This window comes from Sarcophilus harrisii, chromosome 3 (assembly GCF_902635505.1).
Source record: "Sarcophilus harrisii chromosome 3, mSarHar1.11, whole genome shotgun sequence".
NCBI lineage: Eukaryota > Metazoa > Chordata > Mammalia > Dasyuromorphia > Dasyuridae > Sarcophilus > Sarcophilus harrisii.
Genome location: NC_045428.1, coordinates 10,827,640 through 10,899,728, shown reverse-complemented (window position 1 = coordinate 10,899,728; position 72,089 = coordinate 10,827,640). Strand labels below are relative to the sequence as shown.

The 72,089-nt window shown below is 39.3% G+C and overlaps 2 protein-coding genes across 3 annotated transcripts in view; both read right to left on the bottom strand.

Moving 5' to 3' along the window:
• Positions 1 to 21,459: 21,459 nt before the first annotated feature.
• Positions 21,460 to 46,239, bottom strand: LOC100931141 (arylacetamide deacetylase). The gene is made up of 5 exons (XM_031957533.1): positions 46,066 to 46,239; positions 37,040 to 37,247; positions 31,832 to 31,901; positions 29,606 to 29,777; positions 21,460 to 22,482 (listed from the first exon to the last, which is right to left on the bottom strand). The coding sequence occupies exons 1-5, from the start codon at positions 46,201 to 46,203 to the stop codon at positions 21,874 to 21,876; spliced, it is 1,197 nt and encodes a 398-aa protein (XP_031813393.1). The 5' UTR covers positions 46,204 to 46,239; the 3' UTR covers positions 21,460 to 21,873.
• A 15,542-nt stretch (positions 46,240 to 61,781) lies between these two features.
• The window catches only part of KNG1 (kininogen 1), a 23,889-nt gene continuing 13,581 nt past the window's right edge, over positions 61,782 to 72,089 (bottom strand). The window contains exons 5-11 of one of the 2 annotated variants that reach the window (XM_023501393.2): positions 68,995 to 69,099; positions 67,526 to 67,604; positions 66,675 to 66,805; positions 65,380 to 65,484; positions 63,942 to 64,022; positions 62,778 to 62,856; positions 61,782 to 62,417 (exon numbers count right to left, since the gene is read on the bottom strand). In XM_023501393.2, the coding sequence (XP_023357161.1) occupies positions 62,155 to 62,417; positions 62,778 to 62,856; positions 63,942 to 64,022; positions 65,380 to 65,484; positions 66,675 to 66,805; positions 67,526 to 67,604; positions 68,995 to 69,099 (843 nt within the window). In that variant the 3' untranslated portion in view covers positions 61,782 to 62,154. Of the gene's footprint in view, positions 62,857 to 63,941; positions 64,023 to 65,379; positions 65,485 to 66,674; positions 66,806 to 67,525; positions 67,605 to 68,994; positions 69,100 to 72,089 lie in introns of both variants that reach the window. The other variant, XM_023501391.2, reaches the window with a different exon arrangement.

Sequence of the window (72,089 nt, the reverse complement as noted above, 5' to 3'; positions counted from 1 at the left end):
CTACTCTAATACACACACACACACACACACACACACACACACACACTATGTATGCTATTGTCCTTTGTTTTTGAAGAAGACCAAAATGACATCACTACGTTAGAGTTGAGTTCTAGTGTGTCCGACTGTGACTGCTCAGATCAACACGAGCTCAGAATGCTCTGCCACTGGTTGAACACAAATAATCCATATGAACATTTGGGGTTGCTTCTCTAATTTTGTGCACTTTGTGTTTCCTTTGAACTAATTCAACTCTTCTTTGCTCATAGAGCACAGCTTCTTCTCTGATGATGGCACACCATGCTGGGCAGGCCCGTCCCAATGTATCCCATGTTATGCCATCGACCCCAAAATTCTCAGGAGACAGATACTTTGAAAGTGTCTTTGTATTACATTTTCTGATCGCCTTGTGAGCACTTGCCCTGTGTGAGTTCTCCATCAAATAATTTTTTGGGCAAGCATACACTTCACATTCAGACAATGTGGCCAATCCAACAGAGTTGTGCCCTCTGCGGTACAGTTGGAATGCTTGGAAGTTTGGTGTGAGAAAGAACTGTGTCCGGTATCTTTCACAGGCATAAAATAATGAGGTCAGCACAACAGTTCTGGAGATCTTCAGTTTACAAGTTAGTCTAATATCTCTCCTCTCCTACACTTTCCTTTGGAGCTTCCCAAACATCAAGCTAGCTCTGGCAATGAGAGTGTTAATCTCATTATCAATGTGGGCATCCCTGGACAGTATACTGCCAAGGCAAGTGAACTTATCTACAGCATTCAAAACTTCACCATTTACTGTCACTGATGGGTTCCATACATGCAGTATGTATAAATATACATTTATATACAATGCATATCTGTTTTATAAACTTAATTTACTTATTTATTTATATAAATTTTTATATATTTATATATAAATTATATTATATATTATATATTTATTTATTTTATTATTTATATTTATTTATTTCAATTTTATTTATTTTTTATATTTATTTTATTAACTTAATCTATTTGTGTTATTAACTTAAAACTACCCTAAGATTTTTGGTACTCTGTGGGTATACACATACATCTATATGCATTGTGTGTATAGACAAATACAGATAAAATTTAAATATGCATAAGCAATGTTTAGAGCAAGAAGGGATATTAAAGTTCCAATCTCCTCATTGGAAAGATGAGAAAGTAACTGAGTCCAGAAGAGGTCAGATGACAAAGTTATATGGATGGTAAGTGACCAAGGCAAAATTCAGAACTTAATCTTGTGACATCAGATCAAATCCTCTTTCTGATTTTTGGATTTTCACTGAATCTTTTTTCAGACTCAGTCTGTCTAAAGTAAAATAGAATAGTTAGAAAGGAAAGATTTCCCAACATCAGAAGGGACTCCAAACAAATTAAAAATACATTCTAAACACACACACACAAAAAAAAAAAATCTTCAGAATCTTAGTGCTTGGACAGGATGTTGGCAATGAGACCTTTTGGATACTTCATTTTCTATAGACAGATGTTTTTCTACATTCCAAGAAAACAAAGAAACCTGTTTTTTCTTGGTAAGGAAATTTAGCATAAAACTGTCTATGGTTTCAAGAAACCTAGAGTCCCCTGTCCTTTCTATCCTCAATATAGTTAAGGGTCTATTGTCTTCCCTAATAGAATATAAGCTTCTCAGAGGGAGGGATCATTTTTGTTTTGCCTTTGTATACCCAGTACCTAGTAAATAGCTGACACATGATAGGTATTTAAGAAATGCTTGTTCAATAATTGAGATAGATATATACATACAAAATGAATATGTGCATATACATACAGATGTGTGTATTTCTGGCTCTCACAGTACCTACTCAAATATATTCACTTTTGGGGGGAGGGGAGGGCTATGGTTATTTAAAAATTCCTCATAATTACACTTCCCAGAGGGCAACTGTAGGACCAATGTAATTAGAAAAAGACTTCTAGGAGAGAATGAATTCTATCACCTGATCCTTACAGATTTTACACCAAAGCTATAAGTATTATCAGTGTTAATCAGGATATTATTTACATTATTAGTGATATCTCTGGTGGTGAGCTACATTCATTTGGAAAACTTTCCATTTACTATGTTCTCCATCACTGCCAGCCAATCCACAATCCCATGTCGTGCTGTCTCCTCACCTTCACAAATCACCCTTTTCCCCCCAGAAGAGTTCTGTGGCTCATTTCATGAGTTGTCAAGAAAAATGTTCTCCAGGCTACTTTTCTTTCACAATATTATTTCAACTCTGTTTTAGAGGCCAGATGTTCTACAACCTCAGATGTTGCTATAAGCTATTGAATTGTTTATAGGGGCTGGCCAGGCTCTGCAGAATGTCTGCACACCCAATAAACACTAAAGAAAATCAGCCATTCATTTATTTTGCAGCTAATCACTGTCCTCTGCTGGCAGCTCTAGGTAAAGTTGTAGAAAATCATATACTCACAGGTTGTTAAACCTAGAAAAACACTAACACATCTCTTGTTTAGCTTTCTCATTTTACAAATGTTGTTCAGACATATCCGATCCTTTGTGACTGTATTTGATGTTGTCTTGGCAAAGAGACTGGAATGTTATGTTGCTATTTTCCTTCTTTCCACTCAGGAAACTGAGGTGAACAGTTAAGTAACTTACCTAGAATCATAGCTAGTAAGTGTCTGAGGCTGGATTTGAACTTGGGACCTCTGGACTTTAGGCCTATTCATTATACCACAAATTTTACAAGTAAAAAAAATTAAGTCCAATTCAGGCTTAAGGACTCACCCAAAGTCATGCAAGCTAATTAATAGCAGAGCCAAATCCTGTACTAGACCTGGCTGCCTCCCTTCTGGCTTTTCACTCATTTTGTGAACCTTTGATGTAAAGTATTATTTGAATTTTCCTTTGCTGGCGAGGAGTCATAAAAATGAATTCAATTAGAAAGGTGCCTAGAGATCCATCTCTCTGGGATTGTGTGGAGCAAATGGAACCTATGTCAATAAGGGTCACAGGGTCATTGATTTAGAGCTGAGAGGGATCTCAGAGAGCATTGTTCCAGGTCCCTCATTTTGCACATGAGGAAATGAAGGTCAGGCAAGTAAAGAGGTTTGTGATTAACAGCCCACACAGAGGCACAAACCATTGAACTGAGATGAGAAAATCCCATTACCCCATATCAAAGGAAAGCACTGTTGAAATAATCAAGACATACATTGCAGCAGTTATATGTAACCACATTTTGAAGACAATATATATGTATATAGCACACAAGCCCCAATTAACATAATTATTCAAATCTATATGTATATACACAAATATACACCCATGTGCCCACCCACCCACAGAGACAGATACATTCTTACATGTACCTATTACCCAGTGATATACATTCATAATACTGCATCAAGGAAAACGGTGGATGTAAAATACTTTTCAAACCTTACCATGCTGGTTTTAGCATGTTATCATTATATGGGCTTGTACACAATGTGTGCCCTCGTAAACATGCAGAAATGGAGCAGCAGCAGCCAAGGTTTGGGGAGTGCTGGCAAGTCCAGATCCAGGAGGAATATTTTTGCAGCAGACACTGGCAGTAATCCACTTGGTGTGACCCTTTAATTCTTGATGAAGCCAGCTTTTGTTTTTAGCTGGCATTTCTGATGAGGTTTAGAGCAGGGCAGGGAGTTGTGGGAACCCCCTTCTGATCGGCGCAAGTCCTTTGTAAATGAATTTACGAACCTGAAAAGTTAAACTGGCAAAAGAAGTTTATTATTAGAACTGAGAGGTCAGCTTTTGCAGGCTGACTTTCTTAGGGGCAGGTCCTGACAGAGAAGTAAAGATCTAGCAGAGAAATCCCAACAGAAAGGTAAATAGGGTCCTGTTAGGGAAATAGGTGAGAGAGATAAAGAGGGAGTAATGCTGAAAAGAGAATGTCTTTTCAGCAGGCAGAGGGTTGCAGCTATGCCAAGGAGAAAGAGAGGTTCCTTGGCATGATTAGGTCCTCTACTTTAAGGGATTGAGCTGAAGGAAGTTTGTTTTATGGGCAACTCCTGGTGGGGGTTGGGGGCAGTTTGAGCTGGAATCCAAATAGAGAATCTTGGGATTGAATGAGTGTCCCCTGGACTAATGTCCAACTCAATAGAGTTGGATAGAAATCTTGATTTCCAACTCAAGCTAAGTAGGAGTGGTCCTGGACTCAAGTAGTCCCACCCAGCTAACAGAATGAAACCAGTTTATCTTGATTCCCTGGGGCGGGTTTCTCAAGCAAGAGCTTCTCTGAGGGAGTTTCCCAAGCTTCCCCCCCCAAAGTCAGAAAGAGAGAGAGAGAGAGTTAGTTAGTTAGTTTCAGGGCTCCCCTCATCATTTCTAGCTTTGGAAGCTAGTAGCAGGTTTTTCAGGGCGGTGTCTCAGCTTTCCTAATACCTCTGGATTAAGTAGCCCCAGATAGAATTTTTTGGTTTCTATCCTGTCTTGGGTGTGGTTTTCAGGAATTGGACAGCACCCTCTGGTGTAGCTTCATCAGTTTCTATGTCATGTTGGTAGGATCACAGGAGCCTAAAACTCTAGGGAGTAGAAGAGACACCAGGAAGGTTTTATCTCCTAGTATAATCTACTCATTTTGCAGATGAGGAAACTAAATCTTGATAGGGAAAGTGATTTGTGAAGGTCATAGAGAAAGGCAGTATTTGAACTCAGGCCCCTGTCTCTAGAGCTGAGGCTTTTCCCCCACTCTGCTACACTTCTTATATAGGTCTTTATAACTTTCAAAATACTTTACATTTTATAGGTTACATTGTACAAACTATATATTTTCTCATTGATTCTCCTGGCAGCTTTGTGAGGCAGGTACAATGTAGCCAGTCGATTAACTCCTAAATAGAGAAAGTCAATTGACTGATTGAGTGTAGTACTTAAAGAAATACTTTCAGTAACAAGCATTTGTTAATCATCTACTTTGTGTCAAGCATTGTGCTGACATTTGGGATACAAAGAAAGGCAAAAAGTGCTGATGATCTAATTGGAGTCTAATGGGAGAGACAACTTGCAAACAAATAAACTATAGACAAGGGGGATTAGGAGATAATCAGCTGAGGGCCAACACTAGCATTAAGTAGTATCAGGAAAGATTTCCTGTTGGAAACAGGATTTTAGCTGGTACTTGAAGGAATTAAGAAAATCTGGAAGATGAAGAGGGAGAATATTCTGGTCATGGGAAATGGACAATAAAAGTGCCCAGAGTCTTAGGGCTGGCGTCTTGTTTCATGGGGCTACAGGGGGACAGTGATGGTGAGTGACAAAATCTTATCTTCTGCAAAGGAAAGCTTTGGGAGGGGTTGAGTGCTCCCCCAACCCTCCAATCAGAGAGGAAAGGAGTCTGAGGAAGTGGGAAAGCTTTGAGTATCCAAGACTGAATTAGCAGCATGATGATGAGATTTCGAGAGATCTGTCTATCCTAGGAGGGGCAGCTTTTCCCACAAAAACAAACTAAGGGGCGCTGAGGATGGAAAGTAGAGCTATGCATATTTTGGATTACTTCATGTCTAGGGGAGGGAGAAAAAAATTTAGAACATAAGGTTTTGCAAGGGTGAATGGTGAAAACTATCTTTGTATATGTTTTGAAAATTAAAAGCTATTTTTAAAAAAAAAAGTTATGGGAACTGAAGAAATGGTATTGTTCCCCTTTCCCAAGGCAGGATACCAAGGTAAGGACTTAGAAACTTGATAGAATAGCCTTTTCCCTTCTCCTGAGGGAAGCAGGATACTTGTCACTCATAGAATGAGGTTTTCTCTTTTTTTATCCCAAAGGCAGAAAACTTGTGCATTATTGAAAGGTCTCTCTCCTCTTTCCAAGGGACACAAGAACTCTAGAACAATGGGAAAGTGTTATCTTCCCTTTTCCCCAAATCAGGAGATGTGCATGATGAAATGGTCTTTCTCTTCTTCCTCCCTGGCTATATACAAGATATAGACCAACTAGGTGGAAGGCAGTCTGAGAGGAAAGACATCAGTGGCATGGGAAACTGGGAAAGTTCTCCTTCAGAAGGTGTGGGACTCCAGCTGAATCTCGAAGGAAGTCATGGGAATAAGACTTGGAAGTGAACGAGGACCATTTTGGGCACGAAGACAGCCAGTACAACTTCATGGAGTCAGGAGCTGACATGTCCTCTTCCAGAAACTGTCCAGGATTGCCAGATTATAGAGTGTATGAAGGAGAGTATAGTGTCAAAAGCTTTAAATGATAAACAGAGATTGTGTTCTCACTGAGACTTGGGGCACAATGGGATGATACACAGACCCGTGTTTTAGAAAAATCACCTTGGCAACTTAGTGGAAGATAGATTGGTTTGGAAGACTTTTGAGTCAGGGAGAGCAGTTAGGAAGATATTGCAATAATCCAGATGCCTTCTTTGTATCCCTGGGGCTTAGTATAATGTCTGAGACATTGCAAACACTTAACAGTTGTTTGTTGACTGACTGATTGATGAAACTAGAATCACAACTATTTGGGTGAATAGTCTGGGTCAGTGGATAGAAGAGCACTTAGCAGAGTAGAAATGGAAAGATTTGACAACCAATTTTTAAGCCTCCTAGATTCAAACACAGCCTCAGACATTTTACATGACTCTACGTACGCAAGTCACTTAAGCCTGTTTGCCTCAGCTCTTCATCTGTTAAAAAAAAAAAAAAAAAAAAAAAAAAAGAACTGGAGAAGGAAATGGCAAATCACTCCAGTATCTTTGCCAAGAAACCCAAATGGGATTATGAAGAGTCAGACACAGATCAAAAAAACTAATAAATGATTTTTGAGTTGAGGAAACAGGTCCATGGGAATCCAAGGCATTATCTCTGGCTATGCATCTGTCAAAGAAGGGCTTGCGGTAGAATTCCACCCTTTTTCTTCCTCTGATATCTATTTTTCTCCTGACCTCCCAAAGCCTGAACTCTTTTCATTACCCCCAAACTACCTCTCCTGATTCCCTAAATGGGACCCTGATGTCAAACTTTCAAGATATACATTATATAGTTCAAGTACCTTAAATAGAAAAGAAATAAGGAATTTCTATAGCAGTGGAGCATAAACCAGGTTTGGAAGTGTCGTTGATGAAATTCTGAGAGACAGAGTTCCAGGTATAATAAATTGATATATTAATAAGGCCAGCAAATCACCATAAATTCAGGTCAATGGTCTCTCTCCATGGCCAAACATCCCCATTGAGCATCCCACAATCCAGGTGTCTTCCTTCTGAAAGTACATCAGTTAGACCTCCCCTAACAATCACCTAACAGATGATTCTGATTGGTAGACATTAAATGATGAGGTAGCTAAAAGTTCTCAACTCTTTGGGATTATTTCTTTGTTAGGGAGAAGGGGATAACTGGGAAACATGGCTTGATCATGGAAAATATACTCATTAAAACTTACCTGGCACACAGTAGGTGTTTAAGAAATACTTCTCATGTGACCAATCCATAAAATAATGAAGTTAGGTTGCATCTCCCAAAAGTACCTTCCAAGTTTAAACTTCCCTGATCTCATGATTACATCTAATCAGGCAATTTTTAGGATTAATCATCATTGCTCTCTAACATTCTACTTTGTCCCAACTTCTGGGTGACTTGAAATAAAATATTAAAACATCCTCCCTTTTTTTTTCTTTAGAGTAGGAAGCAGAGCTGTTTCCTTTGAATCATACATCCAAGTAGCACACAGGCCACTGGGGGGCAGGCAGAGAGCAGGCCAATTATTGAGAGCTCCTCTATAGCCTCCTTCCTCTAGTGGAAGTTTCTATTCCAAGCAAATGTGACAGCCCCTTTTAACCCTCCCTATTGCTGAGTTTATATGTTTTTTTCTTTTTTCATAGCTGTCGTAAATTTTGGCATTTCTTAGCCTACTTTGGTGACCTCAATCTTATATCATATTTAAAGTTTGGTGGGCATCCTACTGTTTCAAATCTCCATCCCATTTCCATTCATGAAATGTGGTTAAAAATAGAATTCTTTTGGATAGGCAAATTACAAGTCAATAAAAAACCAGGAGTTTTTATTCCCTAAAACAATCAACAAGCCTTAAAAATAACTTTATTTTTCTAGACCTCAGGCTTCTCGTTGTAAAATGAGGGTGTTGAAATAAATGACTTCTCGGGTCCCCTCCAGCTCTGGATTCATGGTCCTATAAGCTTATTTTTTTATTTTACAGGATCAAAATATCAATTCTAGGGCTGGAATTTTTCTCAAAGATAAGAAAAACAAGATTCAAATTGACTTGCTAAGGGTCACAGAGGTTAGGATTTGCCAGAATGGGGGTGAGAAAGAAGAGAAGTGCAATTAGGAATGGGGGGAGGGGAGGAGACTGATTCTACGTCCTCTGACTTCAACTTTAAGAGAAAATGTCTTTCCTAGAGACCTTTAGTTATCAGGTTCAGCCCAATGTAATACTGATGAGGGAAGTAAGTTTTTGAAATGAACCCAGAAAGAAAGTGCACAGAATCATTGAAATTCATCCAGCCCAACAAACACAAGGACAAAAATCCCTTCAAGCACCACCCCCCATAAGCAGATCTGCAGCCTTTGCTGGAAGGCCTTCAAGGTGGTGCATTCTACTTTTCTATTCTCCAATAAATAGAAAGCTTTGTTTTCCTTGACATAAATGCAGCAAATGATGGGATTTTCTGAATTGAGTTCTTCAGAGTTTCCATCCATTGTTCCTAGCCAGGGCCACCCTCACCACCCCCATTCACCCAGTGCCAAATACTTTAAGTTTAGTCCTTCTTTCTTGGAGAAACCCTTGGAACACTTAAATAAAATTATCATGTTCCCACTAAGGTTTTCCCTTTTCAGAATAAACATTCCCAATTTCTCCATAGTATCTCTATATGATAGAGTGAATTGTCCATCATATGGGTCATGATGTAGAACTGTACTGAACCTACAGATGAGCCATCTTATTTCCTCTTTGAAAAGATGAAGAACCCAAGAGCCAAAAACATGAAGTTCCTTGCCCAAGTCACAGTTTGTTGCAACAGAAAACATAGAATTTTAATCCAGATCTCAATTTTGACACTTCCTAGCAACATACTCTGAGGAGTATTTCCCTGGCTCTGAGATTCCACAATTCCAATATGCTGAGATTGGATTAGGTCCTTTCCAGCTTGAACACTCTGTGATTTACCAATTTATGGTTTAATCAGTAATTATCATAACATCCCCTGGATTTTTAGGTGAATCATGGACACACAAAAAAATCAGTCTCAATTTGCACAGGACTGAGGAGAGGAAAAAAAGAGAACTTTTACCCCTTTCTGGGAAAGTATAATTGGTCATGAGTGAAATCTCTTCTTTTTAAAAATTATAACAGATTGAGCACAGTCAATTTGATAGGTCAAAGTGGGAGAGAAACATTGTGTTGATACTGGAACTTCATTCTGTTGTCATCTTTAGTATTTAGAGGAAAATTCAAGAGCTTTGTTGCTAACAAGATAGTTCCTTGATTTCATATAAATGTAATTAAAATATTTGTCACATCATACCAGTTTTCATTCAATACTAGAAATCACTAAAATTTTATGACTTAAGAGGACAGTCCCTGAAATATACTTTATTTAATTTAATTCAATTCAACTCATCAAAAATCCAGGTAAATCTACTAGGGCACCACACTCAGTGATAAAAAGAAAGCTACAAATAAAAGAAATCCCCACCTGCAAGGAATTCTAGTGGGGAGGAAGTTGCAACATAACTATAGTGAAATAACAAGAAGGTGATTGAAGAGTTTCAACATGTTGGGGATGAGAAAAGACTTTACTGAGATGTTGACTCTGAAGCTAAATGAAGAAGGAAGAAGGATGAAGAAGGATAAAGAATGGATTCCAAAGACTAGTGTTAATTTGGGCCATTACATGGTGGTGGGGGCATCCAGGAACATCAAATAATTCAGTTTCTTTGGAATAAAAGTTTTGAGTGTGGCAAAAATAGGTCAAGTCCAAATAATGGAAGACCTTGAAAATCAGCTAATGATTTGATAGTTTATCCTAGAGGTCAGGGAACCAATGAAAGATTTTCAAGGAATAATACAGTGAGATGTGTATCTTAGGAAAATGATTTTATAGGCTCCATAGAGAAAGGATTGGAGAAGGGGGTGAAATGAGAGGGAGGTCAACAAATTAGGAGGCTATGATGAAGCTCAGGTCGGAAGTGATGAGTGCCTAAGTGAGACTAGTGGCTATGAGAGTAGGGAAAAGAAGACATATGTGAGACATGCTATGGAAGAATTATTTATTTTTCAATTTAAACAAATATAAAATAAGAAAAAAATTTTCATGTACACAGCAGAATATAAGGGAGGATTCGACATAAAAAATTAAATTTCCATTTCAAAGTGTTTACTTAAAAAAAAAAAAAACCTTTGTAATAAAGCTCCTCAGCTTTTCTGCACTTCCTTCAATTTTTCTTTTATACTTTGCTACATATACTTTTCTTTTTTTTTTCACCCTTCCTACCTCATCCTAAAGAAAGCTACAATTAAATATAATTGTACATATACATATAGACCTGATGTGGTTAGGACAGCAATACTATTTCAAAATAAACATGTGACAAATCCCCAATGGCCATTCTCTTGGCAAAAAGTTGCAGACAAAATGAAAGGATACAATGACACTAGGAATGGTAAATATGAAATAGAGTTGAGAGAACATATAGTTAGACTAAGAAAAAAAGACAATTTCCCTAAGGGAATCACAATTAACCAGAAGAAAGAAAATACTCCTTGAGATAGGAGAAAGTCCTTATCTGGCAGGTTACACTGATTAGAGTTAGCTAGAGTAAGGAGAATGGGGCCATTAGAGAGAAGGCACTATGAGGAAGACATAATGGGCTTAATTCTGAAGAGAATTTAGCAAAGATTTTCACCATAAGCAGATCTTTTAGAGGAGAAATTTACCCTTAGGAGTTAGTCTGGGAGACCACAGAAGAGATCAAGAGAGGGAGTTAGGAGCCAGGGGACATACCAGGTTCTAGATCTGCCTAAAGATATGTCAATCAAGATAGTCTAGGAATATGGTCATATGACAAGTCTGGAAAAGCCAAGTTCTCCTTCAAAGTTGTGTCAAAGGTTGTTAGGACTATCTTTATAGATGCTGGCTAGATTGGAGATGGAATGGATGAATTAACAATAGACTCTGACTCCACATTATTCTATAGAACAGGGTAATCTGGGAATCTATTTGGGCTTCTTCCTCACTGGGGAAGAGAATAAGTACTTATATAGGTACACAGATATATTCATACATGTAAGACCATTCATATTTCCATCTATCAGTTCTTTCCCTGCAGGTGGATAACATTTATTGTATAGATATTTTGTTCCTTCAGGTGTTATTGTATCAAACTCTGTAAAGTATCTCTTTGACAATTTAATTGACATAGCAATAAAATTATAAATGAGTTCTATTATATTGTTTTATTATATTTACAAAGTTCATCCATGAACACTAATTTCCTCCAGCGAATTCTCCAGGAGTTTCTTCTTTGGTAGTTCATTTATAATTAGTTCAATTTCCTTTTATGACATTAACTTAATTAAGGTCTTTATTTAGTCTTCTATTAGTTTGGGTATTTTGTATTTTTGAAGTTAATCCTGTTTAGTGTGTTGTAAGTTTTGTTAGTATTTAACTGTGATGAGGGGAGCCCCAAAACTCTCTCTTTCTGACTTCTGGGTGAGCCATGAGGTAAAGCACTTGAGAAGCTCCTTGAAGAAGACATTCTCCTTGAACCCTGACTCTTTGAAAGACCCACCTCAGGGAATCAAGCATTCTGTTATCTAGGTGGGACCAGTTGAGTACCACTCCTACTTAGCTGAGTTGGAGATTCTAACCCTATTGCATTGGAAATTAACCCAGAGACAATCATTCAATTTCAAGATTTTTTATTCTGATACCAGCTCAAACTTCACCCAGCCTCCATCAAGAGCAACCCCCAGTTTCTAGCTATAAAATGAGTCAATTTAGGCTCAGTCCTTGCAGAGGACCTAATATGTCATGCCAAAGAACCTCTCTCTCTCACTGACATAGCATCGATCTCTGCTCACTGAAATGACATTCTCTTTCAGCATTGCCCTCTCTTTATCTTCCTCACCTATTTCCCTAATAAGACTTTTTACCTCTCTAAGGGACATAGAAAACCCTTACCCAAAATGACTACTCAGAGATCACTCAGTAGAAAGCAGAAAAGTTGTTTATTAATAAATTCTCATGAGAATGAGCAATTCCAATGCGAGGAGGGAGAGAAAGCTCACAGTAGAAGGGCTAAAGATTTAGGAAATATATATAGTTTTTATAGGTTTGGTTACAAAGGATTACATCATAGATTGGGGAGCATTGAGAAATAGGTGCCCTCTCCCCTAATTGAATGTTAAACATTAGTGCCAAAGACAGATTAGAACCAAATGCTTTGTTTCCCTGATTCCAAGAGGAATCATCGGTCAGAACTTCAAACTTCAGATTACTGAGCTGACGGCATTTAATAATCTAAATATTGATAACATTGAACAAGGATAAATGTCATTATTTCTGGTTAAATAAATATATCTAAAGTTTTAAGTAAATATTGGCTTGCACACACCGTACTTATACAAGTCATAGAGACATAGAAATAATAAAAAATTCAGAAAAAGAATTTAAACATTCTTGTAAGTTCTTCACTTTATCTCACCATTCCACACACCTCTCTGTCGGGATTTCTCTGCTAGAAACTTTACTTCTTGTTGGGACCTTGCCACCAAGGACTTCAATCTTTCTATTCGGGCATAGCAAAGGCTGACTTCCCGATGCCTATCATAAACTTCTTTTACCAGTCTAGCTTTTCGGGTTTGTAAATTCCTTTACGAAGGACCTCTGCACCACCAGAAGGGGTTCCCACAACTCCCTGCCCTGCACCGAATCTTAAGGGCATATAGGGGAGCCAAATCTCTTCATTTGCTTCCCTGAACCCCAAACCTGCCATTAACCTCATCATTTAGTTCCCTGACAGGGAATCGAGGAAAGACTAACCCCATCAACTACATAGTAAGTGCCTCCAATTGGTCAGTTCCTCTAAGAAACCTCATCTTAAGGAAGTGCTTAGTCCAGGTAAATTTATTCTTTCATCTCTTTGATCTGCTTCTGTTTCTCTGGACTTCTTTTTTTCTACCAGGCCTCCCCATAACTACCTTGTTTTCCCAAACCATTACTAACTTTTCAATTTCCTTTGACACATTGTCTTCCTTCATTAAAATGTTAAACTCTTTTGGATCCAGGATTCTCTTGCTTTTGCTTTTCTTTGTTTTCCCAACATTGCTACTTGTTGCTATGTTTTCTTGATAATTCTTTTTTTAATTTTTTTTAGTTTTGTTATTTGCTACTTGTTGGTTTTGTTTTTTGCCTTCTTTAGGCAGATTAATGAAAAAAATCATTTTTCTTAGTCATTTCAAAGAACTAGCTTCTGATTTTATCATCTCTAAACATTTTTTGTTTCCAATATTTTTTCTCTGATTTTCAGATGAAATCTGAAAAGCTCTCTATTTTGTGATTGTTTTGAGCTTATTTATTTGTTGTTTCTAATTTGTAAACTTTGTAGTTCACTAATACTCAGCTTTTCTATTTTACTACTGCATGTTTTTAGCATTTTCCTTCTGACTACTATTGCTTTAGCTGTTTCCCAGAAATTTTGAAATGTTGTTTCATCATTGTTGTTTCATCATACTCTACATAATCATGCATTGTTTCTATGATGTGTTCTTTTGCCCATTTGTGATTTAGAATTTATTATTAAATCCTCATTTGATATACGGTATCATGGGTGCATTATTTATTTGTTTGTTTATTGTATTGCTACTTCTATTTTTTTACATTGTCTCTGTGCCTTCATATGTAGTTAATTTTTATAAATGTTCACTTTAGTGATGACTTCAGTAACTTCCTTTCTCAGTGGTCATAAAAGTGTTGATTTTATTTTCACCAGCAATTCTTTTCTTCAATTCTATATTTTCCCTTTTCATTTCTCTTTAGTCAGATTTGTCCAAACCTGAGAGAGGGACATATTTAACAATATACTATTGACTGAAAAAAATAAATAAACAATATAATATACCCTTGGGCTTGTCCATTTACTATTGACTAAATTAAATACCAGTTACTTGAGGCAGGATCAGGAAGGAAGAAAAGGTTCTAGTTCTGAGATGGATTTATCCTTTCTTTAGAAAGAACTCTTGTAGATTTTCCATTTCTTCTAACTATAATACTACATTTCTTCTCTCTTTTGTGAATAAACTCTTTGGAAGGTTTATTCTTACATCTCCACTAGATGCTTCCACTTTCTGTCTTCTCACTAATTCTTTTTTTCCCTTGAGGCAATTGGGGCTAAGTTACTTGCCCAGCGTCACACTGCCAAGAAGTGTTAAGTGTCTGAGACCAGATTTGAATTCAGTCTTCCTGATTTCAGGGCCAGTGTTCTATCCACTATACCAATTAGCTGCCCCTTCTCACTAATTCTTAATTCCTTAAAATCCTCCTTCCAATTTCATCATGTCATCTATCTTCTCCAGTTAGCAATGATTTCTTAATTGTCAAATCCACTGACCTTTTTGTGGAGGAGGAGGAGGAGATTTTTGATCTCCTCATTCTTCTTGACCTTCTGCAAACTTTGATGCTGGTCATGATCTTCCCCCTGATATTCTCTTCTCAGGTAGCTAGAGGTTAATACATAGAGTCAGGAAGTCCTAATTTCAAAAGTGGCTTTAGACACATCCATATGTGACTGAGGAAGGCACTTAACTTTTGTTATGTTTTCTTCAGCTATAAAATAGAGATCATAACAGCACCTGGTTAGTCTTGAGGATCAAATGAGATATTTGTTAAAAAGCACTTAGCACAGTGTTATATTTATTCCCTTCCCTTCTCTTCTCTTCTCTCTAGGATTTTGGTATGACCCCCTCTTCCTCCCCTGGTTTTCCTTTGATTTCACACCACCTTCTCAATCTCCTTTGCTGGTTCTTCATCCAGCCCTCTCCTGCTAATTCTAAATCCTTTTCTCTCTGGACTTCCTTATTACTACCAAGGGCAACACCATTCTAAAGCCAGACCCTCAGGTTCCCAACCCAGAAGTCTTTCTGAACTTCTCACTCTCTCTCACCCCCCAGCATCCAGGTTGTCACTAAGGCTTTTCAATTCTCCTCTACAACATTTCTCCAATACAGCTCCTCTTCTCCTCTGACATTGTCACCCCCTGTTTTGCAAATCATCATCCCTTCACACCTGGACTATTGCAAGATTCTGCTGGAAGAGGGAGTATCTCCCCACTCCAATCCATCTTCCATCCATGAGCTGGCATCATGAAGTGAGCTTACCTTTTTCTCTTCCCAGTCTTGACTCAGTTTAACTTTAAAGTCTCTTCTAACTGTTCATGCCTCAAGAAATGCCAACTGGGATAACTTTGGTCATCGACCTTTTCTTCTTCTCCTTAGTTACTACCAAATGATGATGGGAGAAACCTTATTATGTGCCAAGAGTACAAATTAATATTTATCTTACTTAGTGTTTAATCAAACGGTCCCTATCACTTTAGGTTTGTCTTATAGGTATGTCACTGTATACTTTCTTGACCATAATAGAGCACAATCTGCTTGAGGGCAAGAGCTGACTCATTTTTACCTTTTCATCCTGAGCACCTAGAACAGTCCTTGGCAGATGATGGATGAATTCTTGGTGGATTAAATGAATAAATAAAAAAATGAAATGATAAGATTGTAACATCTACCAACCTCCTTCCTCTATATTTTTTGTTCCTGTCTACTAGGACATACATTATACTTCACAGGAGTTTAACAAATAGAAGTAAGCTAAATAATTATATTATAATGAAATCATTAGTTTTGCCCCAAGTATTCTTTCCTTCAATTTTAAAAAGGAAACTTAGGGGGGCCCATAGGGAGCAGAGACCTGGTCCTGCAGTCAAGAAGATCTGACTTCAAATTCAAACAGACACTTATTACCTATATGCCCCAGGAAAGTCATTTAACTATTTTCTGTCTCGGTTTCCTCAAGTGTAAAATGGGAATAACAATAGCACCTACCTCCCAGGTTGGTTGTGAAGATGAGGTAAGATGTTTGAAAAACAATTAACACGTGTTAGAAATAATACTCTGAGCCCCCAGAAGGGTGCAGTGAATGAACAGATTTTGTAAGCAAAGCAGTTTAAACCTTTAATAAGCTCCTGCAGGAGCAGGTATGAAAACTCCATATGAGTTTACCCACATATGTCACAATATCAGGATCCACGTTATACCCTATAATTCTACCCTAATCCCACCTCCTCCTTCCCAGAATTTCCATTGGAAGAGATCTTTCAGAATTCCACTCCTCTTACATATACTCCTTACTATGTTCCCCCTCCCTGATCATTCATCCCATAATCTGTTAACAAGGTTCTAATTTTATTTGTGATGTGTCAGCTACTATGGATGAGGCTTATTAAGCAAGTGCACCTGCAAAAAGTTTGCGTCCTGCCATTGATCCCAGTTGGTTTTAGGCAGTCTTAGGCCTAAGCCCCCTTATCAGAAACTTAATGTTTAGTTAGCTTCTTGACTCAAGGTAATTGGTTGGAGATAACTTCAAGCCTTCAGTAAATCCCTTTGTGACAAACATTTCTACAGACCAAGATAGTCTAGGTCACTGATGGGACTCCCCCTCCAATTCCCTATGCTTATCACCAAGTCACAACATCTGTGGAAACAGAACATTATTCTCCCAACATTTCTCATGCTCAGCACCTAGCACATCTGGGCACTTAATAAATACTTGTCGTCTCCTGCTCCTGATCATTTTCTTTCCCATTTGCTATTTAATCTTTTCTTTGGGTTCTTTCCTTCCCACCTGTTGGATCCTTTACAAAGTGTTAAGCCATTGGAGTTGATTTGATCTTAGAAGAAGATATTTTGGGCCAGAACTTGAAACTAGGTACTCAGTGGAACTGATTGAACAATGCTTGTGTTCATACCTTTAGAGAGCTCATAAGTATCTAAGTGCTCAATGGAGTTCACAGTTTGGGAGATTCAGGGTCTAGAAAGAGATATCAGAATTCACACCTTCCTTAGGGCCAGAGAGCATGCTGGAAGATATCCCACAATCCCACTCTCGGAGAAGTAGCATAAATAGAGCACTCTGGGAGATACAGGAGAGTACTCGCCTCAGTTGGAGATTGAGAAGCCATGAGTCGGAGCTGATCGGAGGCTGAAGAAAGCAGAGGCAGAAGCCAAGGACAAAGCTGGAAGATCTCTTGGAGCCAGGCAGAGAGATAGGCCTCAACTAACTTGGCTAATTTGGAAGGAGAAATAAACATTTGCATTTTTACCAGCTGGCTGCAATTTTGGAGTAATTATTTATTTCAACTGAAACTTAAGGCTGCCTCCAAGAAAACCTTCACACCCACCCATGTGAGGATCAAATGAAATAATTCATGGAAAATACTTCTCACAGGTTAAAGCTTTACACAAATGCCAACTGTTGTTATCTTTGTAGCCTATTGTGAAAGAGTGAGGAAATAGGGATTCTGACACAGTGCGGGGGGCATTCATTCTGCCCACATAATCAGCTAGTAGAAATCTACTCTGGGCAAGGCATTGATGGGCTAAGTATGGGCTCTCCAGACCAAGGGCATACAAAGTTCATGGAAACTCCACGCTGAGAATGAAGGGCTTTAAAATCAGGAGCTATCGAGTTTCAGAAGCTCAGGAAAGAACAAGTTGCTCAAGCTGGCAGAGCCAATGGAGGAGGAACAGGGTGGGGAAAAACTAGATCTCACAGCTGGCTGAACTCAGTGATAAAAAGGAGAAAAAACAAATGCTCCAGGCAGATCCTTTGGGATTTGACACCACTTCACTCAGCACTACTACACTAGCTCAAAAGCAAGGTGAGATGGGCAGATTTAGAGAAACCAGCCCAAATGTTCACATGAACTATCTGTGCCCAAACTGGGGTATAGTATTCTGCGCTGGTACTGGTCTGATCACCCGCAGACACACTGCAATAGAACTAACATAATGATGTCATTTTGGTCTCCTTCAAGAACAAAGGACAGATCTGGGAGAGAGGGTCAGGGGAAGGAGGGGAAAAGTTAGAACAGAAGGTTTTGCAAGGATCCGTGCTGAAAAATTATCCATGCATATATCTTGTAAACAAAAAGCTATAATAAAAAAAAAGACTAATAAAAATCCAAATAACTGCTTTACAATTCAACAGGATAATATTACTGAGGATGGTTCCACTCTTGTGGAGATGTCTTAATGCAAAATATATGAGCAAGCTTTCCTTTAGCATTCATGCTTTCTGCTGTCTGGAAACTATCACAAAAAATACTTATCTGATTAAATTTAAAAAAAAAAAAAGGACAGCAGCCACCAATATTATGCCCTTATGTGCTTTATTGCCTTTCCCCAACCCTTTTTAGACTAGATTCACCCTAGTTTCAATCACTCATGATATTTTATATCAGGAAACCTTCTCTTCCTTCTCTTTAAGCCTTAGAAGGATTAAATGGAACTGTAATTACTGTATGTACCATGAAATAAAGGTTTTTTTTTTCCTTAACCAGTAAAAATCTCCTCTGTCAGACTTGTGTAACATGTAGTGTCTCTAAGATAAAAAATAAATAAGCCAGATTAGCTGGGAATTCCCCTATATTTTAAGTGATAGAGTAAGATAGAGAAACATTTGGCTAAAGAAGTCCATTTCAGTTTTTTAAGAAAGTGCCATCCCCACAAAAAAAAAAATAAAATGCACATCCCCTTTTAAATACAGAATCTCCATGGTATATACATGAGTTGTTCCTCTTCAATAACTTTAAAATTTCAAAAGATTCACAATTTCACTGGCTTAGGTACTCTGGGTACTCCAACAGATCAACACCTTGAGATGCAGAAATGTCTTCATGAGTTGCTGTGTCCCCTTCTCTGTTCAATCAAAATTTATCACCTGGGAATTAATGAATTCTCTCTTTCCCTCCCTCCTTTTTCTGTATGTCTTCATCTCTCTCTCTCTCCCTCTATTTTTTCTTTCCCTCCCTCCCTTTTCCTCATCTTTTTGCTCTCTGCTCCCTTTCTTTCTATGACGGTTTTTATTTCTCTCACTTCCTTCCTCTCTACTCCTCTCCTAACTCTTGCCTTTTCCTTTGTTGCTGCTTTCCTTTTCTTTTTGTTCTTTTCTCTTCCTCTCCTTGCCCTCTCCTCTCTCTCCCTCTGTCTTATTCTTTTTCCTTTCCTCTTTCCTTTCTTCCTTCCTTTCCAGTCTCCTTTTTCCTTTGTTGATTTTCTTCCTTTTAATTTTTCTTGTATCTTTTTCTCCTCTTCCTCCTCCTTTTTCTTCTTCCTTTGCCTCCTCTTTTCTCCTCCTCTTTCTACTCTCTCTGTGTTTTTCCCTGTTTTTCCCCTGTCTCCACATGTATAATTTCATTCTTTTTACTATTATATATCAACAACTCTCCAGTTATCTTAAGTCTTAGAGAATTGCCTAGGGATACTACAAGGTTATGTGACTTGTCATTTACCCACTAATCTGAAATAATTACTCCTTTAATTAGATATAGTGAGCATTTATAGAGTGAGTTTCCATACTGGTGACTTCCCTACACCAATGACATGACAAGTCTACTTCCTATCCTTATGCGTTGGGAATTAGAACACAAATTTGATACAAAACAGACTGCAGGCAAAACTCTTAGAATCAAATAAGAGAAATGAAACATGTACCTCAAATGAAGGATACCCAGTAGAATGTCAAGAGGGTAATGGAAAGATCTAGATCAGTGATGTCAAATTCAAACAGAAATAGATTCTTGCAAAACAAGTTAATATTATATATGTTGCTTAATATTTTTATTTATTTTGTTAAACACTTCCCAAACTATGTTTTAATCTGATTTATGAGGTTGATGTCTCTGATCTGGACAACACGCTAAAAGGTAACATGAGGAAAGAGTGATGGTTTCGGCTAAATATCAATTTTATTCATGGAGGAAAGCGCAACAGAACCATGCCTTTGAAGAAAAATACAGAGTAATGTCATTATTTAGGAACTTTATGAAAATGAGCTTGCCATGGATGAATACTAAGTTGGCAGCCTTGATGACGATGATGGAGGAAGGAGTTTAGAAGAGAGGATAATGATTTTAATTTGGGACATGATGGGCTGAAGGTGCTGGTGATAATAAAGATGGATGCTCAACCATCTCATTTTCCACACAGCAGCACTCATTTTTTACTTCTTTGACTTCTCCATTCTCCCCTCTCTTCCCCTTCAAATTTTTTGGTTTCCTTCTGAGTGTGATCTTCCTCCATTACATTGTAAGTCCAGAGATTGTCTTTCTTTTTCCTCATTTTATCCTCAGTGCTTAGCACAAGGCCCTGAACAGAGTAAGCACTTAATAAATGTTTGTGAACTATTATTGACCATTAAAGAGAATAGAAAGTGGAGATGGAGAGACTAGAGAAGAAAATATAATGGTCCAAGGTAACATAAAAAGTACTGGGTCAATGATAGTAATGAAAAAAAGGATGAGGAGCTGGATGTGTAAGATAATTGTTTTTGTTTTTGTTTTTTAATAGTTGGGACACTGATATGAAGTCACTTAGGCTAAGTAATCATAAAGTTCATAAACATATGAGGCATGATAGATTGGATGTACTTTTCAGACTTTAGAAAAGGGACTTATTCTGACCCTATGTCAAGCAGTTTAACAATCCTACCTCCTGACTGGATAAGATTCCCAGTCGATTGGCAACTGTGAGCCCCGCCCATTCCTGGGGCCTCTGGCATCCATAAATAATCTGGCGAATTTCCCCGCCACATCTGGCTCTGTTTATGAATGCCCCTGCCCACATCTGGCTTTGATTACGTGTCCTCAACCAAGTCCATTTTAAGGGTATAAAATATTGCCACTTAGACATGCCCCTCCACCCTGAGCGAACACTCCCATTAAGATTTTTTTTTTTGTCCTCCTCCAGCTGGGTAAATTTCTTTGTACAGATGGGGCCAAACCTCTGTCTAAATTGTCACATAGTATGTATGTATTTTGTTTGGCTTGCTCACAGTGCCACATAATAATAAAGCTCATGTTTCTCCTAGCGTTCCCAAAGATTCCATATGGATCCCCAACCTTCATCTTCCTCTAACCCCAGCAATGAACCCAAATATACCAGTGTGAGAGATACAGAAGAAGCAGAATCAGCGGAACTGGGCAACTGTTTGAGTGGGGGGTTGGGGATTTAGGGGATGAAAGAGAAAGAGAAGAAAGAGTCAAACCTGACTTGGAAGTTTGGAAGCTGATCCACAAAGTCAGGGATGATGGAAGGTTGGGCAGACTTTTACAGAGGAGAAGATGGTAATTCCAGTTTGAGACCTGTTGGGTTGGAGGTACTGAAATAATAAAAACCACCATTATCACAATAACCACTGACGTTTATAATGTTTTAAGGTCGGCAGAATCCATTTACATTTTCTTCTTTGGACATCTTGGTTAGCATGTGCAGTATGTCTTTGGAGTTGTAGAGCAGGTTCTTAGAATAGACTGATTCACTGATCATCCTTGGCCCCCCATCTCATCTGCTTTGAACTTCTCCTAAACACTTAGAATATTTGACTTGGCAATACATCAGTCTGCAGGTTTTCTCCCTTTCATTTTGAATTGCAGCGATTTGAGCACAAATCTTATCTCTGGGGCTGACCAAACCATGTCTTAGTCCGGTTTCTAACCCCTGTTCTCAATTTTCCCCCACCCCTGCCAGCAGCCAAACTTGTGACCTACACACAGCAGGGACTGACTCTAGGTGGAAGGGCACAGCTGAATTATCCCTAGAGATTCTCCTCCAGCCACTTCAGATACTTGTTGGCTACCCTATGGCTTGCTCTAAAATTCATTAGTGAGTTACTGAATAACAGGATGCCATGGAAGCCATCTTCCACATGTTCATGGACCACCTGGACCCCTGCAGCCCTAAGGCGGGAGAGGTACATGAGCCCATCATCTCTTAAGACATCATACTGACAGGTGAGGATATGGGTCAAAGGTAGACCCTGTAACTTAGAATCATCAGCTAACAGGGGGGATGCCCTGACATCTAGAAATCCAGGGTAGTTTTTTATGAGATCAGAGCGTCCATGAACGGGATTGGCGTAAAGATGTCCTTTTTTAAACCTCTCAGGAAGCAGAGTACTCCAGTTAACAAACTTGAAGAGATGGCTTGATTCCACGGGCACATGTTGGTTGGCGAGCATGGCTTCTTTTAGGGCCTCGTCTGAGGTAAAATACATACTCCAAAATACAACCATTTCATATTTTTTCAGGATGGGCATATCGCCATTTTCTCGATGTGAGGGTAAATCCATATCAAGAGCCTGAAGAGCAGGATAAATTAAAGACTGAATTTTGATTTTTATTTTGATGTCTGGATCATCTAGAAGCTGAAAAATAAAGAGAAGATATTTTGCTTACTTAGAATTCATAGCTGAACAAGTCTTTAGAAGTCATCTAGTATAATACTATCAATGAACAGAAACACTAAAACCTTCAAAGAGAAAACAACTTTGTCATGGTTATAATATTCCATCTCTTCTTATAGCCAGCCTTGACATAGATGTCCCCCATCCTCTTATAGAGGATGTCTTCAGGACACTCTGCTTCACCTTCACTTCTTGGGAATTGTAGCTTCCTTCAAGATATTGCTACAGGTGCTCTCCCTAATAAGTATTTTCTTTTAAATCATTTTGTTTGCAGTTTGTATTTACCGTGAGATTCTCATTTGTTTCTCTGTGCTGGGTATAAGCTCTTTATGTCAGAGCCTTTAAAAATATTTGTCTTTATAGTCCCAGCAAACCTAGTATACTTCGCAAGCACCCAGTGAATGATTGTGAAATGAATTGAGTTATCTATCTGACAAAATTGCCTGGTTGACTTATGAACCATTCATTGCCTCCAGCATTTTAAGGCCATATTTTGGTATCACATCAATTAATTTCATAATATCAAAATACCCTTTCAAAAGAAGATATTCATGAAATCTAAATTTATTTTAATTTAAGACAAACCATATCTGGTTGGAAGCATAAAGAATCTAGAAGATAAATAGGATAACTTCAGATTTTAGGACTTTCTTCCACTTTTTTTTGCTTGATAGGAGATGTGAGAATATTCAAGAATCAATTACTGGCTATTTGAATGAATGAATGACAGAACGACCCAGAATTCATTCAATATTTATTTACTATGTGCCAAACACTATTGGGGATTATGTATTAGGGAATCACTAATAGAGAAAAATGAATTAAACTATTCTGATGTTCTACCTAATATCCATCAGATTAACAAAGTGGACAAAGAAAGAACGTGACAAATGTTGGATGGACAAGTATATTGACATACTGTTGATGAAGCTGTGGATTATCCTACTGTGGTGGAAAGCAATTTAGAACTGCTCCTTAAAACTTAGGAGCTCTGTTTACCCAGGGATATTACTGCTACTCCTATATCCTGAGGAAAACAAAGAAAAAGACCCAGAAGTACAGAATTTGTAAATTAAAAAAATAATAACATTAAAAAAAACAATCTTGAGGTCAAGAAGTTTGCATTCTAATAGGAAGAGACAAAGCAGATAGAAGTACAGTGGATGAGGAAGAATACTTTTTCTTTGGAAAGATCCAAAATGGTGGAGCGTAGTGAGCTCTCTTCTACAGATTTCTCCAAATTGTTCTAAAAAACACACCAGCTTGAAAAGGAATTTCCAAAGTTAGAAAGCCAATGCACCAGCCTGAATACTAATGGTGAAATCCAGAAAAAACCACAATGAGTAATTTGTCTAGCCCAAGTCAGCAAAGGGAGACTGCCACAGAGGTCTGTTAACAGTGGGATGGGCTCAGGCCAGGATTATGTTTATTTCTAAGCACTCCAGTGCCCAGAGAGAGACTGTGTGCCAGGGCAAGAGGTGGTTCTGGACCCAGACCAGACCACCCCTAGGCCCATTCTGGGGTTTTGCAACTAGTTCAGATGGGGACTGGCAGCTTTGTCACCCACTCCCCGGTCCTAGGTTGAAGACTGAGAATCGACTAAGCAGAGTAATCTGCCCACGGGCATGGCGTTCTCAGGCAGGAGATCGCTGGATTGTGTATGAAAAAAAGAAGGAAGTTCAGAAGTCAGCAATAATGGCAGTTGAGGCAGGGAGGCAGCATGGCTCAGACTCCAGGAGCAAAGCAGGGCCTCACTTCCAAAATTGAATGCAGCGTGGAGAGGATTAATGGGGATGGGAGCCTGGGGGAGCCTACAATTCTGCCACTCTGAGACAATGGTGCTTTCCAGAGGGCTGACAGGGTAGGGTCAAGCAGTTGCATCTACTCATGGTCAGGCCCAAACCTAGATCAGAAAGTTGCAGAGTTCAGACCAGGAGTCAGCAGTCAGGCTCTATCCTGAATGACCACTTGGGGAAGACTGAAAGCTTGCAAGTTTCTAACTTGCCCCTGAGATCCTACAAATGTAGAACATTCAACATCCCAAGAAAGCAGGAGTAGCAGGCAGTCCAGATATTCCATCCAAAAGTGCTGTACAGCAAAGCCCTGACATCATGTCTGGGAGTCAAGAAGTGAAAAGAATGCTAATGGTGGCAAAGATATTCAGAGACAAATGCGGAAGAAGGTACTGACCCCAAAACATCTATAAGCAAAGTCTCAGAGAAAAACCCACTTAGAATTTCTAGAAGAGATGAAACAGATTTTTAAAAAAAAATAAATGAAAAAAATTCTTGAAAATTGGAAAAGAAATGAGAGCAATGAAGAAAGAATTGGAAAAGAAGCCAATAGTTTGGCACAAGAGATATAAAATCTTGTCCAAGTAACAAAGTCCTCAAAAATCCAAATAGACCATTTCATATAAATATAAGGGAATGCTAGTATGCTAAACTTATCAGCATAAAAACCAAGATACTGATGATGAGAGATTTTGGGGGGGAACATGGCCAATGTGAAAATGTATTTTGATTTGATGTTTGTAATGGGGGGAAAAGAAAATAATTTATATCTTTCTTATAAAAGAAAATAAAAAGCTACAGCAGTGATAAGTAGAACTATAAGGGAGCCAACTGATAGGTTCTTTCTCAAAGTTATGCTAGAGTTTATTTGATTATGACTCAAGAACTAGGAGGAGGAGAAGGGATTAGTGTTGTAAAGAAGGGTGGCAAGAATGAAGGGACCTTGGAGGCCAGCTAATCTTATATTCTTCATTTACAAATGAGGAAGCAAACAGATTATTTGAGAGACTTGCCAAGAGTCACAAAGATTGGGAACTAACAGAGTAAAAGATTTCTTTTGGGATCTGATTTTATCTTGTTTCCTTAATAGTCTCCAATCACCGCTCTGATATTAATCACAACAGTGATGTTTAGAACAAATCTTCCAGTTGTCACTGGAGAGAAAGATTCTATATTCTATAAAAAGGATCACATTTCCTCTCCTGAATTATCTGCCTCCTTTATTTAGTTAAAATTTGCTCTCATTCTCTTCCCTGGTCACCAAAGCTCACTGGAAAGTAATTCAATAATCAATTTTCTTGTCCTCTCTTTTTCTTTTATACTGAATTTGTCCTGAATGGTTTATGTGCACCAAGCATACATTCTCTAGAGAGTGCTAGTGGGGTACAGTGAAGAGATTCCTGGATTTGGAGTGAGATGTTCTGAGTTTGAGTCATAAGGGTATGGGATTAAAAGCTGGAAAAAGTTTCAGACATCAGCTGATCGTGACTTCAACAATTTGACTACAAAAATTAGAGAAGGTTTCATGGAAAACTTTAACTAAGAAGGAAGATAGGGAAGCTAATAGTAAGGAGGGAATATATTCTACACCCGGGAAAGGGTCTGGATAACTACATGGAAATGGAGATCTCTGGAGGAGAGCAGTAAGTTCAGTGTATTTGAGATTGAAGCAAGATAATGGGAAGGAGAGGTCAGAAAGCATTAAAGATCATATTGAGCTAGTCTGTCCTAAAAGTCCTAGGGAACCAATGAATGATTTTGAGCAGAGAAGTGACTGTCCAATGTGGGTCTTCGGAAGATAATTTTGTTATGTGTATAGAGCATGGATTTGTGAGAGGAATGAACTGAAAGAAGAGCAACTCATTAGAAGAGTATGGCAATAGTGAGAAGTAATGAGAGCTTAAGTCAGGGTGGGGAGTATATAGACATGGAGAAAAGAGGATGTTTGTAAGACATGCTATGGAAGTAGAACTGACAAGACAATAACTGTGAGAAGTCAACATGGTCAAAGTGCCAGAGTTGACTCAGTTATAGAATGGAACAGTGTTGGAGAAGGAAAATGAGACATATTGAGGGGCTGAGAGGAGATCTGAGTGGAGATTTCCAGCAGGCATTGGGGTTGGGGAAAAAACAGATCTGGGATTCTAGAGAGAGATTAAGACTGGACTAAAGTTTTTGGGGCCATTGATGTAGTATCTGATGAACACAGGAAAGAGAGAAGAGAAAGGTGAAAGGAGGGGAGCAGGAAAAAAGGGAGGGGAGAGGAGGAGAGAAGAGAAGGGCAGAGCCAAGTATTAAAGGTCAACCATGATTAAAGGAAGGGACATTCTGGAGTCTGTTCAAACCTTAGACCGTGGTTAAATTTTCAGTGAGCATTTGCACCTCAGAAATTGGCAAACATTACAAATCAAGATGTGATTTATCATTTTGTTGATTGTTTAGATTTGAGAAAGTCCAGGTGGATGTTCATAAAGTAAATTATAATTAAAAGTGTTCTAGCGGTACTTTAGAGACCTCATTAAACATTTACCAGCAGAACCCTGATTAGATGGCAGCAAAATGGATGAAGAATTAGCAAAGCAGAATGAAGAGAGATCAAAAAGTCAGGAGAATCAAAGGTCAATTATAGCCAAAGGACAATGTAGGCAATTTGATTAGCAGAGTTCTCCAATGTACAGGCCTGAGGCTTGGCTGGTATTAGCCTCTTTTGGGAAATCTTAATAAATTTACAATAGGCAAAAGTTCTCTCTTCCTCTGAACAGGCAAAAGTTTTCTTTGAAAAAGAGAATGAGTCATGATTAAGATACATTAAGAAATAAGGTTGGCAGCAACAGGAAGAATAGATTGGAGTGAGAAGACATTGAAGGTAGAGAAATCAGGAGGGAAAATATAGTAATAGTCCACATGGAAGTCAATGAAAGACTGGACTACAGTGATAGTAGTGAATTAAGGGAGAAGGGACTGAATGGGAGAGATGCCGAGGCAGAATTAGAAAAACTGGGCAATTGCTTGGATGGGGGCTGGAAGTTATGGAATGAAAGAGAATAAAAGAATCAACCGTGACTTGGAAGTTTCAAAGTTGATGGGCATTCACAGAAATAGAGATAATTGAAAGTTAGCAGATAAATAGAGAAGAGGTTAATGATTTTATTTAGGAACTATTGGGCTGGAAGTGCTGGTAGTATAAAAACCACCACAATAACCACAGAGATTTATACAGTGTTTTCAAGTTGGCAAGTTCAAGTTCTACTTGTATTTCCTTCTTTCCTTTTTCAGGTTTAATATGTGTAATCCTTTTAAACATATTTCCAAGAATATCCAAAAATAATCAGACCAAAAGAGAGAAAACCATGAAAAATGAAAAAAGGGGGCAAATAATAGGCTTTGATCCATATTCATTCTTTATAGTTTTCTCTCTAGATGTGAATGGCACTTTCCATCTCAAGTCAATGGGAAGTGTCCTGAATCACTACATTGCTAAGAAGAGCCAAGTCCATCATAGTCGATCATCACATAATCTTGTTAATACTGGATATAGTCTCACACAGGATTGTGGGGAAGTGCCCATCTCTGTCTTTGTCTATCTTTTGGTTTCTCTTATCTTTCTGTCTATCCACGGGTAGATATTGTTACTACTGGGTACGATCTCACACAGGATTATGGGGAAGTGCCCATCTCTCTCTTTGTCTATCTTTTGGTTTCTCTTATCTTTCTGTCTGTGCCTATTTAAACTTCTGTGTGTAATCTGGACAAGTTTAAAGGAGTTCTCCAGGACCCAACATGCTGGGTCAACACAGATTCCTTGTGACATGGATTTCACATCCAAAATAAAGGATTACCTCATCATGGAATGAGGTCATCTGTGCTAAGTCCACATAAGAATCCATCAATCCTATTATGAAAAGAGGCAAAAAACCCTGATACAGGAAAAAATGTGGGTCACATAACAAGAATTCAATGAGAAGGCGGTGGAGGGAGTCTCTATCTCTGAACATGTAAGGAAGCAGCTCCCTGTAGACATTCAGGGGTGTGCTAACTCATAGAATACTTATTTAAATTTTAGTATTCCAATCCTGATTCTATCTTTATAAATTAATCCATATTGGACCTGGCCATCCTCAGCAATGAGATCAACCAAATCATTTCCAATGGAGCAGTAATGAACTGAACCAGCTACGCCCAGAGGAAGAACTCTGGGAGATGACTAAAAACCATTACATTGAATTCCCAACCCTCTATTTATGCCCACCTGCATTTTGGATTTCCTTCACAAGCTAATTGTACACTATTTCAGAGTCTGATTCTTTTTGTACAGCAAAATAACGGTTTGGTCAGGTATACTTATTGTGTATCTAATTTATATTTTAATATATTTAATATCTACTGGTCATCCTGCCATCTGGGGGAGGGGGTGGGGGGGTAAGAGGTGAAAAATTGGAATAAGAGGTTTGGCAATTGTTAATGCTGTAAAGTTACCCATACATATAAACTGTAAATAAAAGGCTATTAAATTAAAAAAAAATAAACAAATAAACAAACTCTAGTTTCTTGACACAAAAAAATTAATCCATAAATTCATAAATATAAACATAGAAAATAGATCAGATAGATGAGAAAACTGAGACCCAGGATGTTAACGTGATTCATGAGTCACACAGATAGTGAGAGTTCAGTTAGAACCAAGGACCTACGACTCCCCCACCACAATATCTCCTGTGCTTGGGGTCAATAATAGCTTTCCCCTCATCTTGTAGCAGCTTCTGAATCTTCATTTTTCCATGGAGGGTTCCTTAAAATGCCCATTGCTTAGGGTTCCACTGTGTTTCCATTCTTCTCTGTCATGTCTATTTGCCAACCATCTGGCCTTGATTATGATTCCCTCCTACCTCCTTAGAATATTTTTTTTGAGTTCCTTCTTGGATAGTCTCCTTCCCCATCATATGTGGGAACTCATTATATATATAATTTAGAGCAATATTTCACAATTTTATTATCCCGTTGGATGTGCTACTGAACTAAAAGCTCATTTCTATTATGCTGCACAGGTAGAGCATTCCAGAAGCATTGCCCTCCAAAGCATTTCCATATTATTTTGGAAAGAAAAGAAGTAGATCTAACAAGAGGAAGGGATACATTTAAAAAAGAATAATAGATTCACTCCATCTGATCACTCCTATCACATTTTCAAGGGGAAATAATAAGTAGGTACAATTTCATTTAATTTTTTTGACACAAACATGACATTGAAAAGTTCATTAAATAAAAAAAAAATACAGATATTTATTTAATACCTTCTGAGTGACAGCTGCAGCTAAATTTCCCCCAGCACTATCTCCGGCAATACAGATGCGGGTGGGATCCACGCCGTACTCTGAAAGGACTTTCTTCCTCAAGAACCACCTTAAGGCGTCATATACATCTTCAAATTGAGTTGGAAAGTGATACTGGGGTGATAGTCTGTAGCTTTTTTAAAGAAAAAAACAAAATATTGAATAATAAGATGAGTTGTAAATACTAAAGGCATACACTATGTGCGATTTTTTTTTCTTTTTCAAACTAAAAACAACAGGATGTGTATGTTTTTACATGGTTTTTTGATGGTTGAAATGGTCTTTTGAATCATTCATATACAGGGGAAGGAAATGTCATTTTCATAATGTACATTGAAATAGTCTTTTAAAGCTGAATTTTTGCATTCATCATCCATCATAATATCTCACAACATGGAGCATGCAGGAGAATGAATGGTCATTATTTAACAAGTGGGAAGATGATGGTACTTTTAGCTTTGAAATCCACTGGATGGAAAATGGTCCTTCCATGACTCCTCTTCCATTTTTGATGATTGTCCTTCTTACTGACCCATATGACTGTTCCCTTAACTTTGTTATCTCTTCCCCCCCCCCCCACTATGGGTTCTGATTCCTGTGGCTTTGGTAGAATACACAATTAAATATCAGTCACTTTGACTTATGTTGTTGGCTCATAATTGTGTAAATATGATCATGTGTTCTACTTCTGTATTTCTGCCTATTGTGCTGGCAGCAGAGTCTATGGCCAGTGTTCCATATAATGCTTATTTGTGTATTAAATTCAAATAGTTACACCCTGCCATAGTCTTACCAAAGCTTCTAAAAGACAGCAGAAAATGAGGAGTCAAAAGGCCTGAGTTCAAGGGCCATCTCTTATACATTCTAGCTGGGATCTAACAGACCCTGGCTGCTTTGATAAAGAGAATTTCCTTTTTTTTTTTTTTTTTTTTTTTTTCTGAGGCAATTGGGGTTAAGTGACTTGCCCAGGGTCACACAGCTTGGAAGTGTTAAGTGTCCGAGGCCAGATTTGAACTCAGGTCCTCCTGACTTCAGGGCTGGTACTCTATTCACTGTACCACCTAGCTGCCCCTCTAAAGAGAATTTCCTGAGTGAAATTATAAACCCTGAGGGTTGGGGTGAGTAGTTAATTGATTTGCTCTTTTAAAAAATTTTATAAAAGCTCTAAATAAATCATCTTTGCACCATATACATTTTCTTATATAAATAATATTCAGGATTTGTTTGTTTTATCATTAAACACACATTATAGAAAGAAAGTAAACTTGATTATGCCCTTATACACATGAAGTAATTGGATTATTCATTTTGCTAGGACTTGTCCGCTTAAAAAAAAGTTGATTTCATTTTTTAAAATTTGTCTTTGTCATTTTTGGTTAATTTCATTTGCTTTAATCATCACGAGAGCTACTTAAACCTTTTTTACTTTTATAATCACTTCACTCCTGGGTCTCAGAAACAATCCAAATATCAGCAGGTTTCAGGTGCCACTTCCTCACCCAGCTATGAACTCCTGGATTGTGGATAGAACATAAGAACTAGAAGAGGCCTTAGAAATCCCATCTAGCCCAATTTTCTCATTTTGGAGTTGAGGAAACTTTCCAGAGAAAGGAGTTGTCCAGTTTTTACCTTGGGAATTCATTGAAATTATCGACTAAAGATTGAGAGAGATCCTTCCAGTTCATAGGAGTGTCAGGTCGTGGTGGATAAAAGAGTTTGGGCTAATTCAGGGAATGTATCTGTTCTCTACACATATTCTACCAGTTTCTCCCCCCCCACCCCCTTCTTCCTTGAATGGTGGCAGAAGGTCTAAGCAAATCCAGCAGTTTCTATTGTTATTCCTTTCATATTCTGGATCGGCAGATGTTGAGTAAAATTAGGTTAGATTGAATTAAGGAATTAGCCACTTGGTGGCTCTTGGCCCATTAGCCTGACCTTTCTCAAACTGGTTGATCGGTTTCCTGTGGGAGCATCTGATAGATTATCTAACCCCATCTGTGGCCATCAAGTGATTTTACCAAGAAAGGTTACTCAGACCTAGGTCTTTCTAACTCACTGTTAGAACCTCCTGTTCACACATCAAGCTGCCTTGGAAGCGGCTGAGACGTAGTAAAGACAAAGCACAATAATGGAAGGTGATGGACCCCTTGTCTAACAGATTTAGTGTAAAACCCAAATCATTCTTACTTAGTTGATACGACAACAGCATCGAGTTTGTTCACCATCTTTCTTGCCAATTCATCATATAGAAGCCAAGCTAAAATACAAGAAATCAAATTAAGTCAATTAGAATTGACAGGGAAAGTTGCCTGCTTCTCTCAAAGAAATCCTTCAGCTATTTCTCAGTACTTAGAAATCACTGTAGAGTGATTTGTGGGGACTATCAGTATTGATCTGAATAGAGAGAAAAATGAGCTACATCAATCAAAAGGAGCAGGTTCTCCCCATATGGGTGCATTAAGAAAGCCCTTTCCACAGCTCAGAAGGCAGCTGCTTGCCTGAAAATTTCAAGGTATGGAGCTGATGAAGGAGAATTTTTGAACTTGGAACAGGATTACAAAGAGCTATAGGAGGGGATGAATGCAAGCAAAAAGGATCAGCCCCCTGTGACGCAGAAGACATGGAGTACATTATTTTCTCTTCTCAGACAATGATGTTTGTTTGCTTCACAGGCCACTGTGATATGAAACCTCAGTGGAGCAGAGTTAATGGGATTCTGGTTTAGGAGAAAGCCAAATATTGATCTTCTCTCCTCCATAAGTACCTGGGACATTTGAAAAAGCCTTCAAATCAATCTTTCCCTTCTAAGAAGCTTTTAGCCTTATAACAACAACTATAACAACAAAAAGGTCATGGGAGGAGGAAGTTTTCTGAATGAAATCTTTACCAAAAATTAATATCATTCTGTGGCTCCTTTTGAAGAGAATTATATGTGCCTCTGAAACTTCTAAGATTGTAATAGGAAATGACTTTGGGGAAAATGGAATACCAGTATTCAAGTTGGATGGGACTCTGGCAGCCATTTTGGCCAACACAACCCTGAAAAGAACCCCCAGTCTGACATAGCCAAGAAGAGGTCTTCTAGCCTCTCATTGGAGACCTTAAGGGGGAACCCAGAGGCAGCCCCTTCCATTTTTAGAGTGTTCTGGTCGTTAAGAAATTTATTCTTGACACTAAGCCCACATTTTTTTCTTTGCCCTTTTCACCCACCACTTCTAGCTGTGCCCCTTGGGGCTGAATGAAACAAGGCTAACCCAACCTCCATGGGAGTTTTTCAAATATTTGGTGGTATGTTCTTTTTTTAAAAGGATATTTAATACTTTATTTTTCCCAATTACCTATAAAAACAATTTTCACATTCTTTTCCTTTTCAAATTTTGAGTTCCAAATTCTCTCCCTCCCTTCCCTTCTCTTTGAGAGGTTACATTTGACAGAGGTTACACATGTGTAATCATACAAAACACACTTCCATATGTCATTCTGTAAAAAAAGAACGAAAGAAGCCAAAAAACAAGAAAAAGAAAGAAAAAGTATCTTTTGTGTTCTGGCTCTACATTTATTTCTCTGAAGAAAAACAGCACTTTTTATCATAAGTCGTAAGGCAGGAACGTCTTAGATTGTAGTTTTACTAAGTTATTCAGAGTAGATCATATGATATTGCTGTTACGATGTAAAATGTTCTGGCTCATGTAAGTCTTTCTAGGATTTTCTGAGAGCATCCTGCTCATCATTTCTTAAATTATAATCACATTGCATCCCAATTATATGCAACAATTTGTTCAGCCATTCCAGAAATGATGAACATCTTCTCAATTTCCAGTTCTTTGCCACCACTAAAAGAAAGACTATAAATATTCTTGTACACATAGATTTTTTTTGGGGGGGGGGCAGGATTGTTTTTTAATCTCTTTTATCTTATAATAGTGGTGTTGCTTGGTCACAGCAAATGCATGCTTTTATAGTTTGAAGGCCTAATTCCAAATTGGTCTCCAGAATCAGTATGCATCAGTATTTTAATTTTCCCATAGCCCCTCCAACAACTGTCTGAAGTTTTTTCTGTGTTTGAGGAAAGAAAGTCTTTATCAGAGAAACTCATTGTAATCTTCCCCCCACAATGATTACCAACTATTCCATTTCCCCATATTTATCCTACTCTTTCTCCATATACCTTGTCCATTCTCAAAAGTGTTTTGATTCTGACTTTTGCCTCCCCCAAACTGCCCTTCTTCATGTCATCCCTCCCCCCTTTTCTTATCCTCTTCCTTTCCTACTTTCCAATATGGTAAGATAGATTTCTACATCCAACTGAGCGTTTATATTATTCCCTCTTTACATAAATTCCAATGAGAATAAGTTTCATCTGTTTACCTCCCAACTTCCCCCAATTTCCTCTCCATTACAAAATCTCTTTCAGGCCTTTTTGCTGTCAGATAATTTATTCTTTTCTACTTCTCCCTTTCCCCTTCTCCTAGTGCATTCTTCTTTTTCTTTAATTTTATGTATTTAGATATTCAACTTAGACCTCTGCTTTCTGTCTATGTATACTCCTTCTCACTGCCTTAATGATGAAAAAGTTTTGAGAGTTGTAAATATCATTTTCCCCATGTAGGAATATAAAATTTATCCCTATTAAATCCCTTATGGTTTCCTCTTTCCTTCTTATGTTTCTTTTGCACCTTGTATTTGAAAGTTGAATTTTCTATCCAGCTGTGATTTTTTCATTAGAAATACTTGTTTCATTGAATGTCTGCTTTTTCTCTGAAGGATTACACTCAATTTTACTAGGAGGTGATTCTTGATCATAATTCTAGATCTTTTGCCCTTGGGAATAAACCAAGCTGTTGGTTCTTTCATGATTTTCTTGCATCACTTTCATTTCTCTTCCTAATTTTTCCTCTACCTCTTTTACTTATTTTTTAAATCCTTTTTGAGCTCAAGGCCCTAAACTAATTTAGATTTTTCTTGGTGCCTTTGAATATGGGAATTCAGACTTTGTTGTCTTCTGAGTGTGTGTTTTGATCTTTCTTGTCACCATAGTAACTTTTTATGGTCAGAAATTTTTATGTTTTGGGCTCATTTTCTTGTTTCTTGACTTTTAACTCAATGCTTAAAATGGTGCTCCACTTCTCAAGAGGCAGGGGCACTGTCCCAAGCTTCAGGGTTTTTTGGGCAATTGTTTCTATACCTGATTCTGTGTAAGTTTTTGTCTCTTCTGAGGGAGAGAGGGATTTACTTCTTTTCTGTACTTTGTACTGGTTTATGAATGACTACAAGATTTCTTTTCAACCTTGGGACTATGACTAGGGTCCCTGCTTCCTTGCAGCTCCAAGCACTGCTGCGCCAGAGCTCTGCCTTGCACAGGGACTGAGACCCAGGGCTACGGCCCAGATCCAAGTGCCCCTGTAAACCTTCGGGTTCCTTGTCTGATCCCCTTACCATCTGTGGGCTGAGAGCTCTGGAAACTGCCACTGACTACTACTGATTTGCTGGGGCCCAATCCACACAGACTGATTTCTCTCTCACCCCAGTACATCTGATCTTTCCTGCCAGCCTTCTCAAGGGTCAGGCCAGAAAAAAAAATCTTTCATTCTATATTTTTGTAGGTTTGGTTTTTCTAGAATTTTTTAGTCACCATTTAAAGGTATTTGGAGAAATTTGGGGGATGCCTCAGATGAGTCCCTGCCTTTACTCTGCCATGTTGGCTCTGCCTCACACAGGGGGGTTCTTAGCATTGTTCAGGGGAAAGGGTTCCAATCCCAGAATTCTGTGAAACTGGACAGGTTCTCTGAGACCATCAGGTCCAATCCCTTCTGTAACGGGCTGAAGCTCGAGTTGATGCACTGAGGTCCCAAACACGTGAGGCTAAATAGTAATTGGACTATACTCTATTAATATATGTGCTTGGAGAAAGAATGCCCCCCCCCCCGCCCACTCTCTATGCAAGTCCTGATGTGTTGTATAGGAAATGATGATTTTGGTGGGTAGAGGCAGAGGGGCAGGAAGAGAGGCGGGGAAAGGAACAGCTGGCTGGCTTCTGGTCTGGCTGGCTTCCTGTGGCAGCTGCACACATTGCGTGATCCCCCCTTCACCTCCGATCCCCCTTCACCTCTGATCCTTCTTCATCTCTACTGAGAATAAAGATTGAAGATTTTCCCTTAACCTGAATTCCTGATTCCGGCTGATTTTAAAATATGCGGTCACCACACCCTTCTCTTACAAAGAAGGAAACTGAGGCTCAGAAAAAATGACTGCTCAAGATCACATAGAAAATAAATGGCAGGACCATATTGAACTAAGGTCTCTCCCTCCAGGCCCAGGGCATGTATCTCATAGGCAGGTACATTTTGGAAAGGGGACAAGGCTTAGCCTCAGGAAGATCTTATGATCTTAATCTTAAGGGGTCCCAGCCCATTCTCTCCTGTTACAAATTTCACAAGAGTTGGTGATCTACATTTCCATTTCCATAAGGATTCCTTCAGTGATAAATTCACAAGTCCAGAAAAAACAGTTATCTCAGATATACCCTGAGGGAACAGGAAGGAGAATAAGCATTTGTGGATATTTATTCCAACACCCACAATGTGCCTGCCAGATATTATGTTGAGCCCTTTAAAAAAATTATCTCATTGGATCCCCACAACTTGGAAGGTAGTTGCTATTATCATCCCCATTTTACAGCTGAGGAAACTGAGGAAGAGAGCAGTTAAATGACTTTCCCAGAGTCACAGAGCTAGTAAATATCAGAGGTGTTCTAACCACTACACCACCAGCTCCCACTGAAGAGCTGAAAGATCACCTCTTTGTTCTGATTGTGCAAACATCAAAGAAACATAACCATGATTTGGTAGACTTGGAGCACCTGAACCTGTCTTTATAAGCTAGTGCCCTCTGCAAATGATCAACACTGATGATTTTTTTTTTTTTTTTTTGCTGAGGCAATTGGGATTAAGTGACTTGCCCAGGATCACACAGCCAGGAAGTGTTAAGTGTCTGAGGCCAGATTTTGAACTCAGGTCCTCCTGACTTCAAAACTGTTGCTCTATCCACTGCGCCACCAAGCTGCCCCACTGATTATCTTAACCTTGTAAATTCATAGCATAGCATTCTGGTTAAAGTTCATCAAAGCCCAGGAAGGATGGAGTAATTAGCTGTGTCTTCCCTTCCCTTCCCTTCCCCTCTTCTCTGCTTTCCTTTCTCTTTAACCCTTCTCCTCCTTCCCCTCCCTTCTCCTCTGTCCTCCCCTTCATTCTTTCTCTCTCTTCCCTTGTCTTCCTTTCCTTTTTTGTTCTCCCTTCTTCTCTCCTCTAATCTCCTCTCTGTTGTGTTCTGTTATCTCCTAACTACAAAAAATCCTGATTAATGTCAACGATTCAGTTCCCTAAGAAAAGTACTTACTAGCATCTCCTGTGGTCCAGCCACCACCATGAATATAAAACACAGCTCTTCTCATGGTAGACGACTTCTGCTTCGGCTCAAAGACTCGAACTGGAACTTTATTGAAGAGAGTGTCCATCACTGTGACATTCTCATCTGCTGTCGGGGGGACTTTAAAGAGGTTCAAGAGCAGATGATGTCCAAAGCCCAGTGTTTCCAGAAGGGCCGACTGATATCGAGAAACACAAGGAAAAGGACAGTTGTGAATTCCATACACACCCGAGAGTATGGCTCCCTATTGCTATCGAAGCCCAAAGAGCCCACGGACAACAGATACATTAGGGAATTTTGATGTATTCGGTAAGTTTTATATACATTATCCGATCTGACCCCCCGCAATGGTGCTTGGTAGCCGGTGCTATTACATTGTACCCATAACCAACTGTCCCAGCAGGATCCTAGCTGAGCAACTGAATCTGCCTCTGCAATCCCAGAAGGAGTACAATTCTTTTAGCCAAAATACCTGCCTGGCACGATGACGTCAGGGCTGCTCGAGATCAGCAACAACTAAGCCCTCTGCTTTCCCCTATGGCATTACCTCCCATCTGAATACTCAGTTTGTATCTTGTCTGTTTTTAGTTTTTTACCTGGAGTCCTGACATTAAATTGGGGGAATCCTTGAGGACAGGGACTGTTTGTGTATCCCCAGCACCTCACACAGTACCTGGAACTCAGTAGGTGTTTAATAAATGAAATTTTATTTGATGATTATCTGACATCAACACTTTGCAATAGCTGAAGTTCTCTGTGTCTTATTATCCTCCAGGACTTTTCTGGCTTCTTGTTAGCCTTGGTTCTATACTGGAGTTTGAATTAATGTTGGCCATGGAACCTAAATTCACTTTATTATTTGTATGTGCACACACACACACACACACACACACATAGCATATCCTATGACAAAATTCTCACTGATTTCCAAAACCTACTTATACTATTACATTATTATATATTATTATTTAGTTATACTAATTATATATTATATACAATTATTATATAGTATTACTAATATATATATAATTCTATACTTATAATATTACCCATAGCCAGAATTAATCCTCCAAACATCTATTACCTTTTTCTCCAAATACTTAAGCTACTTTATAAAAGAGTCATGTCTAACTTTGATCCAGGGCCTTTTTCTTATTTAAAAGAAAACCTTTTCTTTTGGCCGAATTCTAAGTTCTGGTCTCCTTGGTGAGTCCAACTTGATGGATGATAGAGGTTCCAATTCAATTAGACAATTATCAATTAATTAATAAATCAAATGATTAATTATTAACTATGTAAGACATAAACTAGTCACAGAAGGTGATAAGAATAAAATGAAATAATCTGTGACTTTGAGGGACTGTGGGCCAGGCACTGTGTTAAGTGCTGGGGATACAAAACTAGTCCCTGGGGCAGCTAGAATAGATCACCAGCCTGGAAGTCAAGAGGACCTGAGTTAAAATCTGATCCTCAAGGATTCCCCCATTTTAACATTGGCGACTCTAGAGAAATAGATATGGAGACAAGTAAATGCAAAGGAGATTGAATAGGAAGAACAAGAGAGTTGGAAGGACTGGGGATGGAGAGCTGAGGAACTTTTAAGTACAAAGTGACCCAGAAGTGGAACCTTGTGAAGGTAAGAATTTCAAAAGCCAAAGTTGAGGCCAGAATTCACTACAAGCATGATGGGTAGTATCTGCAAATGGAACCTTCTAGATGGAGCGTCAAATTTAAGGAACATCTTTTTTTCCTGGATTATTTCTACCTTCTGATTCCTGTGCAACAAGAGAACTGTTGGGTTCTGCACACATATATTGTATCTAGGATATACGGTGACATATTTAACATGTATAGGACTGCTTGCCATCTGGGGGAGGGGGTGGGAGGAGGGAGGGGAAAAGTTGGAACAGAAGTGAGTGCAAGGGATAATGTTGTAAAAAATTACCCAGGCATATGCTCTGTCAGTAAAAAGTTATAATTTTAAAAAAAGAAAGAAAAAAAATTAAGGAACATCTAATGATAATCTGCAATCAGGAGTGCTTGTAATGTCCAAGCTACCTCTCTGGAGGACCTTGGGATCAGCCGGAGTCCTTGGTCTTTAGGTGGAGTAGTAAAGGAGGCAGGAGAGTAGCCATGTGGCTGGTCAAAGATGGACTCTGGAGCCTAGAACCTGAAGTCTTCTTTGTCTAAGAGTACTGTTACCAAGGGAGCTCTGTGTCCCTCCCTCAGCCTTTAAATCCTTTGTCCCATTACTTCATTACACTACATTAAGCATGGGCAGCCATAAGCATCATTCTGTGATTCAAGTATATCTTTTCAGAGTTCCGGCCCACTACAAGTGCTAAAGGCAATTATTGTGAAATAAGACTGAAATAGTCAAGTCGAGTCAGACTGCCATTGTATTTCATCTTTTTTTTGAGGCAATTGGGGTTAAGTAACTTGCCCAGGATCACACAGCCAGGAAGGAAGTGTTAGATGTCTGAGGCCAAATTTGAACTCAGGTCCTCCTGACTTCAGGGCTAGTACTCTAGCCACTGCATCACCTAGCTGCTCCTCTTGTATTTAATCTTAGAGAAACAAGGAAACCCCTGAAATTTTGTAGGAATATTATTTTGAGAGTACCAAATGAACACTGATGAAAAGCATCCAAGGAGAGATGAATAGTGGGGAAGGTAGGACCAAGCCAAGGGAGGGATCGGGATGAGAAATATAAATTTGGGAGTCATCTTCTGTCCTGGGTTTGAAAATTATTGTGGTTTTTACAAGTATTAACATGATATTTTTAATGAATATACTTATCATTTAAATTTTTCAGGTACCATTTTCCCAGCAGATTCTGGGTTGGGAGTCAGTCTACCAACACAGCTTGAAAAGATCAATCAGTTCTCGACAATGCTCCCCTGTGTATGTTAAGTGAAGTGAATCAAAGACTGCAGAACCTGTTCCCCTCACAAAACTCTGCTCCTGTTCCCCACCAAATAATGATCCTGGGATCTGAGATAATCACTTCAGAAACATTCCCACAGAACTGGAGCACACCCATATTTGTCTTACACTCTGCACCAGTTCATACAAGTCTTCCTTGAGCCATCCCTTTCATTATTTCTTGAAGAATATTCCATTCTATTCATGTCATAATTCGTTCAGTTGTCTACTAATGAATTGATGGGCATTTTCTAACCTTCTAATTCTTTCTTTTAATGCTTCCTCCATGATTAAGATGTTTGATTTGTTCCAAGGGAGTTTCTGTCAAGTGTGTTCTTACCCAGTAATTAGGCTTTTTGGGGTCATCCAACATCAGGCAACCAGATTAATTTGCTTCATTTGTTGTATGTTATGTACTTTCTATGTTGTTTCTCCGTGCTGTAAAACTAATCTCTTCCACTGATTGAGCTCTCTCTCTCTCTTTTAAACTGACACCAAATTATTCTGGTGATTTCTACTTTGTAGCATAGATTGAGCTCTATCTAGCCCTCTCCCTTTCTACTTTCCCCCATTATTTTCCTTAATATTCTGGCCTTCTAGATGAATCATGTTATTATTTTAATAATATTTAATAATATTATAATATTATTTTAATAGTTCTATAAAGTAATCCTTTGGTAGCTTAATTAGTATGACATTGAACCAACAAATTAATTTAGTTAACATTGCCATTTTTATTATATTAGTTACTCTAAATACACAAAATTAAGACTTCTCCAACTCTATAGATCTGACTTTATTTCTGTGGAGCATTTGGTAGTTATATTCAAATAGTTTTTGTGTATTTGCTGATACACTTCCAAATACCTTTTCTAACTATAGTTAAAACAAGTGGAATTTCTTTTTCTCACACACTATATATATATATATATATATATATATATATATGATATATCATTATATATAATGACATATAAGTATGCTACTGATTCATGGGCAATTTTCTGATATCTTCTGACTTGATTGCATTAATTCTTTCAATTATTTTTATTTAACTCTAGACTTCTTTAAGTAAGTCATCACATCATTACCAAAAATATGATTTTTTCCCTCTATGATTATGTTTACTCTCTTGTTTTGCTTGTCATGTTGCTATAAAGCTAGAATTTTTAACACTTTTAAATAATGATGATAAACATGCTTGCTTTCTCCTGATCTTAATGGAAAGGCAGCTCAATTTTTACCCTTTCCATAAAATGTTGATTCTTCATTTTCAATAAATATATTTACCATAATAAAGAAAGGTCATTTTATATATATAGCTATTCATTCTAGTATTTCTTTTCTTTTCTTTTTTTGCTGAGCCAATTGGGGTTAAGTGACTTGCCCAGGGTCACATAATTAGGACGGGTTAAGTGTCTGAGACCAGATTTGAACTCAGGTCCTCCCGACTTCAGGGCTGGTGCTCTATCCTCTGCACCATCTAGCTGCCCCCTCTTTCTAATATTTCTAAAAGAAATTGGTATTGAATTTCATCATAATTCTTTGTTTCTCCCCAGAGAAATGACTTTTTCAAGGCATTTAACTGAGAAGTCCTATGTGCAAAGAGATGACTGTTTCTTGATTCCCCAAACTGATGGTAATTATAAGTAGAATCGCTTGGAAAAAACAATGATAACTAGTGGAGTTTTCTGGGAAAAGTGATGGATTAATAGTGAGATCTAGCCTTGAATCAAAAATCTGCCATTTGGTTGCTTTGTTTGCCATTTGGTTGGGTCTATCTGTTGATCCAAAAAGATGGGGATAATAAGGGCTTTTCTCCATAATCCTATGGTCAGAGGAAAATGACTTGCTAATCTTTCCATCATATCTTCAAATGATCCAGGGACTCAGAAGCAGAGGAAATGAAGGGAAATGTTCTGGAAAGGAGGAACATTGCCTTTACAAAGGCATCAGTTTGGTTGGTGAATGAACAGTGAGAGGATAAGCAAAACATATCCCAGATTGTGTGGAGGGCAGAAAAATGTAAGAAGATTGAAAAGAAGGCAGGGGTCTGATTGTAGAGAGCTTTACATGCCAAAAGTCTTTATGTTTCATTTTGTAAATAATAGGGAGTCATTAAAGTTGGTTAAGCAGAAGAGAGGACACAGTCAGGAAATTACAGACTTAGAAAGCTTATTTAATTTATGAAAATTTAGCAACTGTAGAGATAGATTTGACAGAGCAAAGACTGGTGGTAGGGAAGGGAAGGACATGTATGCTAGAGTGGTTTTGAGTATAGAAAGAGCCAGATTTGGCAATGGATTATAAAGATAGGGTAAGTGAGATTGAGAAATTGGAGGTGACCCCCATGCATAAGATCTTGAAATAACAATAGCCCCAAGAAAACAGGAGAAAGCACATACAAGGAAAAACAAAAACAAAAAACCTCAATTCACTCAATGCTCCCCAGAAGTCCATAGGTCTTGGTCCAAAAATAAAGTTTTAAGTCAGAAAGTATTTTGGAATAATGAGCAAATAAATAAAACAGAGAGAATCCCACCATAAATAAGTTTTATGGTGAAAGGAAGTAAAAAAAAAAAGCATATGATTCCAAAATATCTACAAGCAAAGGTTCAAAGAAAAACACCTCTTAGTCATAAATCCAACTAGAATTCCTAGAAGAGATTTTAAAAAGAGCTTTATTTTTTAAGCTAAAAATTATTTTTAAAAATTAAATGATAGGGTTAGCAGGAAAAATGGGTAAAGAAATTAGATCTATGGAAGAAAAACCATGAAAAGGAAACTAATAGTTTGAAGTAAGGGGTAGATTTTGATAAATGAAAAAAAAACTCCCTAAAAATGATCAAATAGAAGCTAATAACTTCAGGAAACACAAAGAAATATTAAAACAAGGTTCAAAAAGCTTAAAACTGCAAAAAAGGCATGTCATACAACATCAACAGCATACAGCATCAACAAAAACAAGTAAACTGGAAAACATATTGAGAAGAGATAATTTAAGACTACCTGAAAGTCACAAACAAAAACAGAAATAATATTTCAAGAAATTTAAAGAAATGGCTACTGGAGAAATTTGTTTTGCTTGCCTATTCTTATTTGATTTATTTTTTAATTTGTGCTCATTGGAAGGAGAAAGGGGCTAGGAAGAGGTGGATATTGTCCTTCATGTCCAATCTACTGTGATACATGGAAATTCTATTTTATTTGTTTTAGCTTGGAGTTTTTTTTTTAAGTGAAAAGAAAGTCTACCCATACTCAGTTTCCCCTTTTCCTGTTCTCTCCCTCTCTTCTAAACTCTCAACAAATTGGCTTCTACCCTCATCATTCAAATGTAATTAATCTTTCCCAACTAGGCAGTGATCTCTAACCTGCCACACTCCTCCTGGGCTTTTCTTAGTACTCATCCTTCTGTTTATCCCTTCATTACTGGGTACTGCTATCATCTGCTTCTGCACACTCTCTCCTGGAGAGGTTTTCATGAATGATTAGCTCCTGGTTGTCCCCCATCTGTCCAATTATTTTCAGTCTCCTTTGCTGGTTCTTCATCCCTTTAATACCTGGTAATTCTTGACTTCTTTTGAGGTTCTCTTCTCTCCCCTCTTTGCGGTTCCCTGTCTCATTTGATGATCACATTGATCTCAATGGGTTTAATGATCATCTCTGGGCAGAGCTCTCTAAATCCAGTCCTAGTTCCCCAACTGAGATGCAATCATCTGTCACCAATTGTCTTTTGGATATCTCAAACTTGGTATCCCAGAGGCATCTCAAATACAACTTGACTACAAGAATACATATTGCCCCACCTTCAAAAAAAAAAAAACCAAAAACACCCTACCCTCATCTGAACTCTCTTGTTACTGAACCATCACCCTGCCAGTCACTTGGGCTTGCAATTTCCAGGGCATCCGCAATTTCTCACTCTCACTTACCCTCCTTTTACAATCCATTGCCAAATCTGTTTTTTTCTAACCCCAAAACCTCTCTAGCATACATCTCCTTCCCTTCCCTACCACCAATTTTTGTTGTGTCAAATCTACCTCTACTGTTGCCAAATTTTCATAAATTAAGTAAACTTCTCAAGCCTGTAATTTCCTGACCACATCCTCTCCCCTGCTCAACCAACTTCAGTAACTCCCTCTTACTTACAGAGATAAAAACTTTTGAAGTAAAACTCTTCACAAGAGGACTCCTGCCTCCTTTTCAATCCTCTTTCATTTTTCTATCCTCCACACAATTTATGATCAGCTTTGCTTATTTTCTCATTATTCCTTTCTCACAATAGTCTATCAACCCAACTGATGCCTTTGTACAGGCAACATTCCTCCTTCCCAGAACATTTCCCCTCTTCTCCTCTGCTCCTGAGTCCCTGAAGACTGGAATCTTCCCCTTGGAATTATCTTCCTTTGACTATCTTTTCTCTCATAGGAACATAGTGTCTGCATGCTGTTTCCTGCCTTCTGATTGAAAGCTTTTTAAGGGCATTGTCTGTTGTTGCCTATTTTGGCTACTCCAGTGCATGGCATCCAGTTTCAAACTATTAAGCAATTAATAATTCCCTGTTGAGTGACTATCTGTGATCCAGAGTGATTGTTTAAAGTGTGCCATGGGTGTGACAGAGCCCTGCTCACTTCACTAAAGCCAGTGTCTGATAAAGTGTCAACTGTACTTCAGTATTATTTTTTAAAGTCGTTTTGTTGAAATCCAACTCTCCATGATTTCATTTGGGATTTTATTGGCAAAGATCCTTAGAGGGATTTGACATTTTCTTCTCCAGCTGTTTTTATAAGTAAGGAAACTGAGGCAAACAGGGTGAAATGGCTTGGCCAAGGTCACCCAACTACTTGTTGTCTGATACCATATTTGAACTCAGGTCTTTTTAATTCTAGGACCCCTACTCTGTCCAATGAACCATCCATCTGCCCCTTTACTGACTTTCAGGGATACCTAAGACCAGAAAAAGGCATCTTGTCATCAAGTATAATCTACTCCACCAACATTTTCACAACACAACAATCTGGAGTTCCATACCCATTATGGCAAGAAAAGCTGCTGGGCATCAGGGGACTCTAAATACAAAAAGGAATCAGCTCTTGCTTTTAAGAAACTAAAAGGTTTTATCAGGAGGTAACAACTTGTGCACAGCCAAATGTGAACGGGGGAGTTTGAGGAAGGAAAGAGCACAAGCAGTGAAAGGAGTGGTGAGGAACTTGCTCTGAAAGCTAAATGACAGGCAGATAGGTACAGGAGATGCATGGGTGGATGGGTGGATAAATAGATGATAGAGTAGATGGAAGATGGATGGATAGAAAAGAAGAAAGAAAATAGAGTAGATGGATGAATAATGGAAACAGAGTAATTGGATGAATACATACTTTAGCAGACAGAAAGATATATGGATAGGAAGGAAGGAAGGAAGGAAGGAAGGAAGGAAGGAAGGAAGGAAGGAAGGAAGGAAGGAAGGAAGGAAAAAGAAAGAGGGGGAGGGGAGGAAGAAAAGAAGGAAAAATGAAAGAAGGAAGAAGGGAGGAAGGAAATACTAATAGGCAGACAGAAAGACAGACAGACAGCTGGATGGACAGAAGATTTATTAATTACTTACTCTGTGCTAAGCACTCAGGATAGAATTGCAAGCAAGCAAACCAGTTCTAGCCTTCAAGGAGCTTCCCATTGTAGTGAGAAAAGAAAGCATAGAAAGGAAAGCTGCAAAAGGGAAGTTTATAAAGAACAGAGAAGGACTGCTTGGCCAAGGGGTTGAACTTGGTGGCCAAGAAGAGAGGTGGTTCTGAGCAAGATAAGAAAGCCATTCATAATTATGTAACCGCGCACACACACTCTCCCCCTCCCACACACACACACTCACACACACACACACGCACACACACACACTCACACACACACACACACACACACAGCCCTAAACTGTTTCTCTTGGTAGGAGTCCCTGGTGCGAACTTTCCAAAAGAATCGCCGAGGGCAAAGGCAAGATCCGGGGCTCCCTGGGCAGCGCTGCCATCCTCGTCCCGGCAGCCGCGCTCTAGTGCCCAGAGTCGGAGCCATTCCTCACTTACCAGCTGCATCTGAAACCTAAAGAAAGCACAAGTCATCATCAGTTTCCATGGCTGTTCGACGTTCTCTGGAAGAGGCGTGTACACAAGGTAGGCGAGAAGGGCACAAGAAACCAGGAGGACCAGGGATTTCCTTCCCATGCTGCTGCTGCTGCTGCTGCTGCTGCTGCTGGGGGGGGGGGGAGCCAGATGGCTTGCGGTTGGGGGGGGGGGGGTTGGGGCTGCTGCTGCTGCTGTTAGTGGTTGTGGGGCTGCCGCTTTTGAGCCCCGACTACTCAGCCCAGTCCCCGCCCAGGAGGAGGAGTTATTTGAGCTGCCAGTGCCTTTGCCAGGCAAAGTCCAAGGCCAAGTGCGAGATTAGCAAAAAAAGGAGTGAAGAATTAGCCCCGATTTCCTGCAGAGATTTCTTCCAGCTGTCTGACGTACAAGCGGACCCGCCGGCCTCCCCCTGGTTCTGTCAGGACCAGAACCCGAGGGAGCCACTGGCTCCCACCAGACACTCACTGAGAATCTGCCGCGAACTCAGGGAAGAAGTGGGGACTGGCCCTGGGCTCCCAAAGGGCTTCAGATAGTGGAGGGGAGCAGTGAGCAGCGAGTTCCCGAATCTCAGAGCTGGAAGGCTGTGGAGGCTGTTGCTGTAATCTGGATCTGGTCCGAAATCTCCTCCAGAATGTTCCCGAGGGCAGCCGCCCATTGATGTTCTTGGAGGGGTCCCTGCCTGTCTCCTGGGGCAGCCCGTTACCCAGGGGACAGCAGAAACTCCTGGGGAAGCTTTTGCCAGAATCAAGCTGCAATCTGTTTACCATAATCAGAGTAAAAAAAAAATAGAACTAGCTAATATTTATCTCGTGCTTTAAGATTTGCAAAGCACTTGACATATTATTTCATTTGACATAGAATTTTATTAAATCTTCTCTTTATCCATCTGTCTTCCTACTCTCTCCTTCCCTCCCTCCCTCCCTCCCTCCCTCCTTCCTTCCTTCCTTCCTTCCTTCCTTCCTTCCTTCTTCCTTCTCCATTCACAACAACCTCAAGGGACAGGTGTCATTTTGACCTCAATTTACAGACAGAGGTAAAGATCACCCCACTCAGGAAGAATCTGAGCTCAGATTGGACCCTGAGACTTTCTGACTCCAGATATATGTTCTATAAAACGATAATAATAGCTGACTTTCACAATAGTTTATGATTTGTAAAATATACGAAGTCCTCATGAAAACCCATTGAGGTGGGAGCTATACATAATATGGTTTCCAATTTTTAGAGAGATGAGAATCTGAGAAGTTAAATTTGACTACATCCTATATGGGGAAAATGTCAGGGGTGAGCTTCAAATACACATCCTTGGGACTCCAAGGTCATTCCCCCCAAAGGTAGCCTTTGCAAGCTATGGCCTTTCCAATCTGGGCTCAAAGTTTATGTTTCCAAATGGCAGCATGTTTGCTTTCTCGGCAATGTGGGCACTGCCAACTATTGCTTTAGGCTACAATATTCTTGTTTAATCATTCCCTGTGACCTTGAGATCTAAGCTATTCCCATCTCATTGGATGACTAACTTGGGCTCTTGGGGCACGAGTCAGGCAGGTTTCTGAACAGGGAAGTCAGGGTGTTCAAAGGGATGATGTATATATATATATATATACTACTCTGCAAGTGGAAGGGCCAGACTGGTACTAGAGAAAACCCCTATGAGCCAATTACTAAAAGCCCTGCAAATGGCAGCAGTAGACATCAAGGACCAGAAGGCTGTAGAACATGGGAGGCAGCTGCAAATTTCATTGATAAATTGCTCAACTTGGCTCGTATGTTGAGAAAAAGCACCCCTCACACACTGGAGACAGCAACCAGGGATAAACACGATGCTGCCTTCTGGAGGGACCAAGAGTTCTCAATAATGCAAGCAAAATGTCACATGAGCTGCAAGGAAGAACCCCGTGAGGGATGATTAATCAGACCTTTATGCTATTCCAATCAGTCTTAATTTTCTCTGATTCCATAAGGGTGGTGATAAGTTCTGAAAGCAGATCTCAGAGCTGTGAAGCTCATATTGCAAATTCATTTGCTCAGTCACAGGAAGCAGACCAATGAACCTCCATTCTGGTTTTTTCCTGTTGTGGTGACCAAACTTACAGTGATAGAGACTACTCAATCCCATAGAAAGTCCCCCAGCTACTTTTGTTGCCCCTCCACCTCTTGTCATCTCCCTTTAGCCTTCCATAAGGAAATCACTGCAGAGAGAAAATGAGAGACCCTAGACCAGTGGTTCTCAAACTTTTGCTCTTAATATCTTTATCCTATTAAAAACGATTGAGGATCTGTCCAAAGAATTTTTGTTTATGTGGGTGATAGTTGTAGATATTGATCACATTAAAAATAAACATTAATTATGAATTTGTAGACTCTCCGAAAGGATTTAACAAGAGATTCCCAGGCTGCTCTGGACATTTGAGAACCACTGCCCTAGACTATGGCTTGCTCTTCTACCAGCCTGTAAATGGTTGGGCAATGGCTTGGTAGGACCTTGAAGGGTCAACATAGGTCTGTTAAGGTCTGCTCACCAGCCTGTTTGTCAACCAATAGGATTCCTCTTGGAGGCCAATGACATTCTGTATTTTGGGTCTGCTTCACCTGTATTATTCTGATTATCAAGCACTTTAAGATGTGGAAGGGAGTGAACTTCTCAGGTTCTGAGGGATGATCTGAGCTCCATTTCATTAAAGGGGAACATGGATCCTTTAATAAAATGTCACTGACTCAGAACTCTATCTCGGTGGTTTTTCTTGCTAATTGGGCAATTATAATTCCCACAAAACTTGACCTTGGAGATCTGGGAAGGCTTAAAAGTGGAGGTGACTCTGACCTGGGCCTTCAGGATAGGGGGTCTTTCAGGGATTTCCACAAATAGACAGGGAAGAGCTGGACTCTTCCAGAGAGAAGAAACAGTAGGAGAGGCTGAATTGAATTTGAAGAAAAGCAAGAAGTACAGTTTGTCTGGAGTCTATGAAGGGGATGCAGATAGTCCTGGAAAATAAATAAATTGTAGGCAAATTTCAGAAAGCCTTGAATGTCATTCTCAGGACTTGAGGTTTGAATCATTGGGCAACAGGAAGATATGCAAGATTTCTGAGCAGGAAAGTATTGGGAACCTTCTTCTGTCAGCTTTGGAGAATAGTTTTAAAAAGAGAGAGGATTATTGCAGTGAGTTAGAACATTGCAATAATCCTGGCAGGAAAATAAGCCTTTCTGTAGCACCTATTATGGGTCTGTCATTGTGTTAAGAACCTTACAAGTGCTTTATCTCACCTCACCACAACCCTGGGAGAGAGGTGCTATGATTATCTTTATTTTACAGTTGAGGAAACTGAGACAAACATAAGTTTTAGTATAATTTGTCCGAGGTCACATGGCTAGTTAATATGTGAAGCTGCATTGGAACTCAAATATTCTTGAGTCCAAACAGTGCTCTAAGCTCAGAGCCACCATAAGGGCTTGAACTAGAGCAGAGGTTCTTAACTCGGGCTCCAAAGACCCTCCTTCTTCCCACTCCCACCCCCAAGCTTCCATGGATATATCTCAAAAAGCCCTGAATTTGGATCAGATAAATAAGTTAATCTTTATATTTCATTGTAGTTAACATTCTTTGTAATCCCATATTTTTGTTTATTTTATAAAATAAGATCCTCCCAAGGGGCCAAAGATTTCCCCAGACTAACAAAGGAATCTACCAATAAAGGTGGAAAATTCCTGAACTAGAGGCAAGTTGTATAGTCGACAGAATATTGGATTGGGACTTTGAAAAGTTGGATTCAATCTGCCACTTAAGAGGTCTATAAAATACTGAATCCCTCTAATAGTCATGAATGTCTTGTAGATAGAATTCTATACCTGGAATCAGGAAGTTCTACTTCCTAGCTGGGTAACACTGGGCAAATAAGTCATTTAACCTCTGCTTGCCTCAGTTTCCCCCACAGTAAAATAGGAAATAACAATAACACCTACCTCCCTGGATTGTTGGGAGGATGGGATTTGTAAAGTATATGATTGAGTCATTTCAATGATATCTTACTCTAACCCTATTTGGGGTTTTCTTGGCAAAGATGCAGGAGTAGTTGGCGGTTTCCTTCTCCAGCTCATTTAACAGATGAGGAAACTCATTACATGCATGAAAAATTTTTTTAAATGAGAATACGGCTCCAGACAAAAGAAAGCCCAGAGTGAAACTCAGAAAGCAGAAGAAACAAGGCTAAGTCCTCCCTATAGGAACTCTGCCTGTGCACTTCAAAGGGCATCCCCTGTCCATGGTTTTAGTTACTGAAATTGGAGAATGGTATCTGCTTTCTCCTTGTGGAGAAAAGGGTGAGAATGATGAGGTATGGATCATGGCAGGAATATGGATTGGTCTCCTAGTTCTCCAAAACACCAGGTTAGGGAGGGCTCAAAATTCTCTAACACAAAAGGCTTTTTATTAGGAAGACAGCAAGATGTTCTCTTGGGGGGCAATCTTAAGTGATTGGCAGAGACATTTTCTGGAGACTTATTTTATACAGGAACAGAACAATAGAAGGGAAAAGACAAAGCCATTTAAGTTTTGCATCCAAAGAGATGCATACTTTATATAATCTTTCTTCCAGCTTCCAGACGTGTGGGACCATTTAAGTTTGTGTATGAAAAGAGTCTTTCTCCCAGAGAATGTAAATCCACTTAAGTTTATTCCCGGGTTTTGGGGACAGACACTTTGTCTGTCCGGTTTTGTCCTCATCAAGATTAAGGGAGGAAATGAAAATCAAAGGCTTCAAAAGGCAAAGTCTGGAGAAATGGTCCCAGTAATTTAGGCTCCTTAAGCAGGAAAGCTTCACATCCCCCTGAAGAATGGCAAAGTGACCACTGGTTCTTATAATGAGACCCTGCAGCTCTGAGACACTTTACTTCAGAGACTCAAGGGCCAGGCTCTGGGGAAGAGAGGGAGAGTCAGTTGCTAGAATGAAATCAGGCAGCTCTGGTGCCTGCCCCTCCCATAAACCTTCTCTCTTCCAAATACAACCTTTGCCACAGGTTGGCAGAAGCCTGGAGACTTGGCTTAGGGCATCCTTTGTGTTGATTAACTCAGAGTCCCCAAGTAAAATAAAGGCAAATCAAAGGGAATTTCTTAAACACCTACTATGTGCAGCCATTGTAAGAAGGAAATACAAAAAGTTAAGTATCAGTTCTGGCTTCAAGGAGCATGCATTCTTAATGGAGAAAACCACGGGCAAGCACCTATGTACTTTGTGGGTGGGAGCTCTTGTTATCATGGAGTTGACTTTAACTTCCTTTACCTGGATGTCAGTTTCCTTTTTGATTGATTGAAGGGATTAGATTACATGATTTCTGAAGCCCTTCTAATTTTAATTTTTATGGGATGAAGTGGTGAGAAGAAAGACTAAGACTCAGACAGTACAGGAAGAAAGGAATCAGTCAATCAATCAAGCATATATTGAGCACCAACCCTGTACCAAACATCATGCTAAGTACTGAGAATAGAAAGGCAAAAAATAAATAAATAAATAAAGCATCCATTCTCTCAAGAAGCTCAGTCTAATAAAAGAGCCAACTTGCAACTCAGTTCAGGCAAGTTATATGAAATTGGAGATAACAGAGGAATAGCACTGAATTAAGGATTGGAAAAGGCTTTGAGAAGATGGGATTTCAGCTGGGACTTCAAGGAAGGCAGGAAGTGGTGAAGGGGGGCATTTCAGATGTGGCTGACAGCCAGGGGAAATGATCAGGAAGAATTTAGGTTGAAAAAAGGTCATTGCATTTAGCCATTAAGTGATTGCTGTTTACCTTGGAGAGAACAGTTTCAGTTGAATGATAAGGTCAAAAGTCACATCGTAGAAAATGGAGAGAGTGAGAGAAGAGGAATAATAGACTCCCCTGGTAGACTTCTCAATGGATCTAATCAGAAATGGAAGGACAGATATGGATCAGGAGATAGAATCACAGGCTCACAATAAATACAATGCACACATATATATGTACACATACGTTTCTACACACATATGGAAAATTAGAGAAGTCTTCTAAATTATCCTACTTGTCTGGGAATATTCAGAGCTGTTTCTTGTCCTTTCTTGGCTTATTCACTTTAAGTCCATGACCCTCTCATTCTCAAGGACAGAAATAGTAAGGGTGCTCTAGGTTCAGTATAGACGACCTGTTTTCAGACTCCAGCTCTAAATCTGAGGCTATAATTGTACAATCTGACTAGCTATCTGCTGGGTTTTGACTGATGGTCAACCCCTGAAGATTCTGTCCCCTACTTCTCTCCGCAGTCATCTGCTCATTTAAAAATTCTTTTGCAGGAAGGAAACAGGTATTCATTAGATGGTGACTAGGCACCAAGCACTGTGCTAAATGCTTTACAAATCTTATCTCATTTAATAATAATTTATATATAATATATTATTATATATAATATATTATATATAATATATTATACATTTATGTAGTAATGACTGTGCCTGACTATTATTATCTCACTTTATTCTCACAACATCTCTGGGAGAAAGGTGCTATTATTATTCCCATTTTACAGTTGAGAAAACTCAGAATTGAAATGCTCTGTTGGTTGTTGTCCTTTGTCCTCAAAGAGGAACAAAATGACATCATTAAGTTAGAGTCAAGTTAATGTGGCTGACTGTGGCTGATCAGAGCAATCCCAGCTCGAAATGCTCTGTCACAGGTCGGACACAAATAATCCCTATGAACATTCGGGGTGCTTCTCTAACTTTTCACATCTCGAGTTTCTTCTGAGCTAGTTCAATTCTGCTTTACTCATAGAGCACAGCATCTTCTCCAACAAGGGCACTCCATGCTGGGCAATCCTGTGCCATTATCTCCCATGTCATACAACCTCAAAAGGGGAAATAACTACCCCAGGGTCACACATCTTCTTCATTCCCTCCTCTTCCAGCACACATCTGTCAGACTCCATCCCCTGGTGGTGACATCATTACTACTGCCATATTCCCTGTTTGCCAGGCAAATCATCTTGGCAGGAAAAGTTTAAGGCACCAGTGAACTGGTGAATCTGGTGTCATTAGTCAAAATTTCTACCAGAAACCCAGATTACTAAACTCCCATACCATATATGAGCCTGGGGAAGGAAAGTCTAATTGTTGCTTGAAGACAGATTAACCATCTTCCAATTAAAATCTGACAATTGCCATTCAGTGGCTCAGTAGACTGATTCTCAAAATTTTGGTCCTGAATGCCTTTATATTTGGATCCCCCAAAGATCCTTTTATTTATATATATTATAATTATTGGTAATTACTAACTTAGAAATCAAAACATCCTAGTATAATTTTAAAGAATTAGTTTTAACCTCACAGGCCCCCCCCCCAAAATGTCTTAAGGATTCTCAGGTGTTCCCAGACCACATTTTGAGAACCAGTGGCACAGCATATGGTTCTACATGGTTTCTAAAAAGGCTGGGAAAATGGGATCTACCATACCTCAAGGTGAGGTGTATGTATCAAGAGTGGAGGGATGGGGAGGAGAACAGGTGAAAAACATTGGATTTGGAATGAGAATTATGGGATTTAGACCCAGATATCAGCCAGCATTCATTAAAAACCTACTATCTACTTAGTCTTGGGGATACAAATGAAAACAAATAAGTCCCTACTCTTAAGGATCTCACAGTCTAATGTTAGAGACAACATGCAAAAAACCATGTTCGAATAAGATACAAACAGGACAAAGTGGAGATAATCAGGGCCCCAGTGTGGGGAAGATCCAAGAAAGTCTTTTTATAGATGATGAGATTTTAGCTGGATCTTGAAGGCAGTCAAGAGACAGAACTGATGAGGAAGAGTGTCCAGAGAATGAAGGGCAGCCAGTGGAAATAAATGGGTCCAGGGTACAGAGTACACGGTAGATGATAAGACATAAGAAGACTGAAAAGCAGAAAGGGTTCAGATTATGGAGGCTTTCAAAGTCAGAGGATTTTATGTTTTATCCTGGAAGGGAGATTTTGGAGATTTTATGGTATGACATGGTTCATAGATTTAGATTTGGAAGAGATTCCGAGGACTCCAACCCTCTCATTTAACAAATGAAGAAACTGAGATACAAAAATAGTAAATGATTTGCTCAGGTTTACACAGCTAGTAAATGATGCAGGAAGGAGTTGAATGGGGATCTTTTTGACTCTAGAGCAGCTAAGTGGGTCAAGGGATAGAGTACTGGACCTAGAATCAGGAAGACTCCTCTTTCCTGAGTTCTGGCTTCAGACACTAACTAGCTATGTGACTCTGGGCAAGTCACTTAACCTTGCCTCAGTTTCCTCATCTGGAAAATGAGCTAGAAAAGCACGTGGCAAATTAATTTTTTTGGTCAGGAAACACCCAAATGGGAGGAAGTCCTCTATGCCATGATTCTTATCCAAATCCTTTGGAGATCATCTCATTTAACCTTTTTATTTAATAAATAAATTAATTGAGAACCAGATTGGATAGGGACTTGCCCAAAGTCACAGAGCACTTGAAGAGTTTGGATGTGAACTTCAGTGTTCTTTCTATTACACAACCTTGCCCCCCAAAACCTGGATTTGAATCTCAGCCTCACCAATGACAATTGTGTCACCTTGGGGAAGCTATTTAACTCATCTTTTTTATCTCCTCATCTATAAATGAGGAGTTACAATAAATGAATCCTAAACTTCCCAATTCAAAACCTCCATTTCCCTAAACTTGTGGGGCTCTGAAACTGACAGCCAGAGAAGCTAACAGTCACCGAGTCCCTCCCTATCACCTTGTAGGCAACAAAATTAAGAAGCCAAGCAAAGAAGGAAACTGTTTCCCCTTTAAGCTTTAGCATTTACTTCCCATGAAGTTGTTACATAATCCCATTATTAATCATTAACCCTCTTCAGAAGCCGTGGTTGTTATCTCTTGCCATACCTTGTAACTGATACGTAATCAGGTGGGTCTGAGCAGGTCTTCAATATGACTGAATTTTCCTGAGAAATTTACTCTGGAAATTGATATGGTTCCACTGAGGGCAATCTTCTCATTTTCAGATGAGGAAACTAAAACACAGAAGTTTAGTGATTATCCAGGGTTATACAGCCAGTATCTGAGATAGGATTTTAGGCCAGGTCTTCCCGAATCTATAATTGATCCCTTGTGGAAGTCCCTGGAACACCACACATTTTGCCTTCCAATTCTTGGAGCTTAATATTTTGTTTCCTGCAATGGTTATAAGTTTTAAAGGTTATTTTTTCTCTTTCTTTTCTTTTTTTTTTTTTTGGCTTTTTTTTGGCTGAGGCAATTGGGATTAAGTGACACCCAGGATCACACAGCTAGGAAGTGTTTGAGATCAGATTTGAATTCAGGTTCTCCTGATTTCAGGACAGGTGCTTTTGAGGGTTATTTTTTCCCAAGATTCACAAACAAAACAAAGGCAGGCAAAATTAGAAGGAAAGAAGAAAACTGGGGTAAAAAAAATTTTCTCACAACAACTGTTCCTGATAAAGGCTTCATTTATCAAATATGTAGAAAACTGAGTCACAGTTGCAGGAACACAAGTCATTCCCCAATGTATAAATAGTCAAATGATATGAACGGGAAGCTTTCAGACAAAGAAATTAAAACCATCAATAGTCATATGGAAAAAAGTTAATTAAATAACTTTAAAACAACTCTGTGGTACCATTTTATATCTTTATATCAGATTGGTTAATATTTTAGAAAAGGGAAATGATAAATATTGGAGGGAATGTGGAAAAATTGAGAAACTCATGCATTGTTGGTGGAGTTGTGAATTGAGCCAACTATTCTGAAGAGCAATTTGGAATTATGCTCAAAGGGCTATAAAATTATACATACTCTGACCCAGCTATACTACTATAAGGCTGTATCACAAGGAGACTTTTTTTAAAAGAGGGGAGAGAACCAATGTGTACAAAAATATTTATAGTAGTTCTTTTTTGTAGTGGCAAAGAATTGGAAATTGAGGAGATAGCCTTCAATTAAGGAATGGCTGAACCCATTGCAGTATGTGATAATAATGCAATATTATTGAGAACATATAAGCTATAAGAAATGTCAAGCAGGATGATTTCAGAAAAATCTGGAAAGGTATACGTGAACTGATGCAAAGTGAAGCGAAAAGAACCAGGACATTGTACAATATTTAATAGTGATATTATATGACAAACAACAACGAATGAATGATCTAGCTATCTCAGTAATACAGTGATGTAAGAAAAAATTGAAGGACTCCTGAGGGGGAAAAAAGTATCCACCTCCAGAGAAACTAATTGATATAAACTGACTGCAGATCAAATCATACTATTTTTCACTTTATCTTTCCATATAATTTTTTAGGTGACTAATATGGAAATATGTTTTACATGATTGTTTATAAATGTGCATATTGTTTATCATCTCAGGAAGAGGGGAATGTGAGAGAGAGAAAGAAAATGGAATTCAACATTTAAAAAATATATTTAATTTTTTTACATATAATTGGAAAAAAATAATAAAGTATTATTTTTTTAAGATTCAGCTTAATAACTGTCTCCTCTAGGAAACATTCCCTTATCCTCCCAAGTGTCAGTGCTTGCTCCCTTTTCCAAGTACTATCTTTTTCAACTATGTTGATGGTTGGATTTCCATAATTGAATATCAGGTCTTTGAAGAATGGTGACCTTTTATTCTTTGGTATCGTATCTTCCAGGGCTAGCATGGTACCTGTCGCATAGTAAGTAAGCATTGGTTGAATTAATTTAAACCATATTTTCCTATTGTAAAGCAATTTTTCAGGGCTCTGGAACCTGGGCTGCCATAGTTCTAGAAGCATTTACAGTGACTGTAGATACATTATCAGTTCTCTGTTCCTGCTCCTGTTGTGATATACAGATGACATGATGTAAACAGAATTCTCTACAAATTTTAAAGCACTGCTTAAATATCATTTATCATTCTAGTTGTGACTAGAGATCTAAACAAAGACAACATTAAAGAGTTTTTGTGATAACACTGTTACAAGGTCAGTGATGATTATACCCCTGTTAGGAACAGGGGACTAATACCTAGTGATGAAAGTCCCCACCAACCTTATATTTCCATTACTCAACATAGTAAGAGCCGAAGGACATCTGGGGAAAGATGCTTTTCTCATCTCATCTCCTAATCATCTGCATTCCACTTTCCACCTACAATAAGATGGATAATGTGTAATGTAGACAAAAGGTAGCCGGAGAGTCCTTGGAGAGAATGGCCCTAGCATTTGAAGGGATGGACGAATGCCCAAGAAGGACTTTTTGCAAGTGGTGACATGAACTGAATCTTAAAGAAAGCCAGATTGTAAGAAGCAGAAATTATTTTTATAAAAAACAGTATCCAAGAAGATATTGATCTACCAACTTATACGCTTACTTTCACAACTCTACAAACTCCTCATTCATGTTAAAAGAACAATATAGGATCACAGGGCCTAGAATGGTCCTTAGGGGTTAATCCAATAATATTAAACTCAGATAGAAGTTGAAGTATACCTAAGGATTCTTGCTGGTTGCATATTGACTTAGAAAATGATATATAATATCAATAATTAATGATTAATTTAATTAAATGGAATCAATAAAATAATTAAAGAAATGTTTTGTATTAATACTTTATAGATAATGTCAATAATTAATATTGTGTTCAACTGACTTTTGTTGATTTTGTTGTTGTTGAAATTACATATTTCTCAGTTATATTTAAATCTGGTTCAGGCTTCATTCTGCAATGTTGTGGCAGGTGATAGCATGTTTGACTTCCTTGATTGAGTTCCTTGATTTTGTAGATAAAGAAACAGAGATCTATGGGAGTTAAAGAAGCTCAGGAATGAAGTAAGAACAGGACTTGAATTTGGCCCAAAGTTGTCAAATATCAAGTCCAATGTTCTCCTCACTATTCCCCAATTATTTTTGCTTGAAGCATCAAGGATCCCTGTAGAGGGCTGGAACTCTACATCTCCCACTTTCTTTTGTTTTAAAACACAGGTGGTCACACCTTCCCTGACTTCTCAGGAAGGGAGGTGAAAACACCAAAAAAGAGGTGATCACACCCTCTATGACTTCTCAGGGAGGTGAGAACACCAAAGGGAGGTGATCACCTCACACCTTTTTTCTGGCCCTCTACAGGTCCCCTTAATGGGCATTTGATAACATAAAGTAGTTTCCTCTAATATTTTCTAAAGCACAAGATTTCTTTACAGTCACCCTTAGAGCACTTAACAAAGTGTGAAGACAACATAAGATCTCACTGAGTTTGCTGATTTGCAAAAAAAGAATTTGACTCCCTCAAGCAAAATCCCAGAAACTTCTTACAGAAGAGAAATAGAGCACGTGTGGAAGCCTGAAAGAGGCTCACTTTCTCAGGTTTTTGTCTTTCTTTGTGCCCTTTTCCCAGAATAGTCAGGCAGAGAGCTGTGGTAGGAACACAGGCGAGCATCCACTCAGGGCCTCCACAAACTTCTGCAAGACAGCACAGTGTCAGCCTGCCAGCGTGGGCTGGGCTTGCCACCTCCCTCCCACCCCCCACTTCACAACTGTACTCAACAATGTTCTGTCCGGTAATGAGGCAGAAGATTCCTGGCTCTAATAGTGGCAGATGTTCTGCTCTGGCACAGAGTGGCGCTCTTGACTTTGGGAGGGTGGCAGTTGGCAGAACCTTAGATCCTGGCAACAGTGGCCATCGGGCAGAGATGTGAGCCCAGTGACAGTGGGTCGGCTCCCAGAGCCGTGGAAGCCTTGTGGCACAAGAGTGGGCACATGGCTTACTGTTTCCCCCTCCTTATTTTTGCCCATTATACCCACTAACCATAACCTTCACTCCAGGGAAGGCTTAAAGGATCAACTACCAGGGAAGGGACTTGTCTCTTGGCAACAACCCAAAAATGCCCCAAACAGGCCCAGATGGACAAAAGAAGTCCCCCAGAAGGAGACTGAGGAGAGAGGGGTAAAGAGGGAGGGGAAGAAGGGGAAGTGGGAGAATGAGGGAGAGCAGGGGAAAGGAGAGAGGAGGAGGGGGGAGCAAGAAGAGGAGGAAGGAGAACGAGGAGCAGGAAAGGAGGAGGAAGAGAGAGGAGGAGAAAGGGCAGAAGAGGAGGAGAAGGAGGAAGAGGAGGAGGAGGAAGGAGGAGAAAGAAGAAAGAGGAGGAGGGAGGGGTAGTACAAGGAAGGAAGAGGGAGGAGGAGATTTTGCCTCATGACCCAAGCAACACTAAGGATATGGTGATACAGATTTCCTTGACTGAAACTGAGGATCAGTTTCAGTGACTAAATTTCTCTTGCTTATGGCCAAGTGTTTATAGTGCAAGATCACTGGAAACTGCAAAGATTTAGCATCAACCATGACATGGACCTGACTGTGCATACCCAAGATTTAGACCCAGATTTATATTGCTTAGACCTGGTACTGTCTCAGATTCCTTCTGTGTGTTTGGTTTAATACTGATTTTTTTCTCCTCTTTGTTTTATCTTTTCTTTTTCTCTCTCAGAACTGCCAATATTGGGCTTTATTTTGAATGTCAGAAATCAAGAGTGACAATAATGGACTTGAGGTCAGTATTTATGTAATGGAAGATCCTCTGGATACCTTAAGGACCTTACTCCTAGGGGAAATAGAAGTATCTAACCCTTGTCTAACCCTGGTAGATCAGCTTTTCCTTAAATGCTACTTGAACCATCCTTAAGACTTCAGTTAAGTGGGAGGATTAAAATCTTCAGTTGTTCCTGACGCAGGACAGCCCTATCAGGATGCATTGGAAACCAATGAGCAACTTAGACCAGACAACTTTGTTCAACTGTATCAATTCACTGCATATCTTTGTTGACTATCCTGAAATGGCCAAGTAAATTTTTTTGTTAATAGCTAAATAAATTTCAAGTAGATTATCTTGTCCTCATGTTGAATTAAAACTTCCAGGAACTGGTGAGAGTCAAGGGGAACCCAGAACAGTCTGTTCCTTAGCAAGATTATTTTAGCAGCCATTTTGAAGGATAGGTTGCAGAGGGGAAGAAGGCAGAAAGCAAGGGAATCAGAGCTGGGTTTTGGGAGGGGATGGAAAGTTCCTAAGTTCATGGTCATGTGAATGGGGGGACAATGATGAGACTGAAAGATTGGAGGTAGCATGGACGAAATTTGGCAATTGACTGAATGTGGAATGGTTTCATCAAAATTTCAAGGTCTTCCCCTGTTAGTAATCTCCATCCTATTTCTTTTGTAAGGAGAACAATTGTGGGTACTTTCTGTCAATGAATTTTTGCTGGGGGAAAATACATTCTCTGATATTCATTTCTTTCCTTGAGTGTGTTTATGGGAATTGGATACCGTATCACCTATATTTGAACAAAGTTAATCATTAGTATATTTAGAGACTCTTGAGAACAAGCTATGGATGAGGATCCATGAAACAAAGAAAGTGATTAATTTTGCTTTTGTTATTGTTGTTTTTTGAAAGACAATTGGGTTAAGTGACTTGTCTGGGATCACGCATCTTGTAAGTCTTAACTGTCTGAGACTGGATTTGAACTTGAATTCTCCTGACTCCAAGGGTGGTACTCTATCCCCTGTACTGTTTAGCTGACTCTGAAAGTGATTGATTTTGGAGAGGAGCACCCACAATCAGGAAGATTTGTGGAAGAAAATAGCTACAAATTAAACAAGATGAGAAGATATAGATGGATTATGATCTGCACCAGGGGAAGAAGGGTCTATATCAATGAGAACAATTAAAGTATCAAAGGAAATTGAATTAGGAAAATATCACTATTTCAATCAAAAATAACATTTCATTCTATCCATTTACAGTAACTATGCTTTCACTCTTTTATGTGTAACTTGCAATCAAATAATACAAATGAGGGATTTGAGATATTAAGTAGAGAACCAAACCCTGACTCTGCTATTTACTACTAGGACAAGTCCTTAGAAGCTTTCAAACTTAGGAGCATCTTGAGGAGGCAGGACATTGCATCTCTCCAAGAGGGAAGCAAGTGGGAGGGAGTCAGCCCAGAGGCAGTGGTACCCTCCATCTCATGCCCAGGTGTGCACTTGTGTGTGTGCATCGAGAATACTTGGCATCAATTAAACCTCAAGTTTTGCTACTGAGTCCTATGTCAAAAGACTTCTTCCTTCAATTAATATATCTGTTATTGACCTTTCCTTTGGGTCTTGGTCTTGATTTATACAAAGTCTTAAGTATTTCTGTAAGAACAGTAAAATGTGGTTGAATTGATTGGTTTATCCCCAATTGAGCTTAGCAACACTTATTTTCCAAATTATTTAATAAGGTTTTTCCCTTGTTCTAATGGGTGAAAATAATGAACCAAAATATAGATAGGACAGAGATAGAGTAGAGGTTTGCCAAACAACCAGAACATAGTCCTATTGTTCTACCACTTCTACATGCAAAAGTAGAGCAAAAAAAATTGTGAAGTTTTAAGAATCAGTCGCAACAGCGTCAGGATAGAAACAGGTTGTTCCATTGGAAAAAGTTAAGGAGGTGTTTGTGGGCCCAAAGAAGGGATGTAAAGACTCCCTCTCAACCTTCTGCTCTTTGGCAATGCTTCTACATCAATGCTACACTGGTCTCTTTCCAATCTTAAAAAGATTCCTTTGATAATCACATTTCTAGCATTAATTAAGCACCAATTAATTGTGTGACAGGCACAACCTTAGTTGCATTTAATTTCTGTTTATTGATACTCATACACAAAAAGTTAGTTTGCCTAGATATTTAAAAATATTAATTATGCCTCAAGCAACAAACATCCTTCCTTGCTGATATATGTTATTTAAAATTCAAAAAATGGCCCTAAAACAAATTCATCTTACATATCTTCTCCTTTGCTGAGGGAGTTTGCTGGCCTGATGGAATGTGGATAGCTTTAGATCTTTGCAAAACAACTTTTCAAGAGTTTCTTGAGATCCCCAGCATCTATGCTGAGTCTCAACCTTTGCTCTAGACTATTCTCAGGTATTGTGGTTTATAATCCATTATATTTGGGCAGTAAGATGGTAAAGGGCCAGAAGGAAAATCATTTCTTCCCTATTAAATAGCATCTGAGAGATTAAAGACATCATCCTCTCTCTCTTCCGTGCCTTGGTCCGTCACTTCAACTGGTTTCCATGGTTGTCCAGGGCATTTGGGTTCCGGAAGATCAGGCAATGAAGGAAATAAGGAGCTCTTTGGCTCGACAATGATGTCTGGGATCAAGTCATCATCCTCTATGTCATCTTCCTTCCCTGTTTTCTCCTCTTGAGTTGAAGGCTCAGCTGGAGGATTGGTTGGGTTAGGACCAAGGAGATCAAAATCTGAAAAATAAGAAGAAGTAACAGCATCGCCTTGCGGTGATGGGCTATGTAGGGGCGGTGGACCTTGTGTCACCTCTTGGTTCGTGGAAGGAAAATTCCCTTCATTCGGGCTGTCCAGATACTCATTTGTCCAACTCCCATGGCTTTCCTTGTCTTTTTGTTCATGTTTCCAATGGCCTTGCCCATGCTTATATTTGTGTCCTTGACCGTGACCATGCCCATGTTTATGCCCAAGGCCGAGGCCCGGGTGAGTTTGTCCCTTTCGGTGCCCACGACCATAGCCACGAGGAGTAAGCCCTTGTCCTGTTCCTGTGGCTTGTTCTTCCTCTTGTTCTGTTATATCAGAAGCCTGGGGCTCACCTGGCACTCCGCTTTCCAGTGGTAGCTCCACTAGTGATGATCGAAAAGGAGAAAAACCTGGAGGCCTTTTCATAAGCACCTAAAGAGAAGCAGGAACAAATGCATGTCATTAATAATCACAATATCCCTGCATAGGTAAAGGGCAAGGGCTTAAATTCAATGTAAAAGAGAATACTTGGCGAAACTTTCTCTTTTCCTTTCTCTCTCTTTCTATCTCCCTTTCTCTTCCTTCCTTTACTTTTCTCTCCCTCTTCCTCTCTCTCTCTGTCTTCCTCTCTCTCCCTTTCCCTCTTCCTTTCTCTCCCTTCCCCCTCTTTCTTTCCCTCCATCCCTTTTCTCTCCCTCCCTCCCTTCTCTTCCCTCTCTCTCTTCCTTCTTCCCTCCCTCTTTCCCTCTTTCTCTCTCTCTCTCCTTCTCTCTCTTCTCCCTGTCTCCCTCTTCCTCTCTCCCTTTTCCTCTTCCCCTCTCTTTCCTCCTCTTCCTCTCTTTTTCTCTCTCCCTCTCCCTTTCCTTCTTTCTCTCCCTCTCCTTCTCCCTCTCCCTCCCCTCTCCATGTTAAAATAATCTTCCTAAGATACAGGCCTGACTCTATGTATTTGGAAAATCAGCACCTAGAACAGTACCTGGAAATCATAGATGCATAACAGATGCTTCCTTGATTAATTTAAAACACACACACACACATATGGAGACATAGACAGATACAGAAAGACAAACAGATATAGAGACAGAGACAGAGAATATATTTAGAGATATAATATAAAGATATCTAGAGAAGAAGGGAGTAATATCAGACTAGGATATAGGACATGTTCAATGATAAAAACACAATTTCTTTGGAAACACTAATTTGCACATATGCAGTTCACAGGTACACAGACATAAAGTAGACCTTAAATCATTGAAAGGTCTGTAGAAGAAATGAGTTGCCTAACAGAGGGCCATGGATGGATATCAGCGTGTGTATGATTTGGGGTGTGGACCAGTCCAAGGTGACTGAGCTGACCCTTTTTCTAATCACCCTTTGGAAACATTCAACCTAAGATTTTGCTCCACATGGATTGGAAAGGTTACTTTCTTTCATTTTAAGAAATGTTTCTGTCCACACTAGCACATGATCCTTCAGGATTTATGAACCAGACAGAGAAAGACAAGACTCCGTACCTGTACTGGCTCCTCACAGAGAACTGTGGGTTTAAATGTACCCTCTTCCTCCAAAACATTCGCTGTACATTTCAAAACATTCTGTTCAGAAAAACAAAAATGAAATGAGACATCTGCAGGATAGCCCCCAAGCTGGTCGAGGGGCCTTCCTTTCAGGCCATCATGTCCCATCACCCTTTGGACACACACTGTTGAGGGATCTTAACCTCTTACTTCTAATTTGCTGCCTGCAAATAGAATCTCAGGAGGTGAAGGAGGCTGAAGAGGCCATTGAGGCTGATCTCCTCGTTTATAAATGAGGGTACTTGCCCTCATGGAGAATTCATGGAGAATTAGCAGCAGAGCTAGGGGCCAGGTCTTGCTTTTTTATGAGTTCCGTTCATGTAACATCTCCTACCTCTTTGCTGCCCCTAGCTCTCGTGCTCCTCAGCCCCCTTTTCTCAAATTATCTACTATTTACTTGTCTCTGTACATGTATGTTCTCTGGAGAGTGGTAGCTCTTCAAAAGCAGGATGGTTTTATTTGGATTCTAATCTCTGAATTCTCAGCAGCAAGCACAGTGCCGGATAGATAGTAGATACCCTGATACTGAATGCATTGGATTGGATTAAATTTCCATCACTTCACCACTTTTATATTACCAGACAAGAAAAAGTCTTGAAATCATTTTATCATAATACCAAGATCAAGACTAGGGTGTTCAGAACCTTTTTATGTGTCTTGGACTCTTTTGTCAGCCTGGTGAAGCCTATGAACTCCTCTGAATTATCTTCAAATGCATAAAATAAAATGCAGATTATATTAAAATGGTATTTTAAAAATATTTTTCTCCAATTGTTAAATGATCAAAAGATCTCTATTTGTCGGGCTATAAAATCGTGGAGATCCTTTGACCTAACAATACCGGTACTAGGCATGAATCTCAAAAGAGATTTTTTTAAAAAAGGAAAAAGCTCTTTATGGACAAAAATATTTATAGCAGCTCTCTTCCCAGGACCAAGAATCGGAACCTGAGGGGATGCCCATTTCTTGGGGAATGTCTGAATAAATTGTGCTATGTGATTATGATGGAATATTATTGTTCTATGGGAAATAATGAGCAGGATGCTGTCAGAAAAATCCTGAAAATCCTCCATGAACTCAAGCTAAGCGAAATGTTCTGTATACAAAGTCATAGGAATGTTCTAGGATGATCAGCTGGGAATGACTTTGGTATTCTCAGCAACACAGTAATCTATGACTGCTCCGATAAACTCATGGAAAATGCAAACCCAGAGAAAGAATTGATTGTGTCTGAATATAGATCGTAATATTTTAAAACCAAGTTTATGAACCTTAGATTAAGAACTTCTGCCCTTGAGTGAGGACCCTGGGATCATGAACTCTGGCTTCCCTCAGATTGTAAAAACAAAAAAAAATTGATCTCCTAATGACTTACTCCAAATTCGTTAAATCCACAGTATTCAGAATACTTTTCTTTCTCTTTAGAGCACTCAGTTTCTTTGATATAAAATTCGATGGTATGTCCAGTTCCAGATCCCACCTGCAAAGTCAATAGGAAGCTATTTGTCTTTCTGATTTCATCCCATGCATTTTACTCCCAGGATTTCTAAGGCAGCATCCTACATAGGAAATTATCTACTAATCAAACTAAACTTTGCAAGAGGGAAAAAACACACATATATGTAAATATACACAAATATACATATACATGCATGTATGTGCATAATTAGAAAATATTATAGATACATATTTGTACTGAGTTCAAATGCAACCTCAAACCACTAGACCCTGGACAGGTCACTTAACCTCCATCTGCCTCTGCTTTCTCATCTATTAAATGGGGATAATGATAGCATCTGTTTCCCAGGGTGGTTATGAAGCTCTAATGAGATAATATTTTAATGTACTTTGCAAACCTTAAAACACTAAGTAAATAGTTGCTATTAGTAACCGTTATGAACATGTGACATGCAGATCTGCAGTTTGGGTGAACTTCTAAATCAACCATTTGACCGCTATGTCTCTGTATACTTATCACTTCTGTGGTGCAGGATTCCTGGCTTCCCTCAAAGCTCTCCCCACTGGCCAGGGATCCCATGACGCCTTTTCTGATTCCCCTCAATTGTTAGCACTTTTACTGTCCATATCTTGGAACCTTTAAGACTTATTTTGTATCTCTTTCTCTGTGGTATCTCCCTTGCCCCTGGCAGAATGTAGAAGCTCCCTACGGGAAGGGACAAGACCTGCCACCCCTCTTTGTTTCTCCTACCCTGATGCCATATATAATCCCTTTCATGGCAGAGTCTAGGAGTAGAGCATGGTTGTAGCATCCTAGAATTCTCAGGAATGCTACCACCTACTTTCTTCAATCCATAGACATGTATAACCCCAGACTGGACTCTTGAAATTGGAGCTCATAGGCTGGGACTTGGTTCTTGGAAACGAATTTAGACCAGGAAAGGTCATTTGGTCCAACCCTTCATTTTGCAGATGAGGGAAGCAAAAATACTCAAAGTTGGAAAATGACTGTTATTGTTCCCCCACACAATCACAATGGATGCAGCTCTTGTGTCAGGGAACTCCAGTAAATGCCCATGATAAAACCAGGGACATTACAGCAACAACTATCCTCAAATGAAAACTTTAGGACCCAAGTCCACGATGAAAGGCAGAAGTGAGAACCAGCTACAACCCACAAGCCTGCTGTTGATAAAAGACTCATTCACAAACCAGGGGTTCTGCTTTCAGAATCCTGAGCGTCTTGAAATAAAAGTTACTTTTAGTCTCCGAGTTAATTTTTTCAAGAGAATGTTTCAAAGGCTCACGCAGTTCTGGGCTGATAGATGAATTTAATTCGTTCTCTGGAAGATAAGAGTTCATTTTAGAAAACAAGACTTCTGATTAGTGCGAGCATTTGATGAGCGAGGGGGATTTGTCCTGCTGAAATACAATGGGGGGTAGACTGGAACTTCTGAATAATTTGTCAAGTTGGTAAAGTTCGCCTCCCTAAAGGACTCCCATCAACCCTGTTTGCATTTTACTTCCACCTGCCCCTCATGTACTTAAATCCTATATCCTCCATGTCTTTTTTTTTATCCCCAGTACAAGCTTGGTACATAGTAGGGACTTTATAGTTGCCCTCTATCACAAATGTGGAAGGATATTCTTGCTCGGGCCCCAGATAGATTGGAACAGATACCTCTGAGCTCTCTCCCAACCCTGAAATACTGAGTCTGAGATTATAAATAGATGTTCATTAAGTTAATTTGTCCAAATCTTATAGTGAATCGATGTGTTGTCCTTCCCAGGGGCATCTGAATGTTAAAGGAAGATCTAGTAACAAGACAGGTCAGCTAAAGGAATAAACTCTAATGGTAAAATTTCAGATGTTCAGGCAATTCAAGGTGGGAAGTAAAGGTGGGAGGAAGAAACTTTGGAGGCTACACAGTCTAGCTCCCTCATTTAGCATACTGGAGCTTGGTCCCTCTTCCATTTCAGAAGTCACATGGGTCATTGCCTTTTTTTTCATTTTGTGGCCTCCCCCCTTGGCCAAGGCTGAGATACTTGACTATGGCACTTACCTAGGTTACAAGTCTGGGATGTGATACTGATATTCATATGTGCATCTTCATAGGCAGAATCACTGCAGATTCTTATCTCCTGGAAGGAAAGACAGAAAGGGAAAACTCAACCAACAGAACAGTGTTTCTCTGCCAGATCTAGGGATGAACACATCCATATTTGTCTCCACAATAAACTGCCCTTGAGTCTCTGTGCTATTGAGAGAAGCAGGAGGTCCCACCCCAAGGTGAAGAGAGATGAAACCAAGAAATAGAGAACCACCCTCCTTCCAGTCTGGGAGCGCAATCAAATGACCATGGACTCAAACGTGGATTTGACCTGAGTGAGCATCTAGTCCAACCTCCTTGTTTTTCAGAGTAGAAAACCAAAGTCCCAAAATGTCATCAACCAGATGAGATCGTTGAAATCATATAAGTCATATAAGTCAATTCCTTCACGTTACAGGGGAGAAAAATGAATGTCTAAAGGGATTGGTTAGGGGACTTGACTGAGGTCACTCAGAAACCCACATCTCTCTACCTCTGGATCTCTGACACTGTTCCATTAATGAACCATAAACCCTGGGACTAGAAGAAATCTTGAAAGATGAAATTGCATCTGGAGGATTCTAGATAAATTATATTCGTATTAATAATGTTATAATAATTATATTAATTATTAATAATTATAATAATATATTATTCAATCTCAAAACTATGGGAGAAGGGAAGGAAGGAAAGAAAGACACAAGGGGGGGCAAGGAAAGACAAAAAAGGGAAGGGAAAGAAAAGGAAAGGGAATGGAGGAAAGGGGAGAGGGAGAGAGGAAGGATGAGGGAGGGGGAATGGGGATAAAGATAAAGACAGAAAGACCGAGAAGGGAAAAAGGAGAATGACATGAAGTCCCCTCATTGTGATATTTATTTCCTGGAGCTAGAAGCTGCCTCACAGAAGAATATGTGATGAGGCTCAACACCAAGTTTCATCTCTGGAGCAAGCATTTCAGAAAGAGGCAAGCACTGACTCAAATAAACATATCTTTCCCCCTCTTTCTCTTAAGCCCTTCCTTCCTTCTTTCTTCCTTCCTTCTTTCCTTCTCTCCATCTCCTCTCTTCCTCCTTGAGTAGATCCATCCTACTCCTTTGGTTCCCATTTTCTTCTCTCAAAGCCCTCAAGCTTTGGTAGAACTCATGGTACCCCAGTTCTCTGTCATGAAAGGGTCCTCAGATCATACTTTGAGAACCACTTATCTAGAGAAAAGTGATCCAAGTTGGTTAAATAAAGATAAGATGATCTGTTTTTACTCCTTGGCTACAGGCCCCCGGGGGTACTGATGAAAGCCAGAAATGTGACACACAGCACCAACTGGACCATTCCCAATCCTATAAATCCATCGAGTTGAACAGATATTTGAAGGACACAAGTGGTGGATTTTGCATTGCAGCGACCCAGAAGATTCTTTAGGAAGAATTCATATTAGCATCACTTACCCCTTGAGGTTTAGGCTGGCATTCAGAATTTAATTGGTCAGTCTCCTTCAAGCAATCAGTCTGGATGATTGAATACTGGAACTTATAGTTCCACCCATTGACTACCTACAATAAGGGTAATTTGAAAGGAAATTGTATTATTTGGCAAAGGTCCATTATGAAGAAACCCTGAATCTAGTGCATTTTGTTTGTTACTCGATCTGTATCAAATCCAATCCAATTATTCAGATTTCTATAAAACTTCTGTTTGCAAAATACTCTCTTCACAATGACCCCATGCTTCCAGTGATCATTCCCATTTTACAGATGAGGAAACAGAGGCAGAGAAGTAAATTATCTATCCATGGCCATGATTTATGGGTACCAGGATTTGAACCCAGGTCTCCTGAGATTCAGTGCTCTTTCTGCTACACTCTCTTTTTTCTGGACTAGACCAGATATTTCACTGGTCTAGTTACAGTCCTCAAACTACGGCCCACGGGCCAGATGCAGTAGCTGAAGACGATTATTCCCCTCCCCCAGGACTATGAAGTTTCTTTATTTAAAGGCCCACAAAACAAAGTTTTTGTTTTTACCATAGTCCGGCCCTCCAACAGTCTGAGGGACAGTGACTGGCCCCCTATTTAAAAAGTTTGAGGACCCCTGGGACTCTAGAGAGTAAGGAAAGCTCCTGCAGAGTTCAGATGGGCTTAAGAGACTTGGAGAGGGGCCTGGGGCGCTCAGAAGTTTAAGTGCAGCCAGCAAGAGTGAGAGTCAGGACCTCCACCAAAGTTTTCCTGATTCCATGTCTCTCTTCACCAGGTGATGTTGGCTCTCTCAAATGCCTGTTATATGCAAAGTACTGATGACACACAAGGAGATACAAGAGGCAATGTCCCCATCTTTGCCCTAGAGGTTCTCCCTTCCCAGGTATGGGATTATTGAGGATGAAAATAACACTTACTTTATCATAGGGTCAAAAGCTCAGGGAAGGAAGGAACCTTCATGATTATCTAATCCTGCCTTATACAGATGGGAAAACTGAGGCCAGGAGAGGTGAAGTCACTGTCTCAAGATCATAAATTTAGTAAGTGATAGAGTGTCCCAATGCATAACACAACTGGTACTCATACATGTCACTTTGTCTTAGGGAGTTGACACTGTGACATGGGTCTCACCTACTTGAGGCAGGAGGATGGAGGGAGGGAGGAAAGATGCAACAGAGGACCTGGCTACCTAGTCTGTACGGCTCTTTGATTTTGGGGTTGGAATAAAATCCATCAGAGAGAATCTCTTAGGTCAGAGCTAGGGGAGGTAGTGGGGCATCAGTCAGGAGACTTGGTATAGCTCGCGACCTGGGTTAGCTTGCTCCAAAATACTCAGCCTTTGAGGCTGCTTCCTTCTTGGTACTGTGGCAAGTGTTGCTAACCCAAGGGTCTGTAAACTTAAAAAAAATTTTTTTTACAACTGTTTCAATGTCATTGGTCCGCTTGTAACTATAAATTTAACTTTGTCTTTATCCACAGACTGGATCTCTTGACTGCCCAAGAGATCCAGCACACTCAAAAGCTTGCTAGGGAGACTAACTCTTGTACCACCTGTTTTGAAACACATGCATTTATTAAGCTCCCACTGTAAGCCAGCTACCTTATATAACCCTGCTGCATCATGGAAATTTGAGATTTTTTTTTAATGTGAGTCTGGATCCAGTTAAGACATGCTGAATTGACAAGTCAATTAATCAACATAGAATCATCAATTATATAATAAAATATAAAATAATAAAAATAATCAATATAGAAATTTTGCCTAGATCCTTAGCAGCTCTGTGACCCTGATCAAGTTACCTAGACAATCTCAGCCTCCCTTTCTACATTTGCCCAAAATGAGGATAATAATAACATTTATATCCCAGGTTTTCTGTGAGGATCAAATGAAATAACACATATAAAATGCTTTGAAAATCTTAAATTTGGATATTATTAAAATATTAAATTTGCATATTACTAAGAATAATTTGTATAACATTATTATTATATATACATATATATATACTCATGTGCATATAAATACTCATGTGACTATATATTCTATTGACATCTACACAACACAAACTTAAATAATTCAGAGAGTCCACTCTCCGAGCCCATCAATGGGTACAGATGGAGCCTATCCACCCCTTCTAAGGAGCATCTTGTCCATATCCTTTCATGGAGAATCCACCCAACTCATTGGAAGCCTCTCTAAACTTCTTTTTTACCATTCCCTTGGGCTTGGATTACATTGGGAGATGTTTGTCTGTTAGTTCCGGCAATTAGTTATGACTGACCCACCTCCCGCTCTAGTCACACCTTTTCTCAATGTTATCTATGATAGTCATTTACATTCAGGTCTTCGTTGGCAGATTGCTGCAGCATAATGATGTTCAAATGGGGTCTTTGCTGGTCCCTGCCAATTACTAGTGCTCCATCCTCCAAGGTTACCACAGATCGGCTTTGTAGGGTGTTTTGCATTTACTTCTTCTTGCATATGTTGTCTTTCCTATTAGTGCAAGATCCTTGAGGTTAGGGGCTTTTGTTTTTCTGTTCCTAGCAGCTGGCAGAGTGGCTGACACAAGGCAGGTTAGGAAAAGGCCTGAAGCAGGGGATTTTACAATGCCTGTTAACAAACAAGCATTGAGAGGGGAAGGTGAAGAAGAGCAGATCTTTTCTTGGAACTCCCTCAGTTCTTGAGGAGGTCATTCTACCTGCCAGGGAGCATCTGAGTCTTCTGATCCAAGATGCTCCCAGAGCACAGGCTCTTATTCCATTTTTCTCTTCTCTGCCATACTTTAAACTTTCTTTCTCTTCCTCTTTTCACCCATTGCTCCTGAACTGCTTTTGCTTCTGGCTCAGCTGAGGATGTCCCCATTCCTTCCTTTCTTCTCTGCCCCAAATCTCTGATGATTCAGAATCTCTATCTCTCAGTTTGACACTGGACACATTTATGTTTATAGAAGACCACAAGGGGTGATTGAGTTTCCTCAGCCAGTCCTAACACCCTTCCCATCAACACTCCACTCCAGCTAATCCCTCTTTTACCCTTAATCTAAAGCTTTTGATTGGTTGGTTGATAGA

What these genes read in the sequence shown, in the direction of transcription:
- LOC100931141 (XM_031957533.1), bottom strand. Translation starts at nt 46,203, where the DNA reads ATGGGAAGGAAATCCCTGGTCCTCCTGGTTTCTTGTGCCCTTCTCGCC. An exon ending in TTAGGTTTCAGATGCAGCTG is followed by an intron (nt 37,248 to 46,065) that starts GTAAGTGAGGAA and finishes TCTCGATATCAG; the next exon opens with TCGGCCCTTCTGGAAACACT. An exon ending in CTGGACCACAGGAGATGCTA is followed by an intron (nt 31,902 to 37,039) that starts GTAAGTACTTTT and finishes CTTGTATTTTAG; the next exon opens with CTTGGCTTCTATATGATGAA.